The sequence below is a fragment of the Echiichthys vipera genome, assembly GCF_963691815.1.
Source record: "Echiichthys vipera genome assembly, chromosome: 10".
NCBI lineage: Eukaryota > Metazoa > Chordata > Actinopteri > Perciformes > Trachinidae > Echiichthys > Echiichthys vipera.
In genome coordinates, this window is record NC_139835.1 from 25,245,916 (window position 1) to 25,318,004 (window position 72,089).

Consider the following 72,089-nt stretch of genomic DNA (forward strand, 5'->3'; position numbering starts at 1 on the left):
TTTAGCATCCCAAGGGTCCGGTCACACCAGAAAAGAGGCAGCGCAAAATTATTTAGTTTGTTGCAACAATTATAGGCAGTAAAATAAGCTAACTATAGCAGTTGAGCTAGCAAGCTTACTAGCTTATCAGCTAATAACAGTGAAGGTAATATCGTTAAAAAATGTTGGTCTTCTAGTCTTAATTCTGCCGGGGAAGAACTTTTTAATGCAGAATACTCTGGACTCTACAGCGTACACCCCTTCAGACGTCAACAGTGTTAAGGCAGTTGCCTATTGGTCCACAGGTAGTGTCAATCAAAACAGAAATACTGCAAAGTTTCATTTTCAAATCTTATCATGAGCTGAGGGAGTGAATTGCTGCGTCCACTAAGGTTTTTTGAAAAACACTTCACGGTGTAGTGTCAAAGCCAGCGTGAAAAACAGGATCCAAATTATTAAAAAGTTTTCATTAAAACAACAACCTAAAGCTTTAATTCTCAGTCCAAACAAACAGAAATGCACAAAAGGAGCCCAGTCGCCTCATAACACTGCATGGAAAGCACTTTTCTAGAACTATATCAAAGTCCACATGGCCGCTGATATCATCCAGCTTACATTAGCCCAACAGGATTAGCTTTGCTTTGCTGTGTTTTGTGTTCACTACTGGTTCCTGCTCTTTGTTCTTGTAGGAGTGAAGTCTGCAGACTTGATAAGCACGAGTCACTGCCTGCCTCTAGCTCTTTTAGTTTAATTCATTTGAAAAGGTTGGATGCTGCAGCTTTACAATAAGTCATGCTCTTTCTTGTTTCAATATGGCTCCTCTATCAAAAATCTTTTGGGTAACACAAAACTGCTGAGGGGATGTTTATGTAAGCTTTGTCATTTAGCATTCACACTGCTCCTCGTGAAGGCAGAAAACCCTGCCCTTGAATTTGACTTTTCATATTCTCGTGTAGGCGCTTAAGAGTCGTCCATCTGCTTCAGGCTCTCAAGCCTGGAATCAAATCTACAGAGAGAGAGAGAGAGAGAGAGAGAGAGAGAGAGAGAGAAAGAGAGAGAGAGAGAGAGAGAGAGAGAGAGAGAGAGAGAGAGAGAGAGAGAGAGCGAGAGAGACTTGACATTGTCCAGAGAGGGTCCATCTCCGAGTGATCGCCATGGTGATAACTGAATTATGTCACATCTTACAGCGGCGAGCAGAGCCGAGAGCGGAGGAAGAAGAGATTCAGTTTCATCACAACACGCATGTTGAATATGTGAATATGGATAATGGATGTATGTCAATATTGAACATGTGAATGGTATTTCAATTACTCTGTATTATAACTCATAGATAATGAACCCTTCTCTCACTGGTTAAACATCTGATTACTGCTGCCTGCAAACGAATGATTCAGCTATATTTAACAATAACAGATACATACTCCACACACAGAGCACACAAAACGAGTAGCTGAACACATATTTATTTTTACTGTGGCCATCAGTTTGAATCGTCTGTTACCTGACATGCTGCACTCCCTGGTTTTAAGTACAACAATACGGGTGATTTATGTCTACCAGCTCAGACAAAAGTGTTGAACCATTTGGATCTCAGTCGAGGTGAGACATCTGATCAATTCCACCGTCTCTGGTTTAAGCGCGGCGGTTCTCTCTGAAATCATCCAGTTCTCTGTGGCATATGGCTTCACAGGTTTCACAAACAATCATGTTCAGTTTGATTGTTTGCTTTTAACCTGCCAGGAGTAGCAGATGGGCAGGGATAATGGATTTCAAGATAGGCTGTTTGAACTTTCGCGTCGCCTTGGGAAAATTCAGCGCAAAAGTATCCGCGGAAATGTTTTTCTACACGCTGTGCATGTGAATAAAGTGAGAGTCTCGGCGGTGTAGAGTCCCACCAGTGCAGCCGATGCAGTTAAATCCACAAGTTAAATCTGAGTGTGACTGTTGGATGTAATTCATGGGGAAGGGGTGTATTCTGTTATCTGTGCTGAAGGAAGGAAACACAAGGGAATTGGTGCGAATGATCCCTGTGTTTAATTTTACTTTCAAGAGAACACAACAACAACAGCACACATACAAGGATAGCGACTAGCTGGGGAACACAGAGGAACACAAGACAGGTTCGTTAGTGGTTTGGGGTTTTTTTTCACAGGAGGTGGTGGAGACCAAACCAGAGCTGAAAGAGAGTGAATGCCAGACTAACATTTACCTGGTGGATAGCAAAACTACTTAAGATGAATGCTCATGCTGTTTCGTCTCTGCTGGTTGTGTATTAACATATTATTGACCATGTATCAGTGTTGTGCGTACAGCTCTTTCCGCTGCCCCTCGTGGCAAAAATAAAACAAACAGCTGCTTTAAAGATCCTCCTGTCTGAAAATTCAGGGGGTGGAACTTTGACAGGATCAGTCTCTTTCCCCGGGTCTTCCAAGTAATCGTATTTTTAATGTACATAAGAGAAAAAAGCTTTTTAATGTTTTAACGTTCTGTGCTAGGAAGAACATCCTTCAATGGATCCCATAAGGCCCTGCAGTTTTGGGCAGGCATAAAATAATAATGCAACATATACCCTATCTTGACTCGCCCATCGCACTTGAAAATGAATGATTTCAATAGAATATGGAAAACTTTTTCTGGAATACATTATCTGCTGTAATGACCAGAGCTTGTGTATATGAGGTATCGGTATCCATGGGTTTCTAGATGAGAGTTGATGGTACTCATTAGAAATAGAGATGCCATTTTTGTAGAGAAAGATTTTGTGGATGACGAAAGCGCCGAAAGTCATAAACGGCAGACACAGAAAGTGTATGAATGGAATCCGTCGACACAGAAAGGAGCAAAGAGAGCGGAAACAAGAAAGTTTCAAAGCAAATGATCCTGAAAGCCTCATTAGAGCACATCATTAGCTCCCTGCCAGGCTGGTACATAAAGGTATTTCATGAATGTTAATGAGATTGTTTCAATAGTTTAAACGGTGATGTCTCTCAGTGTATACAAGTGTCGTGAAAAGGACATTTTGTGTCGTGTGATACTGTGTTTATGTATTTGAGAAAGTCTAAATATTGTGTACAGCATGGGTTCACATATTCATCAGGTCTGCTAAAATTGCCATATTGTGAAACACATGACATCCGTAAAAATGCAGAAAGAATGGTCCCAAGCTGCTTCAATAATAAAGTCGGTATACCCATAATAAAAACTCATTTTGGTTTAATTGTTCTGCAATTTCTGGCTCAAAATGGGAACAATAAGGGGTGTCCGTCTCTCCCTTATAAGACGATCCTGATATAAACCTAGGTACATGGGCTACGATACAATTCCATACAGGGAACGATGCATTTTAATGTAAAATAATTCTGTGCGGATCGATGCGATAAGATGCAATCTGATACAGTTCTTAACATTTGTTTCATGAATGCATTCAATTTCCAGAAATAATTCAAATAAGTCAGTTCTTTAAATGTGGTACTGCCGTTTACCTCCAAATAAATATATATTTCTCCTGGACCTCACATTGTCTGACATTCCTTATTCATTTCTTACTCTCAACTAAGAGTCCGGCTTAAGGTACGCATAGATCTGCATCCGCAAGGTGCTGAAAGAATCATTGTATTGATGCGAGCGTTTCTTCCACAGGGGATCGATCGAGTAAAGGAAAGAGAAAAGAGAAAGACAAGAAAGCAGGTTGGTAGTTCCTTGTTTTTCTGCCAAAGTGCTCGTGTTTGTACAACACATTAAGTGGATGAGAATTTTGTAATTGCTGCTGCACAGACAAAGGCAGGTCACTGGGCTCTGGTCCAAGTGTGAATATTGCGCTGTTTTCAGTGAAAGTAAGTGTATTTACGTGTATTCTAGTATTAAAAGAAGACTGGGAAGCCCTCTGCATTAATGTGGTGCAGGGTGTTTCTGTAAAGCTTTGTCAATATTCCCTGGAGAAATGAAAAGGCAAAAGAAAAAAAGAAAACACCCTTTCATTCCTTGGGGAGTGGACAGGTGATCATCGCCTGCTGCCATTTTTCACTGCCCTACAAAAACCAGACGCACCTCAGGCCTCGTGACAGATGCTTTTTTCTGTAGAGTCAATTTTCTTTTTCTGAGGAGAAATTAATCACTTCTTGGTGTGAACGCCCACTGCATGTGTTTGTCTGCGTGTGTGTGTGTGTGTGTGTGTATACACTTTCAAAACACAAGGGTGTATGTGTGTGCGTGCTTGTGTGTTGCGTGAGTTAATATTCAGGTTGTGGAACGAATGCTAATTTAATCAATAAGCTGTAAATCCGACTGGGTGCTTACTCATGCTGGTCTGAGAGTCCCAGCAGGGGGAAAAAACACTGAAGCAGTGTGTTCACCACACACACACACACACACACAGTTCAAACCCTACAGATCTATATATAGGTCTTCCCATCTTCTCTTTCTGTTGTCTCTCTGGTTCGTGTGTGTGTGTGTGTGTGTGTGTGTGTGTGTGTGTGTGTGTGTGTGTGTGTGTGTGTGTGTGTGTGTGTGTGGACTAAGGTTTCCTGGCAGCAGCTTCACTCCAATACCTTAGTCTCAGACGGACTAAAGCCTCATTCAGACAGGATTTGTTTCTCCAGGGGAGGTTGTGATTTTAATATTGCATGTGCTGATAACTGATTTTAATCCTGTCCACAGTGCATGTGTGTATGTGTTCTTTCTCGCCTTGTATTTAGAGTCCAAAATATGTAAACTATAGCCTAATTGCTTTGCTGGGTCCTCCCAAAATATTAAGTACCAACTAAATCAACTAAACTAGCAGGAATGAACAAAACCAAGTAGGAAGGATCAAACAGGCTGGTGAATGCTGGGCGATCAGGCAGATGGTAAGTGAATCTGGGCCGTATGAGTAGCTGACGAGGATAATGAGATCCAGGTGTGGACACGGGTGGAGAAGCTCAGGTGAGGCGAATTAGGTGAAAACATGACAGCCATTGCTTTCTATGGGTTTCCTTATGGGATTTTTTAAAAGTTTTGATTTGAAAAGTTCGTAACTTTGACAAAAAAAATCCATGTAGACTTGATGACACTGTGAAGGACTACGTAACCCAGACACATACATTTCAAGAGTCCTTTTGACTTGTAAAATCACAAGCAGTAATGGAAATATGTGGCTGCTGGGAATAAAAACTCATCCACAAATGAAGTTAGGTTATGTTCAAATAAATAAAAAATAAATCCGTTGACTTTTGGGCTCCGTTCGCACACGGTTATTTTTAAAAACAGTAACATTTCCTTGGGTTTGTGCACTCCGTTTACACGCAAACAGAGAATTTGCCTCTGAAAACGATTCTTTCTAAAAGCTCCAGCCAGAGTGGAGATTTTGAAAAACTCCGGTTGCACGTTGAGTTTTCTTCAGCCAACGTCACAGTATGCACCAGAACTTATCCCTGCCATAGGTGTGACCTATGTTTACACTTTCATTTGGCTGTGGTGATCATGGATCAGTGGGTAACGTGGGATTGAGCGTCTACATGTTTGGCATGCTCTTGACAGCACTTATACACAGGTTAGTGTAAACCATTTTTTTCTGAAAAAGAACAGGTGTGCATGATGTTATTTTTGAAAATGGAAACGGAGAAATGTCCGTTTATGAAAATAGCCGGGTACATTTAAACGTAGCCTTGGTTTCACATGGGACACGAACGGCGGTCTCCTGCGGTGGTCTCCACCCAAACCACCTCCAAGCACAGACTTTGTTGCTCTTAATACCACGTAACCTGACTTCCTCCTTTGCCCCGTCATATCTACATCAACTAGATGTCGCTGCCTAACAATGAGCATTAATATGGGTCGCACAGACAACCTTTATGGCCATTTCTTAGGGGAGGACAGTGCGGTTTATTTCACCAAACTCCCAATATTCGCACAACAGTGGTGGATGAAAGCGTGCCCTCCTTTGCATTTTCTTTTGCTGATTTTTGGGGAAAGTCGCTTAAAAAATGTACGTTACACATGGATGGAAACCTGACTAATGTTTTCCAAGCAGAAGAATTTCTTTATCAATCAATTCATTTTTTTTACTCTATTATTATTATTCAGGTTATACACACATGCACAAACAGGACCTATATAAATGCAGTCAATGGAGAGATGTGGGGGTTCGGTGCCTTGCTTAACAGCAGCTCGGCAGTGCCCAGGAGAGGAACTGGCACCTCTCCAGCCACACTCCATTCATGGTCTGCACATGGACTCGAACTGTCGACCCTACGGTTCTCAGCCGAGTCTCCGTCTTGGGCGTGCTCTCACTTACAGTTTGGTTTAGAGGAGGGGAGGTCTCTCTGTAGAGATTAAGCTGCTTCTTAATTTGATCGCAAACAACCAGGTCTCTCACCATTCTTTGCATTTGTCTGATGATATTGGTGTAAGTCTTTACTAACAAGTTCCAGAATCTCCTCGTCTTTCCAGGTAGATATTTTTTTTATTGCTGTCTTCGTGTGAATCTTCTTCACCGTAGGTTTGTTTTGCTCCGCTGTTGGACGACCCATGATAGTCGTCCAACACAACTTCAGCTTGCCTACTTTACTGATTTGCAAAATGACTCCATAGCAACAGGAGATCAACTGTGCAAATCCATCCTCCAGGAATTACAGAAATGGAGGTGAAGACGGACTTTAAACTTCCTGTCACAGAGTCGTCTCACTGAGCAGAATATGGCAAAAGGGCGAATTAACCTGAAGAGGGTCGGTGACCTGTGTCTGACTGTCTGACACTGTTATTAGATGCTCGTTAAAATCATATTTGTGTAAGAATTAATGTGAACGTGTTGAACTGTATCCGCGTGGAGCAGCAGCTCAGCCGTATGGTTTGTAATTAAATACTCCCAACTGCCGCTGCTCCTCCCACTGCAAACACGCACAGATGCAGGCTGTAGGGTCAGGGGTAATGGTGTCACCTCTGTCTGTGTGTCTATGTGAGGTGTGTGTTGGTGGAGCCTGCTGTCACCTCATTACAGGACACGGCCGGCCACAACTCATGCTGACATCCGGGGGCCATTCTCACAGTGTATTTTATTTCACCACCAGGAGTTCTCCTAAATGGCAACAAAGTTCTGAGCTAAGAGTTTTTTCCTCTTCAGACTCATTCACAAAGCTGCCGGGAGCAACTTTTACTAAGGAATGGAGGAAACGATAAAAAAAACAGTTTTTCTATGGTTTTTATGCTTCTACAGCCTCAAATGTGCCATAAAAGCATTTCTGAGTATTTACATATTAAAGCCTCTTTTCACTTAATATATAACTATAAAAAGTTTGAAATATGACTCCCCCCCCTGCACTCAAGCATATACAGTAAATTCTTTATCCAGTCGCATATGATTATGGCCAACCTAACCCATGGCAAGGTTAAACATGCTTGATATTGTTAGTTTTTGGGGGTTCAGTGTGCAGGGTGCAGAGTGATATAAGCTCATATGTATGCGTTTGGATTCAAGGTCTTCTCAGGTTCACACAGTTTTCCGACCCAGGTCTGATCCAATTTATTCTGTCATAAACCGACTCACGGCTCAGACAAAGAAAGAAGAAGAAGAAGTGGTTTAAATAGGAAGTGAAAATAATTTGCTGGTTTAAACTATTAAGAAATATATCTGGAATAAAGCAACATCATGTGAAATATCAGTGAAAAACTGAAAAAGCAAAACAAACAAAGAAAAGCATGTGGGAGCTGAGAGAGAAGCGGAGCAGGCCGGCTTTTAAAGACTTTCCAGAGCAGCAGCCCAGGTGAACCTCGTCTCGCTGACAACCTCCAGCAGCGTAGAGAGGCAGGAGGGGTAGTCACAATGTTCAGTCTAATTGAGTCAGATAGGATCCAGTGAATATACCTTTTGCACAGAAGACATTTTGGTGTAACTGATGATCAAAAACGATTGCATTTAATTTAGGTGAGCTCCAGAACCTGTATTTTTCCTACTACGACGAGTCAAAGGCTCTGGTTCAATAACCCTCCTTCACCTCCCCCTCGGCACGAATCCCCACCGCCATCATAAGTGTTGTTGTTTTTGTCTGAAAAACTGAAGTGAACTTGATAAGATCAACCGTTGGAGGGCTGAGGGAGCGAGTGAACAACATCAGGCACTCCAGAAATGGATATCACGCACAATGAATTGCAGTCATGCATTTGGTGCAAGAAGTGAAATTCTCTACGCGTCCTCACAAAGCTAGTCGGCAGTTAAGCCTAATTTCCACAGCATGTTTTGGGTCAACTCAACTCAACTCACTTCCAATATACAATCTGGCATTTGCAAATAAGACTTCTGTGTGCGCTAGACTGAGAGATACCCAAAGAAGTTCAGACATTGGTATTCGTACATACAGGTGTGCATCTCAAACGTCCCTCATTCTCACCCTTCACACGTGTCTTTTAAGAGCACAGTGTTTCATCTGTGCATTCACAAGCATATGTGTAGAAAGTCTCCTTCCGCATATGTCATCTGGAAGCCAAGAGTTGCATGACTGAAACAGCGGTCTCAACGCTTTCACACGGGAACAGAGAAATGCAGCTCTTTGGCTGTATAACAGGATCTTAGTTAAAAGGTTAAAACTTCATCATCTTCAAGGCGACACTCGCTGGACCCTTTCATCTGCAACGATATCTGCACTTCGTCAATCGTACGGCATAGCGTATGGCGTAGTTTTTTATGGGCTTGCGTTTTTTTAAACCTGGGGCCAGTGACTATAAATTGACAGTAGCTTGACTATTTAAAAATGGCAGGGTTTCGCAGGATGTCCCGTGTCATGCTAGTGATGACTTCTAGTATCAGCTCAGCTAACTTGGAACTTGGACGGAGGTGGAAAAGTATTCACAACTTTTGCCCGCAGTAATAGTAATTTTATTCATTGTCTATCTAAAAAAAATTGTGATTTTTGGAGATTTGGAACATTACAGAATGTTAATGATTCCCATTCACCCACTTTGGGATTTGTGCGCCACAGTGACGGCGTGATCTGCTAAGTGTAACACCTGGTTTAGTGTGCTTAATTGTACAAACATCTTCCGACATGCAAACATGTGTATGTGTATGACCGAAAGTCTAGGTTAGCATGTTAATGACTCAGAGGCTCGTGTTACTAGGCAGGATACACAGTGATTCCATTATTATTGATTAGGTGAACGTGTGTGCCAAATGCATGTCGGTGTGACATACACTGTAAAAGGATTAGAAATACGGGAGCCAAGAAGGGCTGTGTGTGTGTGTGTGTGTGTGTGTGTGTGTGTGTGTGTGTGTGTGTGTGTGTGTGTGTGTGTGTGTGTGTGTGTGTGTGTGTGTGTGTGTGTGTGTGTGTGTGTGTGTGTGTGTGTGTGTGTGTGTGTGTGTGTGTGTGTGTGGTGACAGAGCATTAGTCAGAGTGCTTGTCCTATCAAATGGGGTATTACTGTACTCACTATGGAGGTCATTGGAACGATGAGTCTGTGTGTGTGTGTGTGTGTGTGTGTGTGTGTGTGTGTGTGTGTGTGTGTGTGTGTGTGTGTTTGAGAGAGAATAAGTGCCTCACTGTCATCTTTGCCACTCATATGATAATCTTCTCACATTACAGACGCTGTAACATCTAATGGAAGCTGTAAGCTACAACAACACTGACACAGCAGTGGGATTTGGTGATTTGACAAATACTACCACTCATTAGGAAATCAGTTTGTTATTACAGCACTTGAGTGTGTTTTATAGCTTCTTCCAGCCCAAAAACAAACACATCCACACTCACTTATGCCAAACATGAGGTTGTTTGCCTGTCAAGTTTTAACACTCAGCATTGAAAAACTGATGCCGATAATCTGGGCAACATTCTCTCACAGCAGCCAAGTTGTCATTATTTGTGTCAAACAAGTTGTACATTTGTTGTAATGTGACATTAAAGCCTCTGAACACCCACACAGGTGTTATCAGTTAACCAGTTGATTAGACCTCTTCTCAGGACTGTGTGGGTGTGTCTACTGTGATTGATTGACATCTTCCCGAGTCCCCTGTTAGTTTTGTTTCACCTGTTACCGTGCATTCAAACCAAAAGCGATGGAGGCGATGAAAGCGTTAAGCTGCCATTCAAAATCAGTGTAAATGACGCGGTGACACACGATGCCGCTTTGGGCGATGCGTTCTGAGCGATAAGAGCGATGCGATGATGCGTCCATCGCGTCTACCTGCTCATCGCATGTGTCGCTTCAAGTTGAAAAATTGTGCCTCTACAGCCAATAAGCGTTGAGATTGCGGTAGGCATCAGAAGTTCTCCGTGAGACATCCAGGGGCTCACCGGGCTCACCAAAGCCGCTATTGTTGCAGTTCTTGGGGGAAACCAGACTGTTCTTGTGGATATAATATAATGGGTATAACTATGAACTGTGGATGGCAGCGACGTGCCTTTAGGCATCTAGTCTGCTGGAAATCCGGAGGAAGAAGAAAGCAGTCAGTGCAGAGTGAAGCTGAGGAGGAGACCGGGCAGCACCCTGTACAGCTACGAAGGTTAAATCACTGACCGCCTGATCTCACTACAACACAACGGCTCTTTTAAGAGCCACACACTTCCTCTGAGAGCTCATTTCTGTTCTTTTAAAAGCATTCAGACCCCTGTTAGCACTAGCATCACTTCCATTTAGCGCAACAGTAGAGTAGGCTGAGCCGGGGGTTAGCTTCAGTTAGCTAGCCGCCTCGGCTGCTACCTGTGATCGAAGCGATGAACCGATGATCAAAAATGTGACAAATGTGAGCAAGCGACGCGACCCTCGCGTTTCTGACGATTTGATCGCCTCCATCGCTTTTGGTGTGAATGCACGGTTAAGGCGGGACAAAGTACACCTTTATCATTCTTATTGGTAGACGGACATTTATGACCTCATAAATTCCCATCAAATTCTCATCAAAGCCCGCCCACCTTCAACCCAAGCAGAGGTCTAATCAGCCAGAATAACTGAAACACCCGTGTGGGCGTTCAGGGGCTTTAAGTTGATATGTTACAAAGCAAAATTGTTGTTCATTAGAAGTTGTGTTTAAGGCCATTCACTCTCCTTTTAGCTCTGTTTTTGGTCTCCACCAACTCCTGAGGGAAATATCTGACTCTTTAGCTGCTATGTTCACTAGTTAGTCCAACCTGATCTCATGGAAATATGTGAAATGATTACGACCTCTTAACACCGTATTAGGGGGAGTTGGCACGTTATGTGTTAAAAGCTACGTGCCAGCACCACAGAAACAATATAGGTTGACAAAACTACTTGGTTAGGTTTAGGAAAATATACGGCCTGGGTTAAAGATAGAAAAAGCATTCCTTTATTAGTTCCTTGAGGGGAAATTCAATGTTGAGTAAATTAAGTATGTTAAGAGTATTAACTTACGTGTGTAAGTTGGAAAAAGTTACAGGACACAGACGTACAGACTGGGCTGAACATTCATTCGTGTAAGTCTGTAATTAAAGATCAATCAATCAATAAGGTGTTAATGGCAGGTTGCTTCTTGGGATTTTTCATGATGAGGTGACTGTGTTGGTCATTAGAACAAAAACTGACTGTATGACACACACACACACACACACACACAACCATACAATCATAAAAAAACACACACACGCATCCGATCCCCACTAAGATTCACTACTGATGAGCTCTGCAGTATTCAGCTCAGCATCCACCTACCCACTGCTAACCAGCTACCTCATGCTGAGAGTATTCAGTCACACACACACACACACACACACACACACACACACACACACACACACACACACACACACACACACACACACACACACACACACACACACACACACACACACACACACACACACACACACACACACACACACACACACACACACACACACAGCTACAAAGAGAGCTACAGCAGCCCCTCAGCTCTGGACTTTGAGCTGAAGCCACATTGCCCCCTGCTGTTTGATGGAAGAACATTGCCTCTCTGTGTCAGAAGTATTCAGATCCTTTACTATAATAAAGGGAGCTCTTAGAATAATGTAGCTGAATAAAAATAAATAAATAAAATATTCTCCTCTGAAAGGTTGTGAAGTTGAACAGTAAAACCATCTCAGAATCCAGTGCTTGAGTAAATGTGATTACTTTCCACCATTGTTTCCTGGTTTCTTGTTTTCCTTTCCTTTCCTTTATTTGGGTATGCTTTCTTAATGAAATGTCATTCCTGCCAAGTTTTGTTACAATATCTTTGAAAATAAAGGAATTCATTTCATAATGCCCTTTTCCTGATTTCATGGGGAGTCAGAGCAGCAGCAGATCCCAGTCGAGCCAAACTCTGGTGTGTCTTTACATCCTGTTCAGCGGGATGTATCAGTAAAGCAAGTTTAAAAAGCAGCTGTGTAGTCACAAATAAGCAGCAGTTCAGCCAGAAGAGTAAGAAGTTAAACAACATGGCCAGAGAATTGCACAGATTCAGCCACATCAGGGGGATTAGTAAGGGCTGACACCGATGGGCATGGGTGGATTGCTAAATGAGCCAATCGGGCGCAGGCCAGGGGCCCAAAGAGTTAGGGGCCATGACTCACAAAATGCCACAGAAAAAAACACAAAACAGTCATAAAAAGATGTTAAATGACCACAAACATACACAAATATATGAAAAAATTACACCAAATGATGACAGAGAGACACAAAACCACAACGTCAAGGAGATGCAAAATGATCACAAGGACACCCCAAATTAAAACATAGACTATTGATACAAATCCCCCACAAAAAGCAAATCACAAGACTTATAAACGACTGCAAAAAGGACTACAAAGGGATGCAAAATGACTTGACACTGAGACTCTGGGTGTCTGGGTCTCTTGTTTCCATGTCAGGGGCGATGTTTACACCGAGGCAGGATGTTATGGGCAGATAGTAATTGTAATAAAAAGGCAAATGGTTTTTGTTTTCCCGGCACAGGGCCATCAACACAGGCTGGCTTAAAGATAGCACTAGCAGTGGAAGAACAGCAGTGTTTTATTCCATCACAAAGGGGTTGGATGAGGTCAAGATCAAACTGCCGCCACAAGGTTAGAAGAACACAGCCATTATCTAAAATACCACGGTATGCTGTAGCATTAAGACTTCCCAGAAACGGATAGGGTGACTGGAGACAGAAATACAGACGGACGGAAGAAGCTGCATCCAGTCAGGATGGCTGAGTCATACTGGCTCCACAGGCTCCATCTCGACTGGTATTGATTATTCATTTCTCATTGACTGTGCACATGTGGGAGAGTTAAACTGCCGAGGAAGGAAGAGAGGAAGAAGGCTTTTATCCATTGTGTCCAATAACATCTGAACTCTGGTCAATGAACGTCTCTGCAGTCAATGAACGCACAGATGTAACAAAAGTGTGTGTCGGAGCGTTTACCAAACGGAAATGCAAGATTCAGTTAGTCATCCTAGCCTAATCACCTTATTCCCAAGTCAACCAGCTGTTAGCTTTGTTAGCTGCAAGTAATAAGTCAGTAGCCTTCCTGTTTAGACTGCAATTTGATCATATTTGAATTAAAGGAAGAGACACTATTTTTTTGTGATAACACTATCTTTTTGACAGTTATTTCTTGTTTGTAGAAAAATGAGACCATCCAGGTGAAAGTTGGTGCTGCATGCTCCATACCTGTCTCTGTCTCTCACACGCACGCGCGATTACGCGCACACACGCGCGCGCACACACACACACACACACACACACACACACACACACACACACACACACACACACACACACACACACACACACACACACACACACACACACACACACACACACACACACACACACACACACACACACACCGTACAGCAGTGGGGTGACAGCCTGTCAAACACTTTTACAGCGCCTGTTACTTGTACATATGTTGACGTTGTGATAAGAAACTGCTCTATTGTGCAAACTACTCCTAGTGGACACTCAGAGAACTGCTGTAATTTGAGAAAGTTTCTTTGACTGTCACCATTGTTTTCACTGACCAAGCTCCATCTTGTCATGACTCTGACTGGTTGTAGGTCGATCCAAATGCGTCTCGAGGCATTTTGCTCTGCACCGTTGGTAACGCCCCTTGGAAGTCGTAAATGTACTGAGAGGGCCCCACCAATTAACATTTGAGATTAGTCTGGTGATGCCTATAGCCCTCGCTCTCCCTCATGCGGTCAACGTTCATCTGATAAATTCAATGAATCTTTTCTCAGTTTTTGGAGCGAGGTGAAATCTAGGAGCGATACTGAGCGGAGTGGCTCGGTGGAGCATACAGCCACTCTGCTAGCATGGCTAAACAGAGTTTGCTCCCTTTATCTCAGACCCAGAGACAAAAGGTTCAACTCTGTGTCTTATTTTCCGAGAGTGCTGAAGGAGCGCAATGTGTCCTCAAGCTTCAGCAGAGACGCAAAGCCTAAAGATAATTTGACTCTGCGGCTCGTCTGTAACTGAGCGAAGATTCATTCGGGAGGAGAGAGATCGAGTGTTTTAGTTTAAGAGACAGGAAGAAAACACTTCTGAGAGTCTGACTGCCAGAGATAGAGTGTGTATTGTGTGCCCCAGAGGGTAAAGTGGAAATGACTTTGTCTTTGACAGCAAAGTACTGTTGAACAGCCTGGGGCTTCTTCCTTTTCCCGTCTATCTCTCTGCTGCTCCACTCTCTCTTTCATTCATCTTCTGTTTCAGTTCAGATATGCTGCACATAATAACAACACAACATGATTAAGAAAACTGGCAGAGCAATAATCAGGAAAGGATGTAAAAGAACAAAAGCCCTAATGTTGGAAATACTTCACTGCTTTCAGATCAGTCTTTTAAGAATTACAGAGATAAAGCTTGACGCCAGATGTCTTTTCCCCTGCTCCCCTCAACATAATCTCATGAACAGGTTAGTACGATATCATACGAAAGGTTCTGCATAAAAATATCTTACGAAGCGGTGCATGGACGATGTGGCTTAGTACGTCCAGGACATGAATGCAAACCCCGCTCACCCAGGTGAAAGTCCTGTGTTTTACTAAGTCTCCTGCTTTTGATAGTGGAATACACACAAATTACAGTGCATTACTTTGAACTTCATTGTTTTACTTCGAGTCAAGATCCCAAAGACACAAAAATGATTATTTTAGGGGAATTTGCTTTAAATCAGGGGTGTCAAAGTGATCCAGTAAAGGGCCGTGTGGCTGCAGGTTTTCATTCCAACGCAGCAAGAACACACCTGACTCGACTGACTCAATACCCTGAACTGCCTTCACACAGTTGATTTGTTGGACCAGGTGTGTTTTTGATTGGTTGGAATGAAAACCTGCAGCCACACGGCCCTTTACTGGATCAGTCTGACACCCATGGTCTAAATCAGGGCTGCCCAACCCTGCTCCTGGAGGGCCACTGTCCTGCATGTTTTAGGTTTCTCCCTGCTCTAACACAGCCGAGTCTAACCATTTTCAAACCTGTGACGAGCTTCAGATGCTTGATAACGAGCACATCATTAGATTCAGATGTGTTGGAGCAGAGAGAAACCTAAAACATGCAGGACAGTGGCTCTCCAGGAGCAGGGTTGGGCAGCCCTGGTCTAAATGATGCTCAAGTCATTTGACATAGTGTAGCAATAAAAATGTATCTTCCTGTATTGGGTTTGAGTCAGTGAGTAGGTGCTGTAACGAGCAGAATACTATGAAAAAAGTGTCAAGACTGCGTTTTTTTTTTTTCTAAATGAAAAACTTAAGATGAAAATCAAAAGTTTAACGGATGAATAGTGTTGTTTTAAGAATGTTCAATAGCAGAAATGGTCAAAAATGTTCCCATAACCTGGGAACGAAAGTGAAACGTGTGAAAAATGTCCAAAACATGTTTTTAAAAGTAACATTAACAAAATGTCAGGGAAACCTTCTGTAAGAGTGTCTTCTTCACACCCCAAACTCTCTCTCTCTCTAATTACTACAACCTGTCTCTCCCGGTTGCTGTGGCGACCGGCTGTCGTCATGGCAACCCCAGTGGTCTGTCTGGCTCGGGAGGGAGGTGGTGGGGGTGTAATCAGGCGGGAAGGTGAGATAAGAGAGTTAATTTCTCCTTTGGTAGATAAGAGAGGAGCTGGTCTCTGTCAGTGCAACATTGAGACCAGAAAAACAGCTGTGACACGTCAAACCAGAGACTTACGGAATTTTTACTGATTTTTACTTTTAAGAAATCCGCAATAAGCATCAAATATTACGTATATTCCCAAAACAAATCGGCCATTTTTAGATATCATGTGTAAGACCATGTTTTCTGGACTCAGACCTGAAGACTGGAGGAAAAAGGAAAATACTCAGTGAATATATTGATGATAGCTGGTAAAAAAAAAAAAAGCTCTCATAAAGTAATGGTTATCACAGGAAAGCCCAACTCTGAATGCATGGATGGACATCACAATGGATATTAATATAATGGAGAAAATAAAAGCATATGTTTACTTTAAACTGGATTTGTGTCACGCTTCGAAAAATGTTATATGGAAAAGAAAGGATCACTCCCTAAGTGTTCATAGTTTGTACTGTGTCCATAGTTTCTACATTTGTTTTATACAAATTTCAAAGGCAATTCAAGACCAAACAAAAGTGGATGGTGTCTACAAAGTGTTACACCCAAAACCAGTTTGATGGATGTGCGTTTGCTGTGTTATGAAAAAGGAGTTCTGATATAATAGTTATTTGAAATGCATTTGTTTTCCAAGAAGATGGAAGTTTTATCTCTGATTTGAACCGTTGTTTTTATTGATTAGTCGATCAACAGAAATGGTTCACTGCTTCCAGCTTCTCTAAAGTGGAATTTAAACTACAGACCCTTATGTCTTTTATTAGCAACATTATCTTAGTCTTTAATTCTGCAGCATCATTGCACTAAACATGCAGAGCAGTATACTAGGGACAAGGGGGAGGAGAAGGAAAGATGAGTTCATCGGTTTAAGATTAGCCCTGATCTAGAAACTAGAAAAAGACAGAACATGAGCTGTCTTTTCCTATTCCTTTCATCCTGCAAACAACTGGATTTCTGCTCAAAAGCGGTGCGCTCAAGTACCCCTGATCTAAAGTGTAGAAAAAACTCCAACAACTTGTCTTTCAAATTCAGTTCTCCAGTGTGGCTTTATTGCAATTTTTATTAACTCCATCCTTCCTTCATATTAAAACATGTCTATAATTTCTGTGAGAACAAACAAATACAAATGTTAAACTCTTAAAATCATTGACTGCAAAGAACATTGGACGCTGAAGACCTCGTCTGACAAACAGCGTTGGGTCACGTGAAGAAAAGTGAGACTAACTTTAGACAGAGAAGCTTAAAAAAAAAAGAACTGGTGGATATTTGATAGTCAGAAACGTCCGGTGACGTCATCGACAGCCGCACTCATCCACCACCATGTCCTGGTAATGTCGAAGCACCACGTTGTCGTTGTTGTCATAGTAGAGCATGGAGATTGGGGAGAGGCGGATGGGGACGCAGCAGGGTTGTGGCGTGCCGTGTGGGTCCAGGGAGTGCACCAGGGTCTGCAGGATGGCGTGGTTGGTGCCGTTCAGACTCTCACTGAGCGGGAACGGGCACTCGCCGTGGCAGTAGTTGGCCATGTAGCCCTGCGGAGCGATGATCCAATCCTGCCAGCCCACGTCTTTGAAGTCGATGTAGAGGCGACGGGCCTTGCACACGTTGCTGGGTGTCACTGGGAGGTGGACGGCGCTTCTTCTCTGTCTTGAGCGACACTGGTGTGGGTTGAGGGACACCGCCACCAGAGAGGCCTGGATCAGCGGCAAGGTGAAGGCTGGTTCCAAAGGGAGCGAGTTCCCGGGGTGGAAAGGAAGAAGCTCTTTTGGATCCGCGCTGAGAGGCAACAGCTCTAAAACTAAACCGTAATTGCGTCCCGGTTTGCGCCAGCTCTCTGCCAGCGAGGTGAGGTCCATGGTGATGGAGGTGGACTCAGGCTGCAGCTGGACCGACTGGGACAGCAGGAGTCTGCGGTTGGCCTGGGGATTGGCTCCCCTCAGTGTGGCTCGAATCACTTTATACAGAGACACGCTGAGAGCCCGGGGGCCCTGCAGGAGCTCGGCAGATCTGAAGGGCTTCCAGTGGAACTTGATTTCAAGCTGAGCCAGAGACAGCAGCTCCACAGGCTGCAGGACGGACATGTTGAAAAAAAGCTGCTTCTCCAGACAAGCCTGACAGCTGCTGCTCCAGCCAGACACCAGCCTGCCTGCAAAACATCAGCAGGGAGAGGAGCATTTTAACAGCAGGGGATTATTTTGGTTTGGATTTAAGTGCAGATGGGGTGCATGATAACCAAAATCATGGAGAAGAATCATTTGTCATGACTTGACAATTACTCACAGTGGTTGAACTCTCGCTGCATTTTTAGCAGCAACTGAAACAGATTTGCATGATGATTTAATGCTATGACGAGCCTTTTGTTGTCCATTTTGACAAAATAACAATCAGGCCGATGTGTTTTGACTGATTGCTCTGCAGTGGTACTGAATAACACTTTGATCAATAAATAATAGTGTGTATTCTATATCTCTTTTCTTGGCTGACCTTGCTTTAGTCTGAACGAAGATGTGCCAAGCCTTGTACATAATGAGGCAAAAGCACAAAATATTGTTTGGCCTCTCTAGAACCAGTTACACTGACAGTTAACAATGTTATGATTGTTAAAACCAAACTGATTTTTAAAAAAGAAAACATTTGTGTCACAGGCTTAAAACCTTTACATGTGACTGGCCAAATGGAAAGGAATAACATGCCATGCACATACATGAAAATTATAGAGTGTATTCAAAACCCCCACAAGTAATTCACTTATTTGAACTTAGAAACTTATATTTAAACACATAAATCCACCGGGGTTGTCAACACAAGCCGTGAATGTTGGTGCCGGTGATATAGCCTACAGTAAATTGCAGTTTCACTGTACTACTTATTCAACTTGTTTTATATACAAAAACGTGTCATGTTGTAAAACACATTAATCATAATGAATAAATTAAATTCTGACAAAAGTTTAGATGCGGTTGCCATGCAAACTCTACAATGGAATAGGAAACCTGAGAATATCTAAATAAACTTATTCCATCCAGCCTATTATTAAAATATGACATGTATGTTTAAAGTAACGATATTATCGGCCCCTATTTGCATTTTAACGTGCATCGGCAAACGCGGGTTGCTGCGTTTTCAGGCTTTATTTACAGACAGGCGTCCACAGGCAGCGCCTCTTATTTAGGTTCAATGAATGTTCCTTTTTTTAAATTGAGACTCGTAACATTTGTTATCATCATAGTGTAATTTTTATAATGTAAACTGAGGAAGCAAAAGAAGATCAGGCTCCAAATATCGGCTCTAGAATATCGGCGGTCCGTATAAAAAATTGGTACCGGCCTCTACCCTAAAAATCAGTCGATCCCTAATTTAAAGAAATGTATCTTAAAATCATAATCGATAACAAAAAAGGTGTTCATAGTTTTACTGTGTCCATAGTTTGTAATTAATAATAATTTGTTTTGTACAAATCTCAAAGGCAATTCAAGACGAAACAAAAGTAGATGGTGTCTAAGAAATTGTTACACCTAAAACCAGTTTGATGGCCATGTGTTTGCTGTGGTATGGAAAAGGAGTTCTGATATAATAGCTATTTAAAAAGCATTTGTTTTCCAAGAAGATGGAAAAAAAAAAATCCTTATCGGTCGATCCCTAATTTAAAAGAAAAGCATCTTAAAATCATAATTGATAACAAAAAAAAAGGTAAATTCAAAAAGGTGAGGGCTAAGAAATATTCTGTAACTGAAATAAATCAGAAGTAAGAAGACACACTTGGTTTGCTCTGTCTCCATGTGTTGTGGTCCTGCAGGAGCCTCTACACTCCACATGACCGCTCATCTTACCGTGGTGCTTCTGATCATACTGGTCCATACTGGTCCATACTGGTCCTTTACAACCAGCCCTTACATAACCCCTCAACACGATGACCCTACCTTGGTCTTGCACGTATCGGATGATGTTGCCGCGGACCCCGTACTCAGACACCGTGCAGGGGTCGCTCTCCCGGGCCTGGGTGTTCTCTGACCTCCGGAACATCTTCCAGAGCGCGGAGGGGACGTGGCGCCGGGACTGGTGGCTCCCCGCGGGCCGAGGCCGCCCGGAGAGCCCCAGGGAGCTGAGGAAGAGCCGCTCCTGGCTCTTCATCTCCTCCACGTGTGAGAGAGCACACACGCCGAGGAAAGACACAGCGAGCAGCAGCGGAGGAGTCACGTCGGCCCTCATGTTTGGTCGCACTTTGGCTCCGTGGCGTGGGGTCTTCACCTGGAACAGTTGCTCCCCAGACAGGGAGGGACGGTTGTTTTAACCCGTGAAAAGCTCCCGGTGTGCAGCTGCATAATTAGGCACATGTTAATGAGAAGCAGGCAGACAGGCCGCAGATAAGACCCAGGACTGATCTCAGGTCAGGTCCTCAGAAATCAACAAACACTCAGGCTGTTTGAAGAGCAGAGGCGGCAAAAGAAAAAGGGCGATTCTGCACAACATGGGGCCCCACCAGTGTGTTAAATGCTATGATGCATGATGGAATAATCCTCATCCTTGATTAAGATTATACTCTTTGTCACTTTCCCACTAGGGTACAGGCATACTCTTAATCCACATTCTTCTTTGTTATTCATGGCAGATTTAAGTACCACTCGATGTAGCTGTAGCTGTTCATCGTAGTGACGCCACATGAACGCCTCTTTCACACCCCGTTCTTTCGGTTACCAAAGAGAGGAACGTCTGCACCTCATTAGCCAACCACAACAGGTTTATTTCTTCTGTTTGCCACATTCTTGCTCTAGAGGGCACGTCATTTATTGTATGAAGGGGCACCCAGAGGGCACCCAATCATTCTTTGCACAAGTAAAGGGCAGCCAGTAAGGCGCTTCCTCTCGTTTTCGCCACTATTGAGGGCACTTTAGTGCACTTTTTCAACCAGGGATGCAGCCCCCCTGAGTCCAACACTGCTTTGAACATGGTTGAATAATCTCATCTCATCTCATCTTCAGTCTCTTATCCGGGGTCGGGTCACGGGGGCAGCAGCTCCAGCAGGGGACCCAAAACTTCCCTTTCCCGGGCCACATTAACCAGCTCTAACTGGGGGATCCTGAGGCGTTCTCAGGCCAGTGTGGAGATATAATCTCTCCACCTAGTCCTGGGTCTTCCCCGAGGCCTCCTCCCAGCTGGACGTGCCTGGAACACCTCCCTAGGGCGGCACCCATGGGGTATCCTTACTAGATGCCTGAACCACCTCAAGTGGCTCCTTTTAACGCTAAGGAGCAGCGGCTCTACTCCGAGTTCCTCAGGGATGGCTGAACTTCTCACCCTATCTCTAAGGGAGACTCCAGCCACCCTCCTGAGAAAACCCATTTCGGCCGCTTGTACCCGCGACCTCGTTCTTTCTGTCATGACCCAGCTTTCATGACCACAGGTGAGGGTAGGAACACAGATTGACCCGTAGATCGAGAGCTTTGCCTACTGGCTCAGCTCAGCAACGGTTGAATAATGTTTTTGTAAATACTTCTGATGTAAAGTCTGTCTTTGATTCATTGGGAGTGTTCTTGCCCTGTCCTATAATGTCCCCAAAAGCTGAAGAAATATATCCAAATCATATATAACCTATGTTATTCAAAACCTCAACAGACAAAGCTGTATTTTATTATTTATTTTAGATATCTGCCCCAAAGTCTTCTGTCCCTACCTCAATACAGAGGACAAATCAATGTCTGCCTTTAATGTCACTGTAAACATATTTTTCCTCATGCATCTGATCTCTAAATGAATTTATGTTCAACCTTGTGTTGCCCTTCTAACCCCTCACAAGCAGAAGAGTAGAAAAGAAAACTACGGCCTGTTCAGGAGATGAAGAAAATGAATAAAAAAAGAGAGACTCTGGCTCCCCCCGTTGGTAAAATGACACTGTTGCACACTAATAATTAGTCTACCTGGTGTCCATCCATAACTAAAGGACACAGTACACTTACATGAGGAGATTTTGGCTTGAAATACACCCATCAAACTCAAAAAATGACCTAAAAAACAAACAGCTGAAGCAGCATTTTAACCCAAAGCTGTGAGGTCTGCAGTGTGTTCGAGGCACAGCACTTTGAGTTTCTTACTCCATCTAGTGTCCATTACAGGGAGCCTACTGCCTTACTGTAATTCTATAAACTGCCTAAAGCGTACACACACATACCTTTGTATAGTGCAAACAATACTGAGCAACTAAAATAAAAATTATTGACATATTCATATATGTATTCACCGCGTTTTAATGTGAAACATGCACGTGAAAGACACAGCGGATCCTTAAGTTTAACTGTTTCATTTGATGGCTACTTTAGTGGCTACCTTATCTATGGCCCAGCAAGTTTTGTGTAAAAGTGCATTTTTTATTTTGAATGAACTTGTATCATCATGAAAATTGATACACAGGTCAGGACACACATGAGGGCCCGTTAATCTCTGCTTGTGGCTTTAATTTTTTATCAATATTATGGACAATTTATATTTTCTAATTATAATAATAATGTTGGATTCATGTCAATGTATATTTTCAAGCTTTTTACTTTCTGAGGAAGTAAAAACAACTTTCAAACAATACTTCGAGGGGTCGCAGAGCCCGTTGAAGAACTCCTGATTTACAACATTTCCACATTAACAATCTCACACATGGTTGAGTATTGCTCATGTCCAACCTCCCCAGACGAATGGACGACCAGGGGGACCCTTACACAGACTCACTATTGTACCTGCTGTTCAATGACATTTCAGTGATTTTCTTTACTTCTTCACTATGGAATAAGCATCTCCAAACATCTGTGGTTTGATGTTTGGGAGGTCTTACCAGGGTCTGGCTGAATGGCCACTGCTGCAGTGTGAGTGGAAATGTTGTAAAACTTAAGCAAAAACGTATATTTAGGAGGTAATGAGCATATGACTGGATAAATGAGACTTTGATCATACTGGACGAGTTTGTAAATGTTTGTTTTGGTATAGTTACATCAATGCATCCGAACCATTTGTTTGATTCCCACTCCACCGTGGAAGCGTTCAACAGACACTTCTCTTTACAACTTCAGGGCAACACTCACTCGGTGCGTAACGGGTCGTTCTGCAGGTCAAACACTCCTTCGAAGTGCCATTATAAACACCATCCGTCGAGTCAGTTCCAATGATTTTTTTAATATAGTTGTCAATCAAAGATGATTTGATTTGAATCAGTATTTACAGATCAGTATGTACAGTGGTCGAGAAGAGCATGAGGTTGTAGTTACACTGTGTGTCATCCTTCTGAGGAGGGGAGGGGGGGGGGCAGAAGTAGCTGACATTCATCCTTTCAAATAAATGAGTAAATGAATCCCATGAGACTTATTTCATCCGTCTTTCCAACACCCAATGTTATGCGTACATAGCTTGCACACAGATTTGGCGGTGCGCACCCCCCCACACACACATACGTACACACACGCGCACAGAATAAATATACAAACACTGAATATGAACAATCCACTGATAAGGTAAGACAATAGATAGACAATAATGTGCACTGGCTGATCTCACACACACACTCGTACAGACACATACACGTAGAGCCTCACACATACACACAACTACAGCTGAGCAGATGCACACGACACACACACGGCTAGACTGTGTCTGAAACTCCCGTGTCATCAGTGGTTTCACATTTGAGATTTCCGTGCCGATGTCCGCGTCGCAGTCAGAATATACGTCACTGATTTGATTTTTTTTTCTCAAATAAATAAAGTTCTTCACTAAATCTTGTATTTTTGAAGATATTTCTATAATCCCCAAAGATTTTTCAGTCCTGCAGGTACAAAAACTTTTCTCTTTGCTGTAAACTTGTAGTAAAACTGATATTTAGAATACAAAATATAGTGTAATAATGTACATTTTCACCATGTTGTATACATTTTTGCCAAAACTACTGTGAAGGGAAATAGTTTATGAATGTCTCAAGGATTTTATAGAATATATAGTATCATTTTTGTAAGAAAAGAAAAAAATAAGGAGATTAAAATGTCCATTACATTTCTATGAGTTTAAAATGTGGCTGAATTTCCACTTTATCTTTTTTAAAGCTGTTAAAAAATACAAAGGGCGGCCAGAGACAACTCAATGTCATATGACACCTGTCTAAATGCTGGAGTTGTGATTATTATGGAGCCATTAACACTCTGATACTACGTAGTCTGACTTCAACATACATCAGAGGGAAGAGTTTCTGTCGCGGCAGGACAGAAGAGTGTGTGAGGATTATGGATTTGTCTCCAAAGATGCGTTAAAGTTTGTTAACATTCTGTACTGTTTAAGCAACTTGGATGTAATTATCAAGGCAAAAGTCTCAAATGTAAAAACGACGACTACTTGAGAGGCACAGGGACAGCACTTACAGCTGGACACACGCATCAGCTACCAAAGTACTGTCACTCTGACTGAGGCGTACACACATCTAGGGCTTTGGTGCATCATGGAACAATCAGGACTGTTATTCTTCAGTTCGAAGGAGCAGGACAGGCGCCGATCGGATTGATCGGTCCATATATATATTTATATATTTATAACTATAAATCCATCCAATGAGCTATGTACAAATATGGCAAAGAAAAATCTTTATTTGAATTTTATCAGCAGATGTCATTGGCTCTTCACTGCGTCTAGTCCGTAATGTCTCCAGTGATGTGAACGTTTCATGCTTAGGGGTGAGTCCATGACGGCAACAGTAGTGGTCTACGACATGGACTCATGGACCTGATCTGCCCCAGAGAAAAAGCTCAGCAGAGTCCATCCAGGGACAGGGTTCAGTTCTATGAGAAAGGGGCAGGTGGCGTTTGCCACCAGGGTCATGTAGCGTTGACCTCCATGATGTGGTCGTCAGTGGCGGGCAGCACCAGGACCTGACGTGTGTGGCTGTGGTTGAACACCTGTCCGGGGCTGAAGGGCTCCAGACGTGGCATGGCCACGCCCTTCTGCTGCTGGTCGCCGCTGCCCACAGAGTGCACGCTGCCCCGGCTGCGGATGCTCGCCGTGTCCCCCTGGTCGTCCAGCGCCTTGTCCAGCAGGGACAGACTGTCGTTCTCCACGCAGCTGTCTGAAGACGGCAAGAAACAAACTAATTACTGAGCGACGAGAAAGAAGATCAGCAAGATTCCCACTCCATTTAAACTCAGCTTACTAATTGTTTGTTTGTTTATAAGTTGACCATAAAATTAATGTTTGTCCCAAGTGAAGACTGAATTGTACCCAACATGCTGCTGTTGGACCGTCCCCTGACAGAGACTCACTATTGTACCTGCTGTTCAATGACATTTCAGTGGTTTTCTTTACTTCTTCACTATGGAATAAGCATCTCCAAACATCTGTGGTTCGATGTTTGGGAGGTCTTACCAGGGTCCGGCTGAATGGCCACTGCTGCAGTGTGAGGCAGGTACTTCAGCACTTTGATCTTGGGGAAGGGCAGGTGTCCTGCGAACAGAGGCATCACCTCGATCTGCACCTTGTGAGTGGCGTCAGCCGTCATGGGCATGGACACCATCCCTGAACTCTTCCCGCACACCGCCCAGTTACTGCTGCTGTCAGCCACTGTGGAAACGGACACACACACACACACACACACATATGAGCTGGGGTCACTGTTGTTTTGACTCTTCTACAGTTGGTGACTTTCTAAATATGAGCATATTTACATACATATGGATACCTATACGATCTAGGGCGATTATTTTAATTTCTGATTAATCTATTGATTATTTGCTCGATTCATCGATTTTGATCGAGTTTGGTTCATAAAGTGTCAGGAAATAGTGAGAAATGTGGACCAGTGTTTCCCAAAGCCCAAGATGACGTCCTCAAATGTCTCGTTTTGTCCACAACTCAAAGATATTCAAACCAGGAAATGCTCACAGTTAAGAAGCTGGAATCAATAAACTTTTACACACATTTTTTTTAAATTTTGAAATGAAGAACTTCTTTAATGGTTAACCTATAAATGATTTATTTAATCTCAATGATGAATTATTTAGTTTATCAAATATTAGGTATAATTAGAGATGAGAATAAGCACATGGGAGACGCTGGAACCTTCACATTTTTATGTGAAAATTTGTAAAAGTTGCTAATTAATTTGCGTTGATTGACTAATCAAAGTTAATAAAGTAATTTATAACCATTACAGCCCTAATTTAGTTTTATTTGTGACCCATATTGGTGAATTATGTGGTTCTTGGCACATTTTGGGTCATACATTTCTGGAATTGTTATCTCAGCTACAAATAAAGATTATCCTCTGCGTTTTTTATTTAATCATATAATCATAAGTCTGTATCAGAAATGACCAGAGCTTAAATCTGACGTTTTTATTCATGTTTGAAATGCTGTAAACATACAAGGTTAAAAGACTGAATCCACTCATTACTGATTCTCAGTGCTACTATAATCCCCATTCCCTCTGCTTCTATGAATCTCTTCTTCTGTTTATCCGTCCTTTTAGAAAACTCGGATAATAAGCCGCTCTCCTGACATACCTTCATACATGAGTTTGGTGGTTCTGAGGCCGTCGGTGTCAGTCTTGCTCTCCTCTGACATCTCTCCCTCTGCAGGTTCGGTCAGTCGTGTTATACACACCTCCAGCCCGCAGAGGAAACCGGAGCGACAGTGCTGCTCGCCAGCAGGAGGCAAAATCTCAGCTCTCACGCTGTACAACGTCTGACAATAACAAAGCACTGGTTATTTATAGTGGGGAAGTCTCTTATTGTGGTAGGAGTGCTTAGCTAATCTAGAACTCACAAAATAGTACAGTAAATGCACGTTTTTAATACAACATTAGCAGCATTATCATTTATTCAAACAAGGAAAATAACGTTTTCCCTCGCTAAAACATGTTTAATTTGCCTGTCCAGAAGTTCCAAATGCTCCACTTATCAAACTCTACGGGCAAAGGAAGAAAATAAATGATTTAAGCTCACTTACAGTGACTCTCTCCAGCTGGAACTGGTAGTGGAAGGGTTTGAAGGCAGAGACGTCTTGTTTGAGAGGGGAGAAGTTGGCAGAGAAAACACACTGCAGACAGGAAGGCAGGTCGTCCTTCCACCTCACCTCCCACAAGCAGAACACACTGTGCTTACTGCACAAAAGCTGCACAAAGACACATTCAAGACAGAGATATGAATAATTGTTCGGTGTAGTTTTGATGTTCTTTAAAATTAAGTCAACAGACGAGGAGTTAGAGTACACTGACATCAGCCACATCCACACACAAAGGCTGTTTGTATGAGAAAAAGGCCAAACTGAAGCAGTTTAACATTTTAAAATCTCTTCCTCCTGTTATTGTTGGTGGAACACAAAATTCTTGGCCTTAGAATAGTTAGAATTTCTAATATTTCCCCATAGATGATCCATTAATATTATAAAATGTATACTGGAATCTATCCATGTTTGTTGTTTTTTTTTCTGCTCACCTGTTGAGATTTAGTGTTGAGGGACTGCAGCTCCAGGGATGCGTGTTGCTTCTCCGTCAGCTTCACTTCTGCCAGCGTGAAGTTCACATCTGACATGTTCTGCACGCACACCTGGACGTACTTCCTGTGGGGTCAGGTCAAAGGTCGCAGGTCAAACATGTGTATGAGTGAGTTGGGGAAGAATAGGTTCATAATAGGTTGGTAAAAGTATAGGTTTTTGTGTTTTGAGAATTTGATGTGAAAAGCACATTTTCAAAGGATTCCCAGTGTGGATAAATGTCGTTTCGACAATACAAAATGGCACCTATATTTGTGAACATGCAGGTATCTCTATGTTTGGAGGCTCACCTGTTACCAGCAGAAAGCAGTGAGTGTTTGGTCTTGAAGGGGATGTAGAAGGTGAGGGCAAGCAGCGTGGAGTAGATGGACCACGGACAGTCGATAGACATCTGTGGACAGACACCAGCTAAAGTTTACTATCAAAGCTCCTGAAGCATCTTGTGACAAAACAGCTTATCAGCCCAATTAGAGTAAGCAACTAACAATTAATTTCATTACAGAATAATCAGCAGATTACATGCTCAGCTAAGTGATTCATTGTTTGATGTATAAAACATTAGAAAACAGTGAAAAATGTCCGTTACGATATCCTTAAAGTGAAATTCAGGTGTAAAATCCTCCCGGGCTCTTTTTAGGCAAATGCACTCATCAAATAAGCTTTCGAGATGTGTTTTGCTGGAATGAATCACCAATGGGTTCTTTCCTTTTGGATTGCATTTAGTAATCGACTTGAATGGACTTTACTACAAGAGGAGCTGGTACCGGGGCCAGTAGGTAAGTCTTTCAAAACACTCTTTTAATAAACTCTGTGCTCACGAATTACGTTGTTGGTGCTTCGGTAAATGTGTAAGGTCGCTTATCATGCTACTGCAGAGGTTTGGTGTTATTTGGAGCAGTAGTAGTGGTTGAAAAAGCCGTTTTAAAGCGTTCAACTTGGCGTTCCAAGCTAATCCATGTTAGCCGCATTTGGCTGTTAGCTGTTGTTAGCGACTGTCAGCATCTGTCCCGGATTTCTCTGTTAAAAAAATCTGTGTATTTGCCTAAAAAGAGCCTTTTACACCTGAATTTCACGTTAGGCTTAAAGTTCGTTCATCAGACGTCTTGTGTTGTCGGACCAAAAGTTGTTAGAAGGCCTCACCCTCTGGTCGATGGCGGTCATGGGCGTGTCAGGATGACTGTAGCTACGTGGTCGATGACGGACCTCCCCGTTGGTCAGCCTCTCATTGGCGGGCCGATCGGACCCAGACGGCATGATGCACAGAACCTCCAGCTGGAACTCCAGAGTGTGGTAAGGAGGGGTGGCGGGCAGGCTGATGCTGGTCACCTTCTCAGACGACTGGATGGACAGGGCGTTTTCACCCACCAACTCTGAACACAGGAAGGGGAGAGAGAGACGGTCAGGCGTCCTGTTTAAAGGCCCGCAAATACTTCAGGAATCTGTTTAATACACTTTCTGTACACGAGAAACATAGCTTCATTTGTGTTATTGAGGAAAAAAACAGTGAGCAAACGTAGATTTATATCATTTTGATGCGTAACCAGATCTCAAACATTGATTTTGCATGTGGTCATGTACTCAACAAAGATCTGAGATGAACGAACAGCAGAGAGCTAGATTGATCAGGAAAGATACCTACTACCAAAAATTATCAAAACTACCGTATTTTCCGCACTATAAGAATGAATGGCTTATTTTGAAACTTTTTTAATATATAAGGCGCATAGAATAGACGCTACAGTCGAGGCTGGGGATACGAGTTTGAGTTTGTCCTCTAACTGTAGCCATCTCGCTCTGTTCCCTCGGAAACTCTGTTTAGTCTTCTTTACTTGGCGCAGGTCATCTAGTTGCTTCCTCCACTTCCGCACCATTGATTGGTTCATGGTAAACTCTCTGGCTGCTGCTGTATTCCCGTGTTCTTCTGCGTGACTAATGGCCTTGAGTTGAAACTCTGCGTCGTAAGCGTGTCTCTTAATAGGAGCCATTTTGGGCACTTTACACAAACACACAAATGGAAATGAAACGGCACGCTTCAGGTCATATATCTCAACATGCACCGCGCGTTACGTCTTCTACGGGGGAAAATAGAGTCGGCGGCTGCTCACCGTAGTTGAGAGACCTGTTGTGGCTCAATATCGGCCCATATATAAGGTGCACCGGATTATAGGCCGCACTGTCGGCTTTTGGGAAATTTGAAGGTTTTTAGGTGCGCCTTATAGTGCGGAAAATACGGTAACTTAAACTAAATAACTAATCAAAAAATATTAGATACTCTCTTTAAATACTTGAATTCTCTGAACTTAAATGTAAGTGGTGGATAGAAATAAACTGCTGTGTACTGACCGGCTGTAGGGCTGCTGATGCGGGCGGTGCAGCTGGTGGAGGGCAGGATGGGCATGGTGTCTGTGTTGCTGAGCTGCAGGGCGTCTCCTTTCTTCACGGTGTAATGCCCCGTCAACAGGGTGAACTTCACCATCTGAGACAGACCGGCCAACAGTGGCTCTGAAAGCACACCACAACTACAGTGAGCAACGGCCACACACACACACAAACACACACGCTGAACTGTGGTTATATACAGGCATCAAAGTAAATATGATGGTAATCAGAGCAGTAGAAACACACGTCTGATGCCAGCTCAGGTCAAACTTCAACATGATTTGTAAGCTGAACACCACATTTTTTATGTATGATAAAAAAGAAGGGACTGCAGTCACACTATTTTTATGCAGGTAGAACATCACATTATTTTGCCCTCACATGACAGCTGATGGAGATTCAGCCATGCATAATTATGTAAAAACAGAATATAAGCTACCAAGCATTGTACAGCAACAGCTAAAAAGAGAAGGACAGATGAGGACAGCACTCCCTTTATATTTTAATAGTGCCATAAAAAGGATATTTTGGGCAAGAAGTCCTTCTTGAAGGAAGGGCATGTTGCCCCAAATTTCCATTTGGCAATAACAAATGGTCAAATTGGAGTGCTGTCGTCTTTCCTTTTTTATTATCTACATTAAGGATCCGACACCTAGTCGTCAAGGTATTCTAATCATGAGTTGAGAGTGTTGTGTCAGAAGCAGTTAAATAATATAACATACGCTACTGTCAAGAGCTGCTACATGAGTACAACCAACTTACAGGCAGTCACATAAACACTCATGACATGGTAAGATGAAGAAACCTCTTCAGTGTCAGGTTTTGGCCTGGCAGCTGCATTTTTGATTTATTCAATAAGAGAAATCATGTGAGTGCAAGCTCCTGATGTACCATGTGATCTATAAGTGCCAGGATTAATTAATGTGCTTGAGGAAAAGCATGTGTCATTTTAGTGTTTCATGAAATGAACTTCACGTTGCACAAAGCAAACAAACTTAAAATTCCATATTCTCAGATTTTAAGCATCCATCATTTTTAAATAAAAATAATTCAGACCTGAGAGAGGCTCCACGGTGAGCTGGGGCTCCTGAGAATAGACTTCATACTGGACAGACGGGTAGATATGAGGCAGCACAAACTGCACCTTACCCACCGCGGCATACAGCTGACGCAGTGTGTAAGTACCTGGTTGTTCACTCTACAGAGAAAAGACAAGAGTGACAGAGCAAAAGATGACAAGTAAGAACATAAGAGGGTTTTATAAAATAGACCAGCAGTCTGATAAAAGTAGGAGACTGAAAAACATGCATTAAAACAATAAATGACATGGATTTTGAGTCCCCTTCACAAGGTAATCATTTCAAAAGGTCACATTTTAGTTTTTTTCCTTAAAGGAAGCAGAAAGTGTCTCTTACTGGTGCTGTGAATATGATGCTGTTATTCCCCGGCTCTAACATTATATCCTGCACTTTCAGCATCTGTCCTCCTTCCTTCATGGTTACAGCAGGAGGGCTGACACAGTTGGGCGTGTCCGGCGGCGAGTTGCTGTCATGACGACGCATGACCAGGTGAGTGTTTTTACACACCACTCCCGTAGAGTTGAGAGAATTGTCCGAAGGACTCCTGTCCTGAATCTCCTCTAGCTCTAAAGGAGGACCAGCAGCCGAGGAAGAGGGGGGACCCGCTGACGAGTTACCCTGGTTAAACTCTACTGTCCCTGGGTTTGTTTGCCTCTGACCTCCCTTAGACCTTCCATTAGTCCCTCCACGCTCCAGGTCAAAGTGAATGCTAGCAGCGAGTTGCTGTATGTGCACTGACACGGGCATCAAACATCGCAGAGTGAGCTCCACCTGCAGGACGGCTCCAGAGTGCACCGAGGCTGTGGCTGGACGGAACTGTAGCCGTGTGAGTTGAGAAAACACACCCATGCTGAGAGTCACTTTGTGAGCTGTGGACAAAGACAATTAAATTAGGCGTTGATGAAGTACAGGTTTTTGCAGTTTATGACAACAAAAAAAAAATACTGTGGAGGTTTACAACTGAGGGATGAGGGTCTAAGTGATAACCTCTAATGAAGTGTGCCGATATAAGACAACTACAAGGACAGGCTGCAGCAAAGAACATGGTGATGCAGAGGGTTGTTCTCCTCCACCAACTTTTATATCCAGGCACCTTGAAGTGCATTGTAATTGTTATGTGATGTGGAAGAAAGACATTTCTAAAATAGGTTTGCAGAGTTTTGAGGTTAGATTCAACACCACTATGTAAATGTAGTATACAGAAGTACTGTTGCTCTAGTTACCTGCAGTTTACTTCCCCACACACTGGTTTAGACCAGTAATTAAACTGATAACTGGAAGTATGCTTTCCACTAAGGTTGTCTAAAAGCATTGTGGGAAATCTCGGTGGGAAATCATGGATATCGTCTTAATGCCCCCCTGGAAAGCCTTAAACATCACAGACTGATGATACAGAACAGAGTATATAGGTGTTTTTTGTTGGAAAGGTAAACTTGTAATGAACATGATCACTTACACTGATCGTCAGATTTGCCGGCAAAGGTCAGAATTTCCTGACAAAAGTGCTTCCTCTCCTCCGTGGTCAGATTCACATCACCAGCCAACAAGGCACTGGTTTGCAAGTAGCTGTGGTGGTTTGTAAAGGAAACACTACAGTACACTGGTGCAAGATCGCCACTTCTATCAGGCCAACAAAGGAACCCGTTATCTGAGTTGTTGCCATACCTGAGCATGTTGAATAAGATATAGTATCACTAATGGGCACGATGCAACCAACTCAAAGCTTCTTCTCTAATTTACAGCACCATAAAACTTTATATGCCAAAAAGCACTGGAGGTAGCTGTCTCTTACAATTTAATCTTGGCATATTCAGTCCTTAACTGGTCTATTTTTGGTGTCAATTTGAAGGATACTCTTCAGTTCTGCCCAGCAGTTTCTGACACTCAGCAATCTGTTTCCTGGTGTGAGTGACGGGGAGGCTCCATCCTTCGGATACGTATGACTTTAGAGCTTCCTGTAAGAAGGTCTCTGCCCGCTCAGGGTCCCCCTTTCTCCTAATAAACAAACACAAACACAAACACATTGTCTTGTTGATCATATCAATAGAAAAACAAATTGTGACAGAAAATGAGAAAGAAATCAACCCTAATGGAAAAACCAAAGTAAAGACAAACAAATATAGATGATCTATATCAGTACAGTATGAGGCTGCAGTGCCAATATGCATGAACAAATCTCAAACTTTACTCTACCCCTAATCTTTGTAAAAGTATTATTTTGAAAATCAAACACAGCGGGCCTACTGTGAACACAGAATAATGAGCTATTCATCTGCTATTGGCTAGTATAGGCATCAGCTGATCAAGTTAAAGATCGTCCAAGAGCAGTGGCTCGGTTCACTTTTGTTTTGAAAGCAGAAGCTCTAAGACCTCAGGCATGTTTGGTTAAAGGGTCTGATGACAAACACAGCAAAAAGAAACCGGTCACTGCATGATGGCTCTAATAAATGTGTTTCAAATGTTACTTTCGACTGCACTTTCAGGGCTTCACATTTCCTTTTTAAACCCCTACACACCCATCGTACATTTATTCCACCTGATTAGACCTCTTCTCAGGAGTGCGGGGGTGTTTACAAGCAGAAGCTAAATGACAGTTCAGGGGAAGAGGCCTAATCAGACAGAATAAATGAAAATAAGAGTAGAGGCGTCGGGGCTTCACGAGAATTTTGAGACCCATGTGTATCCCAAGGAGCTTGCAGCTTTACTTACATGTAGAACTCAGCCAGGCTTTTCCCCACCAGTCTGGCAGACCTCAGCCGGCTGATAGCCCTGTACATCTCCATAGCAGCATGAGAGAGTTCCTGATGCAAGAAGTGGCCAACAAGGTGGTGGAGGAGGAGGAGGAGGAGGGAGAAGAAAGATAAACTGTTTCCACTCAGGTTGCCAGAGATTACATCAGAAAAAAATGTATTCAAGTTTTGGGACAGGAATTCACAGAATGTGTGTTAACCTCCCTGCTTCGCCAACTGCTGAAATACAAAATCAAGCCGTGGCAAGAAGCTCACTTACAAGATAGTGCCTTTCAAAAGCTTCCACAGACGACAAGGCTTCTTTCAGCTTTTTGTAAGGGCTCTGCAAACTGCTGACTGTCGAGGAAGACAAAGGGAAATTAAAACAGGGGTTTTCATTACACCTTAATCAACGTGACTGGCCGAACAAGCTCCTGTCAGAGAAAAGTACATCTCAACGCTGAAGGCCCTGACACACCAAGCTTGAAAGAACTTGTGCCAACATAGACCAACAGAGGCATTGCTTTAGGTCTGCCCTTAAAAGCTGCTCTTGAACACACTAGCAGACTACAGCTAATGGCCGACATTCACATACACTCCTATACACTGTATTTCTAATCCAAAACAACGTTAAAAAGAAACAAACAAAACAGTCTGACCAAATCTTAATAAAAGTACAGATTTATGATATACTGTATATGTCTGATGAAAAAGTTGTATCTGGTGCTCTGAAGTTTTGCTTTGTTGGTGTTTCCAGCTAATGGTCGTCTGATTGTGGAAGAAATTAAAGATCAATCAGACTGAACAGTCACTGAGACATCCAGTCAGTCCTGAATCAGCTGAACTGATGCTGTTGAATGCTGATCGCAATGCAAAAGGTACAGGCAACATTAGAGCCAGACCCAAGATGGCCATATCGGTATGTTTTCTGATATGTGCCGATGTGAAAACCTTTTGTTACAGACCATACACTGCTGTCATACAGCTAATTATTTCATATTTATTTATTCTTAATTTAAATGATCAGTAATTGACTGATACTGAACATGATGTTTATTTAGTGATTTGTTTTATTTTTATGTATTCTTTATTTTTTCAGTGTTCATTTCTACAAATGGTAAAACATGTATTTAATGTAATACAAATGTAAACAGTATATAATGGCTAATAATGTATGATGTTAAATATACTTTAATAAAGTTATTTGTTTAAGAAAGCAGCCTTCTGTGACCTTTTCAGAGTCATATCTGATCTCACAATCCACAAAGAAAAGGTTTATTTTCCTTCCAGCTCGATAATTCAGTAAATCGGCCGACATATCGGTCAATTTCTCTGAAATCTCATATTGGTCATGCCCTAGGCAACAGACGACACCAACGACAACTGTTAGATTTGGTGTGTCAGGGCCCTAAATCACAATCCATGTGTTCATTTCATCAATGGGACAGGTTGGTATGCCTGTAAAATTAGATTTAGGCAATGAGATTCTCATAATCACCGAGCTGAACTTAAAATAAGCCTAGTTTCATTTCACAGAAGTAAGAAAAAAACCTCACCAGTCTCAGGCCTCTCATCCCCCAGTCCGGCCAGCAGATCGACGGTCCTGTTCAGGTCCTCGGATGTGGGTCCCTTCTCTGACACCAGGCCACAGAGTTCCCCCAGGGACTTCAGCTGAAGAAGGCAGACAGGAACAAGAATGAGAAAGCTATTCTAGCAGCTATTAACTTCTCGCCATTTAAATGAATGAGGAAATTATTTGCACCTCTTAAATGTCAGAGTAAGAAACGTACTGCAGCTATATGAAGAACTGGGCCCTGGTCTGCTAAATGTATTTCATGACACATCCTAGGAGGCTACACAAGTGATAATTTTTTGTCACCTTGTCAGTCGCATAAGCCCAAAGCCCGACGGTATGGGAGCAGTTTGCAGCTAACTGGGCCTGATCACAACAGCCCTCGATCCTGTGCAGAACTTCCAAGCAGCTGAGAAACACCCAGCAGTCAAGTGCCCCCTCCAGCACCGACACCTGAGTGACAAGAGCGACAACAAACAGTGTTATGAGTGATGCATTCAGTTCAGTCTGGTTTGTTTAGGAGGGTTTAGGCTGTAGAGCTGACCATGTTTCAATGCAAATTTAACCCATTTATCCATTTAGCGTATTCTGTATCTGGCTACAGAGTTTGAAGAGCTTACATGCTGGTATTCAAACCTGCATAAAGTCTGTTTAAAGAAAAGTAGAAAGTACACCTGTTTACCTCCAGCAGACGTAGCTCCTGGACACAGTTGTGCAGCAGCTCCAGGGCTCTCTGTGTGACCTCCCAGGGCCTCAGCAGGAAGATAAGTAAGGTGCACTGGCGGGAGAACAGGTAGCTCCTCAGGTCTAACAGGCTGGCCTCCCCACGCTGGATCCCGTCCCTTTTCTCCATGTCGATGGGCCTCCGAAGCAGCAAGCCGTTCCAGCTGCGCACTGGGGCGCAGAATGAGCCGAGCCAGTTAGCCGTATCTGTGGATGGAAGCAGACAAGTCAGAGCAAAACCAAAACTAGAGCAGTCCTTTGATCATGGAAACAGATAATGCATGCACACAATTCTCATGTTTATTTTACTTGAGAGGACTGCCATGGTTACTTACCCCCAGCTCCAAAGTTAAGGACATATTGGGTAAAAAGAGCATCGAGTTCATCATACTGGACCAAGGCGTCTTCAAACTGCTGCAGCATCTCAAAAACAAAGGCCAGCTCCTCCTGCACACACATCACACACGCTTACATGTGACACACAATTGAAGTGTAACATTTAATCCACAAAACGAGGCAGAGTTAGAGGACAGCGTCACAACCTCTACTTCTCTTTCTGAGCTGATGCGTGCCAGTTCTTTTTCTATGTACCTGGACCATGAAGTATTCACAGAAGCTCCAGCCAGGCTGAGTGCGTTTCTCTCGGAGCGTGCGCATGTCGTCTTCAAAGCGGCCCAGGTTTTTGGTGAAGGACATGAGGAGGAGGGTTCGTAGCTTGAGCAGCAAAGAATTCCAGGATTCCTGAGACCGAGACGAGTCCTTCAGAGGATCTGACAGCACCACACACCTGCGTCAGAGGGAAATAACCTTTACATACTCAGGGAAGGTTGAATCAACACGGTTTCCTATAATCAGCGGGTATTGATTGTGTTGCCTGCTGTGGGGACGTGTGAAAGGGCAGCAATAAGTCAGTGTGTTACCCACTCTCATTGTCTTCTGCGAGTTTCACCTAAATCAGATTGGTTATAGGGGGAGGAGGGTCCTCACCTGTCGTTCTGCTTGTTGCAAAAATCACTGCGGATCTTGTCCACGATGGATGACCGAGGCAGGATGTTGGTCTTGTTCTTTTTCTTAGTGTCGTTGGTCTCCACGACGATGATGACCCAGTCTGCTGAGGCATGAGTCCGCAAGCTGTTCTGCCAGCGCATCATGTCCTCCTTTACCGTGCTCTTATACACCTCTGTGTCCTGTGATAAAGTCAAATAAAAGAATTGTTCTTCACAGTTGGAAGTTGGCGAGCATTACCCTTTCACTCCGACCTGAGATCCGCAATTATGTCAAAACATGACAATTATATGAAGGAATACCACATGTGGAGCTTGTGTTGATACTAAATTAGGGGAAATTTGTTGAAGTAACAATGTATTTCATCTGAACATCTAAGTTTCCAGCGGATGGAAACCATAAAAAGAACGCTGGCCCGCAGGTTTATATTTTATAACTTCAATTGTACACTACTCAATGCTGTGCCCGGGGTTTACTCAGTGAATGACTGCTACACGAGGGTGTTTTCTTTCAAATTGGCTGGAAGGGATTAAAGCAGAGATATAATAAGACGAGTCAGTTATTATGTAACAGTGTCCAGTGGCAGGGAGAGGAACTGAAGCCCTGGAGTTTCACAATGTTTTGGAAGAGAACTTGCAGTTACAGTTTGTCAGGTAACTTTTGGATTGTGAATCTAGGTCATACTGTACACACTATCACATGTTCGTAGAGATTACACATGTGTTTTCTTTGTATTAACTGTGTCACTGAAGGATTTCGTATGTCTCATAGTTCGGTACACACCCATGGCAAACCCATACAGGCGTTGCAGTTATACTAACTGTCCTCTCAAAGGGCAGCCTGATCGAACTTGTCTGCCACCGTCTCCCAGTCGGCTGATTGTTTTAACTGTGTAACACAGTGCTGCAGTTTGCATTCACAAGTTAAACAGGTCAGTACAGAAGCTGCACGTGAACAAATTTGTATTTCAGTCGTCAAATAATTCCCTGCAATTAAGATTATTTACAAAGACAGATGCGACTCGTTAGTGCACCCTGGATTTATGACCTATCCAGGTCACAGCTGACTGTTTACAGCCCACCTGTCCTCTCCATCTGCAATATGGCTGCGTGCAGACCATTTTCTGCCCTTTGTAGCAAAGAAAAGAGGAATGCAAACCTAACTTGCTGCTACATTCAGACTGCTTGTACTGTGCAGACTGTGTCGGTGTGTACGGTGATTGACAGTAACCTAACACCTACAGACAGAGGGGGTAATGTTTTTTGTTTGTGCACAAATACAGCATTTCCGATTTGTCACTTAAACACACTGAAAATCTCCTCCTTTTTTCTTTGTGTTTTACATTTAAAAACCTTGAGAAACGAGTATATCTAATATATGCACCCAAAACTGAGATCCTTTAGGACGTTCCAGTCACTAGACAGCAGCTACGGTACAATAATACATGACAGTTGAACATGAAGGCATTTAAAAGTAATGAATCGGTTCCTTTCTTATTAGATAGGATGTGGTGAGCTGTCACATTCTCAACAAAATATAAACAGTAAAGTTACTGCAGGTCTATTGTACTGAATTGTAATACTGTACAGGGGATACTGTTACTGTGTCCATACTGCATATCCACATGCAGGCTCGCTACTCCCACACTGGAGGCATAGTCCTTAGGAAATGTCATGAGTCACGCGCTGATGACAGCACTTCCTTAAACTAACCAGCTGCTCAGTCAGCAGCAGCAGATTCCCGCTTCCCTTTTTGTTTTTCTCTCCTCTGCTTTCCCTAAGCAGCTTGCAGTCTTGCAAGGTAGAAGTCGAGTTCAGTTAAGTTAAGTCTGGTGCCTGCATGCTCCTAAAAAGACACACCCAGTAAGGTCATGTGCACCGTAAACATTTCACTGCATAAAACTGAAAATGCTCTACATCTACTAGATACATTTGAAAGTGCTATTATGAAATAAAGCTTTCCAAAAACAATGCTTCTTCAGTCTTAAAAGGTGCAGTGTGCAGGAGTCAGGGGTATCCAACAGGGGAGCCCACCATGCGGCACCGCCGTGTTTTCACACAGGGTCCCCACTCTTTCTAAGAAATCATTTTCCTTTTATTCGAAAATACAGGACCGCACTTGCTCACAAACTGTCATATAATTAACTGGTAGGCCTAGTATTGACATATTTAACCTGCTCGTGGCTCCAGAAAATATAGACTTAATGCAGAAAAGATCGCTGCGCATCCTTTCCGCTCCTCAGCCTGACTGACATGAGAGCTGAAATGAGAAGTGTGCGTTCCCCTAAATAGCCTCTAAATTTCCAGGTTTTCCAGGACACGTGGGAACTCTGTCTACAGTAGCCCAGAACAGACAAACCCAACACTGGCTCTAGAGAGGGCTATTGATGTTTTTACATTACCGGAAGGCCTTCGTAGGTTCTAGTACACACTTGGAAAGGGAGGGGTGAGGAAACAGGGTATTCAGTCGGTTCCAATCTGCAACCTCACGGCTAGATGCCACTAAATCCTACACATTGGTCCTTTAACTCAGTGAACCTGCATATCGTCGCTGTCTGGCTGTCACTGTTTACGTCTGTGTGTGGGTTTTTATAAAGTTTGAACAAATGAAAAGTATTAAAAAGAGCTTATGACTAAATATTGTGACTTTATCAAACCTCAAACTGTCAGCAAAACCTCACATTCTTGAAAAATTACGGTTTTGGATTTCCGTCCGACAGCAACGATATCTGAGCTGTCTGTCACCTATCTTTGCCAAGAGTAACCATCTATTCTTAGACAAGCAGGCATTTCTTATCCTCCAGAACACATGGAATGAAATAACTTTACCGAGAACCGTCAAAACAAAGTCAGGTAGCAGCAATTTTGAAAAGCAGACATTGTGTTGTTTGTCGCTCTCTTTGATTAATCAGTTTGTACGTTAATGTAATGGATCGAACGGTGAAAGTGTTCTCATTGATGTGTCTTTATATTTATGGTGTCATTCAGCTCAATAACAATGACCATAACATTGTCATTTAGTCCAAGCACTCATTAGTCTTAGCTGACAGGAAGCTTTTATGATAATAATATCAGCTCATCATTTATGCAGCTGTTGGACAACAAACACAGAAAACTATCCCAATAACACTATCTGCACATTTGACTACACTGAAATACTTAAGTGTTCACAGAGAGAAAGAGGGAGAGCGAGAGTGAGAAAGAGAGAGCGAGTGTGTTTGTCTACTCACACAGCAGTCGGTCCAATAGATGTGCAGGAAGGGGAAGGTGAGGAGAGCCTTGTTGCCCTCCTTGGGGAGGAGCTCCTCTTTAAACTGGACAAAATTAGCTTCAAGGTGGATCATTTTTGGTGCACGGCCGTAAGTCCTGCACAGGAAAGAAAGCATTGTTGTTCGGGATCAATTATATGCAGTTTACACTGTTAAACACAGAACACAAAGTCAAAACAAAAACATGGACACTGAGTCTGTCACTGGATCAGCAGCTTCCTCAGAAGCTTAGTGTGCTCTTAAGTGTTAAAAATAATCACTTAATTGTCATAGTTTTGACTAATAATGACCTGTATCAAATCCCTCACCTAAGAAGACCTAATATTTGAGACTTATGCGTTACTGCACAACGATGACAATAAGACCTCTGACGTAAAATATCCCTATTTTTCTTAATATTACATCCTTCCTTTTAACGTTCTGTGCAAGAACTCCTGAGGCCGTGTTTTGTTAATACCACTCCTGAAAAATCCCCACAGCGTACAGAAGAACGCAGGTGACAAACCGTGATGACCAACTGACAGCCCTTCATTGAATCATTCAAATGTATTACTGCACTCATGGATAATAACCTTGAATGGAATATCAATAGACCTCATCTTTTTTTTAAAAGCCCAACAAACACTTAACTCATGTCGTCTCGTGAAATTCAAGGTCAGACAATTTCTCCTGCTCCATTTCCACTAAAACTCCAGCACATTACCAATAAGTCATCCAAAATCACCAGCACCCCCCTCTCCTCGTTAAATGCCGCTATTAGAAAGTAAAGAGGATGGAAAGTACTGAATCTCTGACCCTGCACACCCAGTGAGTACATCACCATTTATCGCCCACCACCACTACTATTCAGACAGTTTTATTTATGTATTTACATCCATGCTTCTTGTGTGATGTGTTGTGTTGTGGTGTGGTTATTATTGTGTAAGAAATTAAAAATGCGTGGTTTAATGATGTCAAATGTTGGACCACCTGCACTGAAAGCATACCGCCTGACATTAATGGGAGTGGACAACAACTACGCCTTTTTTGACAGTTGGTTAAAAGGTTTTCCAATGATGTGTTTCACTACGTTTGTCCATCACGCATTCATCAGGGCAGCACTCACCTCCTCCACTCCATTGGCTCCCTGGGAAGTTGTTGGGCCAATGAGGTATAGAGAGACGTAAACAAGCCCTGGTCTCCCGCACCTGACGAAATGGAAGGACAAGAGCATTTTAAAAATATATATAGGTAAATCAAAAATTCAAATAGCAGAAACATTCAAATCCCAGGGACATGGAGGATATCTAAGTTTAAACATAACTGGAAAGTTCATTTGCAAAAGGCTAATACTCATGTAGCACAGCACAGCGAGAAGGCTGCAAATGCTACAGGGAATACATTAAATGATGACAGTTAAGCTCCAAAACAACAATGGGAAACTTATGAGATTGTGAGGCATTACTGAGGCATTACTGGGGAAAACTGTATCATTATCATCATCATCATCATCATCATCATCATCATCCTTGAAGGGGTCAACATCCTCCAACACACCTGAGTGAGACTCAGGTGTGTTGGAGCAGGGAGGAACCTAATACATGCAGGGCAGTAGCTCTCCAGGAGCAGGATTGGACACCCCTGCTCTAGTGCTCTTCTCTCTCCTGTTTAACAGCCCTATGGATCTACAATAGTCACTGGCAGCACCTGGCCATATTTAGGGGAACAATATAATTAGAATATTTTTGATCATAACTGTGTAACTGATCATTTATTCACTTTTTAAACTGTCATTTATGTTATTTTCTGCTGACTGACTGGTAAATGCCCGCTTCCAAAAACCTTTTCGAAATGAGTTCTTCATTGCATTTAATTCACATGCCCGTGTCAATTCATGCTTTCTACTGTTTTCTGCAGCTTCATGTTGAAAATGTGTGGCTGAACTGACTTACAGTATTCTGCGCAATTGTTAAAAACCATTGAGTTTGTCAGTTTGTCCCAGAGAGCATTACAATCTACAGAGCATGCAACACCCTCTATCCTTAGACCCTGTTTCTTCACCATGTCTGAGCCTATAATAAACCTCACAACAACATAAATCAGCCATTCCTATTGGACACATACATTTGGTCTTTTTCACCATAACAAACTAGCCATACCTCACCGGTGCCTTTAAGAAACAATCAGGCGCCTCAGATCATTGTATACTTCTCAATATGGACAATAGCCCTGAAGTACAAAAGTCAAGCACAATTGCATTTTAAAATGAAAATGTGACTATGAGAGTAAGGTGAGGATGTTCAACTTTAATTTGAGTGACTTAAATTGCAGTACTTGAGCTGGTGAATCTTTGTAAATGAGAGTCAGACGGTGATCTCTAACATCTGACTCTTAAGCTGTGCAGATAGCAGCTCAACAGTCAAGTGATTTCAATGTCACCACCACTTTGCCCCACTTCAGAAAAGCTCTGTCATTCATAGCTGTGATGGACAGTGACTTGTAGGGCCGAGATAAGTGCTCAAGCTACACTGGAACTGGGTCACATTCAACGAACCACGTAAAAATCCCTTTTGATAAAAGCACCCTAAGGGGAAACAGGACTACTGCTCCTACACTCTTTACCCAGTGTTAATGTAAACACCCTTAAATATCCTGCAAGACGAATTTCAGCACTTACACCTCAGTGGGTTCTATTTGAATCCAGTGGGCTGGATTTGGGCCAACACATTTCCCCGGGCTGACACTTTGACTGCATTGTAAAACAATTGCCCTTGCTGCCTGCTGTTTAACACCTGCACTAATACGAAACATCAATTTTTCTGTGTGACGTATGCCATTGCAACATATACCATAAGCCAAAAGATTTTAGCAATTTGCATGTACAATCAACACAGTAACAAATATGATCTGGTCAAACTTAGTGTTCATGGGTGCAAGCAAACACTGTAATTTGGTGATCTTTCTCTTTGTTGTTTCAGCACGAACCAGTGTGATTCGGTGGTCAGTTTATAGGCATATAGTTAATGTGTCTGTGTGTGTGTGTTAGTCGATGTTATAAATCTTTACAGGGCATTAAAAGTCTAGTATGGTCCATACAAAACTGAACTTGTGAGTGTTTACAAAGGCTATCAAAAACTGCTATCGAACACAACCCTGAAAAGCAAACACCAGTATACCAGTAAAATCCCTGTGACCGTGTGAGTCAACTTAACACACAGCCTCAAATGACAGTGGAAGCACAACACTGCCCATCGGGGACACCGGTAAAAGCAGAAGGAAGGAGCAGAAAGTCGCACACTAACAACTCCGATGTACGCTTTTCATTCATTAATCTATAAATCAACATTTCAGCACATGCCAACTATTTTAGGAAGAAACAACACGTAATCTGAGTGACACTGTGTGTAGTCTGCAGTATATTAAGTCCATGATCTCACAGCGCATAAACAGAATAACAGTGTGAAGCCTGAGGTCATTTATAGCCAAGAAGGGCGCCTAACATCCGCAACGTCTGCAATAAGTTAAATCCCTAAACCCACATTTTATTTCTTTAAATTACACTTTTTAGCTTGTTGTAACTCGTGCTATAAGAGAACTCTGGTGTTTTCTACATTCATCCAACTTTAGGAAACGCATGACTTACACGGTAAATATTTAAGCTCTTAACACGTATTGGTATATTGGGATTATAGCTCAGCTAAGGAGTGTCCACTGACATGTCAGTTTCATTCTACTGACAAGCACCCTCTTCTATTTCAGCCATAGTTTGTCTCTTGTGGAGCTGTCAGTTTTATATTAATTTGTTTAATAATAACAAATTCCTCCACAATACGGGAATTTTAACAACTCCTTGATGGAACCAGGTTGGCAACTGTAAAAGATGACAGTATACTTGTCTGTTTAACATCTTTGCTTCAGTCAGAAAATCATTGTAAATATGGTTGTGTGCCCTATAAGTGGCTAATGTTTGTTATACAACCTGCAGGGTTTACATGGACTTTATTTTGACTAAGTTGCTTTAATCCGAATCAAATCATCAATGCAAAAGTCCCAATGTAAGAACACATTTCGGAGGTATACACCTGAGTTAGGACACATGAAAACACGTAAAGAAACCCAGGTTGTGGCCCGGATCCCACTTTGAGCAACCTGTCACTTGGATTATGAATCCACCAACAAATCCCACCTATGCTTTCCTTTCATATTGCGACCTCCTGGTACCTCTACTGTCAACTCCTGTACTTTGGCAGCTTTGGACACCCGCTGTCCTAAAAATGGAGCAGCCTGTGGCGTGAGATGAAGCTGGCAGCCACCGCCAGAGTCAGCTCCTAAAATAACCCCTCCGAGAAGAACCTTCCCTAAGATGCCAAGGGATTTTATGAATGGCAAACAAACCCCAGTATGCAACATAGCTCTATTAGATCTGTTAGGTCATTTGCACTTTATTTCTCGTACACTTTATCTTTATATTTCACTTATGTCAGTGGTTCTCAAACTTACATGACGTACCAACTCAGAAAATATCAGACGCTCTCGAGTACCACCACTAAATGGATGGACTTGTACTTATATAGCACCTTTCTAGTCTTCTGACTACTCAAGGCGCTTTCACACTACTTGCCACATTCACCCATTCACACAGACATTCACACTGATGGCAGTGGACATCAACAAACCATCTAATCTAACCATTCACACCACATTTACACACCCATGTGCAGCACGGGGAGCAATTCGGGGTTCAGTGTCTTGCCCAAGGACACTTCGACATTTGGACCGGAGGAGCTAGGGATCGAAGTGCCAATCTCTCGAATGGAGGACGACCCACTCTACCACTAAGCCACAGCCGCCCTGTGTAACACTAAGACCGATGTTAAAATACAGCAGAGTAGGAAGGTTTATTCCTAATCAGAAGACTATTTATTGTTGACTATCTTCAGCCATGATTTCAGATTCAGAAGGACTGCTCTAAATATTCTCCTCCTGATCCGCACTTCTCTTCCTCATGGTTCCCATTTGGAGCCATGGTTGCACGATTGTTTTTAAACTAAACACTCTCTTGCCATCCCATTTTAGCTCCTGACTCATGAACGGGACTATGCAGCAGGCTGATATTGAAACAAAAACATTACAGGAAATGTAAAGTAAAGTATTTTCTCTCGAAATGTTGTAGTATTTTGATAGTTTTGTTTATTTCGAAGCTCCTTTCGAGTACACCAGAGAGCTTGGCAGTAGCACAGTTTGAGAACCAGTGTGCTATTTGTTATCTTATTGTGTTGTTTTCTAATATCTTATATTGATATTGTTTTTGTAATTGTTACTGCAATGTTGGGGCTATCTGGAACCAGAATTTCCTTCGGGATTAATAAAGTTCAAACTTATCTTATCTTATGTCTCTATATCCTTCCCCAAAGCTGCAGCAGCAACCAGCCGTGACGTTACATCGTTAGCTATAGGCCTGTTAATCAGTGTAGCAGCTACAAGCTAAGAGACAGCAGCCGTTTCCCATGACAACATGTATCACCGACAGTGTTCAAGTATACGAGTAAGGAACTATTACAGCACCAGCAAGTACACATTAAGCTACACATGCACCGTCTCCAAGCGGGTTAATATAAGGGTACTTGCTAGCTTAGCTAAAACGAGCTGCTGAATATAGCTAGCTAGCTGGCTAACTGTCAAGACTAGAGAAAAAATAAGTCTCCTTTGACTAAACACTCACATGTCACAATCGGCTTGTTTTCCATAGTATAGATGATGGGCTTTTCCTCTTGACACTCCATATGTGTGTTAGCGGGAGTACTCCATGAAAAGTATGTACAAACCCGAGCTTTTATTATTAGTAAATGCTTATGTGTGCAGTTGTGTTGAATCGATGGGGCCTGTGTGTCCCCTCTCTGCACTTCCGGGAAGTACGTAGGCGTGCGTCATTAAAGGGCCAACCTGTGCTTTTTCTTTTTATGACAGCCATTACAAAAACAAAACAAAACATTGGATTGTCAACTTGTTGAGTCTATAAGGAACATTTTAAGCTTCATTTTCAAAATTTCGGCCGAGTTTGTAATTATTTTAAGTCCATCCAAATGATTAAAGGTTGAATATGTAGAATCTTTATTAAAAGCTATGGAGCGTTTTTAGGGGTACAGAATGAAAGAAAAAATAGATTTAGTCTGAATACATTTTTTTTTAAATTGAAGGGTTTGACCATGACTTTCTGTCACGTTCTGTATACATTGTACCAGCCAATAGAGGCTGGCACTGCGGGTTGCCAGGGTTCTCTGTTGTTGGGTGCAGCTACTGTAGGCTCGCACGTTATTTGTCCCAGCAGCTGAGTGACTGGAGACGGGCAAAAACAAGAGTCAGTATAGCATTCACTCGATAGACTGAGATAAAGAAGTTCAACAGATCAGATCAAAACGCACGCTGAAATGGCTACGTTTCTCCTTGATTGGTAAGCTAACTTTCATGTTTACTTAGCTGTAATGGTTAAAAAAACTATTAATGCTAACGGCTAACGCTAACTGTCATTCAAACTCCTCTGAAAGTTTGAGTCCTCTGCAATACTTGTTCTTATGGTGAGATTTGCCGGAGGGGATGGGTCCAAACAGGCTCAAACAGACTACGGTCTCCTGCAGGCTACTGGGGCTGGTCCGACCAACCTGGAAACCTCAGTGGTGGAATTATTTTCTGTTGTTGCGACTACAATCTTGAGACACTAGATGGCTGGGTTCCGCTTTTTCTTCATATTCAAGCTTTAATTGATTAGTCGAAATTAGTTGTCGCCCTGTATGGGACCATGACTTGACATGGCGCAGACTGATCCCTTGACACACTTGGCAATATCCTTTGCAATTTTTTCCAAGGAAATGTGATTAGATTGCCTACCTTTCACTTTTCACTATTTATCTACTTACTTTGTATTTATTGTTTTATTTCTTCACTTCCTTTTTATTGTGTATTTCCGTACTCTGTCTTATTAAATTTACTTATGTTACGTCATCATAATGTAAGATTGAAATGTCATTGAAAGGAAAACAGACTGCCTTACATATTTAAGTATGATGCAGAACTGCTCCACAACTGTTTGTGCCACATGATGTTTGTGAGGATTTGCAAATAAAGTTGTGAAGACAAAAAAAAAGAAAAGAAAATGACACCCATAACAGGTGTTTTATTCAAGAACCTGACTTGGAGGTGAAAAGTACGTGTTTGTGTTAGTAATGGGAGAAGTTTTCAGATTTAGCCGCAAGACGTTACAAAAGTACTCAAGTTAATGTCAAGTGTTCAAAAATAGGCTTCAAGGATTAGGCTTATCATCAATAAAATGTATTAAAAGTTAATAACAGCTTCATAATAGCTTCTTAATAGCTTCTCAAACCCAGTACTACCCAAAAGAGACAAATTGTGTCAAAGTAAATATGTATTTAATAAAACCCCTCATAACATATAACATTGTTAAATTAATTAAAAAAGCAAATATTCTATTCATCAACAGTTAGCCTAGAAAATGTCTATAAAGTATTTTATTAAATCAAGAAATAAAAGTGTGAATAAAAGAAAAGTTCAAGTACCCTTTGTCATGTTGGATGATACACATTTATCTTTAGATGGGAATACAATGCTACCATCTAGGGGTAGAACGTTGTATTGCAGTAAGTGTGTCCATGAGATGTTGACGTTTTTCAATATTTGTATTAACATAAAACAGACAGAAAATACATAATCAAATCTCCTTTACAGCTATTTTGCTTTTTTATTCCTGCCCTTCATCTTTCTTCTCCATCTCTTTATTTTCTGTGTCTTCTCCACCCTTTTCATTCCCCTCTTCAGATTCTCTCTGTCCACTTTTCTCCTCTTTCTCATCTTCAGGTTCAATCTCAGCTCCGTCTCCTTTCCCGGGTCTATCATCTCCCTTCTCTCTGTTTTTCTCATCTTTTTGCATTTCCTGATCATCCGAGTCTTTCAGCACAGATTTATCTCCCTCCACCATCCTTTCCGTATCTTCTTTTGTGCTTTTAGTGCTCTCTCCATCTCCCTCTTTGGTCACATCATGACCATCTTCTTCCTGTCCCTGTTTGTTTACCTTTGCATCTGAACCCTCCTCTTCCTCTCCCTCTGCCTCTTCTCGCTCCCCTCCCACCTCCTCTCCTACCCCTTGACCTCTTCCCTGTTCTCTTTCTCCTTCTTCCCCATCTTCTGGCAGCTGAGTCTCCATTGTTGCCACCTCCCACTCCAGCTGCTCCATCCTGGCCTGCATCTTGCGGTTGCTCGACTCTAACTCCATCATGAGTCGAGCTAGTTTTGTTTGCAGGATCTCCAAGTTGCTCTCCAGCCTTTTTATCTTGGTTTCCACTTTCTCTGCCTCACCCTCTCCTCCCTCCCAACTCTCCTCCAACATGCCCATCTTGGTGAGGATCTGTCGGCCTTTCTCCTCCAGGTGACGCTTGGCTGCAGGGAACTCAGAGAGCACGTCGGTCAGGTCTTCCTTGGACAAGCTGAAGAGGTCAGAGTAGCCAATGCTTCGGATGTTGGCAGTGCGGCGATTGCCTGACTTGTTACCTAAAAGCAAACATGTTGTGATTTCTTTAAAACTTTAGTGAGATTAAATGCCTTCAATGAGGGGGTCAATAGTATTAATATTTTACAGATGTATCTACAGGATTTTCCCATGCACATTCTCACTGACTGACCACAGTTATAGGACTGACCTTTACTTTTAGCTCAAGTACATCCTACTAGTCTTGACCAATCTTAACACTACAGGTGCTTCATTCCTGAGCGTTGGATTCTGCACTTTATAAGTGGACAGCAAAATGCATTAGCAAGGTCCAAAAGCACCACAGTGAGTCGTCTCTTCTCTTGGTATCAAATCATGCTTGTCTGCTTGAAGAACTTATAGTCTAGCACCCTACCTTTTTGCACTGTTGACTCAATTAAACCCTCTATTCCAAATATATCTTCTTCAAGTACAATAAAATGATTTTGAATGACCGTGTGCAAGTACTTGACATTTTATTTACCTTTGATATTGAGGATGCTAATTTCCCCAAAGAAATTCGATTCACTCAGCACAGCATACTCTGTGACCCCGTCATCTGCTACGACAGCAAGTTTTCCCTCTCTGATGATGTACATTTCATGGCCCACATCTCCTTTCCTGCAGACGTACTCTCCTGGACTAAACACCTGCAAGAGAAAAGGCCCGAGAAACCTCTTTATCCTTCAATGATTCTTTTACATAATAGGCAAAGAGACAGGGTTGAATTCAAATTTATATGACAAAAATATGCCATTAAGCCATTAAGTACCGAACCTGAGGTGTTAGTTTGAGCACCAGCTCCTCGAGCAGACTTGTCTCACAGCTCTGGAAGATGGTGACTTTGGAGAGTGTGGGAAGGTGAACGCTGACAGCGATCTCTGTCCTAAGGTGTATGGGCAGCTGCTGCAGGATCTCATTCTCTCGCATGATCTTCTTGTTGATGTGCAGATGCTGATACCAGTTGTCAATGCGCTGACGAAGCTCCTTGCTAATGTGATGGCTGCGCAGGTAAGCCTTCACCTGAAAGGGGGAAAAAAGGACTTAATTTTCTATAAAACAAATCCAAGTAGAAGGGCACTCAGTGGCACATAACTCCTCCAAGACCGTGCCCTATCGCACATCGTTAAGAAAAGCGTGACATAATTTGTGTATCTGCCCTCTGTTTCAAAATGCATTCTTCCTTGGCCAATGCTACACCCTTCCACCAAGTTTCATGAAAATCAGGCCAGTAGTTTGTCCTACTGACAAACACACAAACCAACAAACAAACAGAAAACACAAGACTCATTTCACAAACCGAGGTCGTCCAACTTACCAGCTCATGGTCAGGGAAGAAGACATTATCACGGTCCCTAAGGTTTGTGATGACACTGCCAACATTGCCAACAATCGATGCAAACACCAGCACTGCAATAAGCAGGTCTGCAATCATAAACAAGTACTCCTCTTCCCTTTTTGGCAGGGGGGTGTCTCCCACTGTGGTGAAAATCTGGGCAGAGAACCAGAAGCAGTAAAAGTACTGACGACGCATTGAGGCAAACTCTGGGTTGGTGATGTTAGGGTAAACCCAGCGATCACTTCCAAAGCCGATGTAGTTGGACAGTGCAAAGTACAGACAGGCGTTCCAGTGGATCAACACGAAGATGTAGATCATGAGCTTGGAGATGCGGAAGGTGTTGGGGTAGGAGGTTCTCGTCTCCATGCGATCCAGGGCCTCGTCGAGTCTCGGAATGCGCAGAAGGCGGTTGATCCTCACCATCGGAGTTTGGAGGCCAAAGACAAAGTAGAGGAAATCGGTGGGCAACAAGGAAACAAGGTCCCTTAGGAAACATTTAGAGCGCAGGTAGCGCTTCTTCAGCTGAGTTAGGTCCTTGATGAGGATGCCCTGATCCAAGTAACCTGCAGAGGGAAGAACAAGGGTTAACAAAGCCCAAAATATATTATATGTACTGGTGCAATTACCCAGTCAAACTCACTATTTTAGAGTATCCACTCCATTTGACCTGAGAGATGATACAAATTCCTATTTTTATGACTTTTAAGCACGGTCAATATGACACTATATCCATCGATTGTTCCTAAATTACGCTGAACAATGGACTACGGTTGATGTGAGGCAGCCATGCTGGTTTCCTTTTTCCAGGTACTTTTGTATTATTTAGCACCAGATCAGATAAAGTATATCAGAAACAAGAGATACAATCAGAGTTTCCCAGTCTCAACTAAAACATGAATGAAGAAATTACTTGTTATTTACCAGTGGTATTTTCCCATGTGGCATGTGCCATTTAACCCATTATAGTGGAATTCCGGCGCAAAACCATCCCATGGTCTTTTTCAGCACTTTCATACTTCAAATAAGCCATCGGGACAGTGTAACAACTATTAAGGGAGAAATCCGGTAGAGTTGCTAACAGCCAGACATGGCTCACACTGATTAGCTCAGGGCAGCACGGTGAAGGCATTAAAACGTCTTTTTTAACCACTAATACTGCTCAAAATAACACCAAACCTCTGCAGTAGCATGATAAGAGTCCCTACACATAAAACAAAGCACCAACAATGTAGTTAGTGAACCCAGAGTTTATTAAAAGAGTGTTTGGAAAGACTTACCAACTGGCGCTATCTTGTTGTAAAGTCCATTCAAGTTGATTACTAAATGCAATCCAAAAAGAAGGGGCCCATTGGTGCTTCCTTTTTGTACTACCCCGAGCTAATAAGTGTTAACTATGTCCAGGTGATAGCAACTCTCCCGGATCTCTCTGTCAATAGTTGGTTGTCCGTCTCGATGGCTTATTTGATGTATGAAAGTGCCGAAAAAGACCATGGGGTGATTTTGCGCCTGAATAACACTTTAATTCCGTCACTGCAGACCCATTAAAATGCTCTTTAAGCTCATTCCCACATCTGTATATGACTGCATATGTGACATATAACAATTAAATTTGCATAGTCATATTCTATGTCAAAGTCTCAATCAAAACCAACAAAAATAAATAGATATTTACCAGTATGAACAGTGATTATCATGTCAACCATATACATCAGGTCTGCCAGATAGTCCAGTGTAAGCCACACTGGCAGGTAGCTCAGTGCAATTGTAGTGAAGCACGTTCTGCGAAACATGACCAATAAGACAATGGCAAGTCATTACATGTGAAATGCTTAGATACGTCATTGTTATTTGATGCTCATCATGTTGCTTATGTCTGTACCTCAGAATGATGATCACCCAGTTGTAGACGATGGGAAAGAGCATGACCTGTAACCAGACATAATAAAACTGGTCTGCCGGATCGACCACCCACTCTTTCCAGCTGAGAGAGAAATAACGATGAAGAGAGGGAAATGAGGACGATCAGTCGCCAGGATGTGGGTGTAACATGAGGAGAGCCGTGGTTTATGGTTTTTCATATCTCAGTGAGTAACGAGCTAAATGTTGCGTGGCATCTTAACACTTGAAAACATATTTTTGAAAATGAGAGCAAGTGTTGTAAAACTGTCAAAAGGGGGATGAACATGATTTCAACTTTTTATCAAGTGATTCAAAATGCTTTCATGAATACATAACACATAACACATTTCTGTGGCAATTATCATAATATTATATGGTGTCCATATTGCAGACCCCTGCTCATTTTTGAAGGTATCACACATTTACCTGTAATTTTAAACCAGGATTTAGAAGATTCATTTATTTATTACCTAACAAATTAAGAAGCAAAACAGGAATATAAAACTGGGGGAAAGGCTATCAAGAAGTGATTTAGTACATGGTACTACTAAGGTAATTGTCCTCACACCAATTACCTTAAATCGCTTTTACCACATATCTTTTGATCCAATGATTACTCACTTAATTTTCGACTTCTGGTCCAGTTTGGTGTTCGGTTTCCCTTCATCCTTGACTCCATCTTGTCCTCCTTCAGTCCCTTTCTGCCCCCGTTTCCACCTGAGTATTCTCTGCCATTGGTTAACCTTAATACTAACATCGCCTGTTTTGTCCATTCTCCAAAGCGTAACCTTAGACTGACATTTTGGCCTTTGCTCTTGATCTTGTTCCCTCCTGCGTGAGCGTTGCACTTTCCCTGGACAAAGGGTTCAAACAACCGTGTTGATCTGCACCAGGCAGTCCGTGGTTCACCTAACGCCAAACCGACAGGTGTACCTGAGCACTGCCTGGTGATGCAGGTCTCCATGGAAGAAAAGCACAACAGATGTCGTGTGTCCTCCGGGAATTCTTCCTTCGCCTAGAAAACCAGACAGGTCTTCCTCTGCACATCCCCGAGGCTGTTAGGGACAACAAACACTTGAGTGTAGAGCCCCAGACTATAGAGAATGTGTCACTGCCAATAAACATATAGAGTGAATAATCAGGCCTAAAGGAAATCTTTACAATATTATACAATATATATATGCATTTTTAAAATATGTATATTTATGTATGTTAAATATATTTTGTTGGGTCTCTGTAAATCATAAATAAGTCATAGAGTGTGGTCTATACCTACACTGTTAAGTGTCCTGAGATAACTTTTGTTATGATTTGGCACTATAAATAAAATTGAATTGAATTGAATTGAATTAAATCACAATGTTTTTTCTTTAAACAACACATTTGAAAATACTTCAAACGGGAATATTGGGGGAAAAAAGCTCAATTGTACATGTGAGAGGGGAAATGTGCAACTTGAGTTTAAATGAAAAGCTTTAACTGCATCTCCAATCTGACCAGAGAAAGATTGAAGTTCAGGAAACCATCAGTACTTTGTCAAAACAGTCTCTGAAAGGGCGATTTGCTTTTCCCCACAGCTTTCAGACCTTTCACAGCCTTCAGTAGCAGACATTTGACATAGTATTTTTTTACAAGGTCAAGTATTACTTTTGATATTTAACTTCTAAGGTGCATTCTGTCCGTTTTGAATCCTCCTTACAGTAAGTGGCACTGGTGGAAGCTTTCTAAAGTTCAAAACAATAACCCAGATTATGTCACAGTGATGGCATCAGGTTTATCTCAGCTGGGTTTAAAACAGAATAAACAGGAAACGAGTTTTGTGCAATAGCCCATCTCATAAATACATGTATTGTACACTGTCTCTGTTTTCAATAAACCAATAAATGAAGATTTGAGACTCCAACAATCATTGTAGGCAGCCTGGGGTCTGTTTTTTATTTTGATTTAATCATCATATGTGTGTGTTTAAAGGCTGGTTTGCTATTTGATCTAAAGGCTCATCGCTCATGTATATCACTGCAGAGTATTCTGTGCACTGATATATTGTACCTTTATGAGGGTTTGATGCGGTCGTTAACTGATTATTATATATCAGATGTGTTGACACAAAGAAGGCGCTTCTGTGCTGGTTTGGTCCGGTATTTGATGCTGTTTTAGCCCTGGTTTGGTCCAGTATTTGATGTTGTTTTAGCCATGGTTTGGTCCAGTATTTGATACTGTTTTAGCCATGGTTTGGTCCAGTATTTGATGTTGTTTTAGCCCTGGTTTGGTCCAGTATTTGATGCTGTTTTAGCCCTGGTTTGGTCAAATATTTGATGCTGTTTTAGCCCTGGTTTGGTCCAGTATCTGATGCTGTTTTAGCCCTGGTTTGGGCAAATATTTGATGCTGTTTTAGCCCTGGTTTGGTCCAGTATTTGATGCTGTTTTAGCCCTGGTTTGGTCCAGTGTTTGATGCTGTTTTAGCCCTGGTTTGGTACAGTGTCTGATGCTGTTTTAGCCCTGGTTTGGTCCAGTATTTGATGCAGTTTTAGCCCTGGTTTGGTCCAGTGTCTGATGCTGTTTTAGCCCTGTTTGGGCAAATATTTGATGCTGTTTTAGCCCTGGTTTGGTCCAGTATTTGATGCTGTTTTAGCCCTGGTTTGGTCGAGTGTTTGATGCTGTATTAGGCCTGGTTTGGTCCAGTGATTGATGCTGTTTTAGCCCTGGTTTGGTCCAGTATCTGATGCCTTTTAGCCCTGGTTTGGTCCAGTGTTTGATGCTGTTTTAGCCCTGGTTTGGTACAGTGTCTGATGCTGTTTTAACCCTGGTTTGGTCCAGTATTTGATGCAGTTTTAGCCCTGGTTTGGTCCAGTGTCTGATGCTGTTTTAGCCCTGGTTTGGTCCAGTATTTGCTGCAGTTTTAGCCCTGGTTTGGTCCAGTTTTCACTGCTGTTTTAGCCCTGGTTTGGTACAGTGTCTGATGCTGTTTTAACCCTGGTTTGGTCCAGTATTTGATGCAGTTTTAGCCCTGGTTTGGTCCAGTGTCTGATGCTGTTTTAGCCCTGGTTTGGTCCAGTATTTGATGCAGTTTTAGCCCTGGTTTGGTCCAGTTTTCACTGGTGTTTTAGCCCTGGTTTGGTCCAGTTTTCACTGCTGTTTTAGCCCTGGTTTGGTACAGTGTCTGATGCTGTTTTAACCCTGGTTTGGTCCAGTATTTGATGCAGTTTTAGCCCTGGTTTGGTCCAGTGTCTGATGCTGTTTTAGCCCTGGTTTGGTCCAGTATTTGATGCAGTTTTAGCCCTGGTTTGGTCCAGTTTTCACTGGTGTTTTAGCCCTGGCTTGGTCCAGTATTTGATGCAGTTTTAGCCCTGGTTTGGTCCAGTTTTCACTGGTGTTTTAGCCCTGGCTTGGTCCAGTATTTGATGCAGTTTTAGCCCTGGTTTGGTCCAGTTTTCACTGGTGTTTTAGCCCTGGCTTGGTCCAGTATTTGATGCAGTTTTAGCCCTGGTTTGGTCCAGTTTTCACTGGTGTTTTAGCCCTGGCTTGGTCCAGTATTTGATGCAGTTTTAGCCCTGGTTTGGTCCAGTTTTCACTGGTGTTTTAGCCCTGGCTTGGTCCAGTATTTGATGCAGTTTTAGCCCTGGTTTGGTCCAGTTTTCACTGGTGTTTTAGCTGTTAAGAGTTACTGAAGGGTTTGTCATGTTTTACCTATTTAAGAATACTCAGAGGAATGCATGCATTAAATCTGAACAAATCACAAACAAAAACAGGTCTCCTGCTATTAGTCAATCTCAATATGAAATGGTTAACACACAGATCTGGTGCTGTTGATAACATTAGGAGGAATTGTGTTGTTTGGTGTTTGAATTTAACAAGTGGGCATTTAGGAGGCAGGTTTGTTGATTTGAGAAAAACTTGTAAAAACTCTTGTGAGACTCGCTTTCCAACCACTTAGCTTAACAATTGAAGGTTAATGCCTAACCTTAACCGTTGAAGGTTAATGCCTAACCTTAACCGTTGAAGGTTAATGCCTAACCTTAACCGTCTTGCGAGACTTTCAGATCCATTTTTTTTCAAAAGCTTGGCTATTCATGTCTTGGGCTATCTCCGTGACAACTAGATGCAATTATGAAGCTATGCAATATGGTTAAAACATGTGTTGAACTTGTCAGGAAAAGCTAGTTAGTAGAGTTTGAGTTGTTTTGTCCAATTATAAGATCAAGATGACGCTCAGTCATGAGCTGCACTTAAAGGTTGAATATGTAGAATCTTTATTAAAAGCTATATTTAAAAAATAAATAAATAATTCACCCCCTGGGTATTTTCAGGGGTACAGAATGAAAGTATTGCTTTGCATAAAAAATATATATTGTCTGAATTAATATTTTAAAAGTTTTTTGATGGGTTTGACAATGACTTTCTGTCCAGCCAATAGCAGCCGGTATTGCGGGTTGCTAGGGTTGTCTGTTGTTCAGCGCAGCTACTTTAGGCTGGCACTGGGTGAAGCAAAGGGGGCGTTATTTGTCCCGGCAGCTGAGTGACGGGAGACGGGAAAAAAAGAGAGTGAGTATAGGACAAGAATTGAATCCATGGACTGGGATAAAGGAGTTCAACAGAATTAAAACGCACGCCCAAAGGCTACGTTTCGCCTTGATCGGTAAGCTAACTTTCATATTTACTTAGCTGTAACGCTAACTGTCAGTCAAACTCCTCTGCAATACTTGTTTTTATGGTGTGATTTGCCAGAGGGGATGGGTTCAAACAGGCTCAAACAGACTCTGTTCTCCTGTAGGCTACTGACAAACCTGGCAACCCGACTGTTGGAATTTTTTGTTGTTGTTGCGGCTACGATCTTGAGACACTAGATGGCGGTGTTCTGCTTATTCTCCATATTCAACCTTTTGGGACCTATTTCTAATTTTGCAACAGCTTGTGTGCACTAACGGCCGAAACAGAACCGGCTGCAACCGGTAACAATGTATTTGTCAGTAAAATTGAGTTTTTTTTCCTTAATTTTGGCACTTTGAACCATTCATTTTATAAATTGAACAATCCTAAAGGCATACTTCATATTCAAGATAGGACAAGACATCAATAACCGATAAATAAAATCAAAATAAATACAAATAAATACATTACTAGACAAAGCTAAATAACAAAAATTAGAAAAAAAAGGCCTACTCGAATATAGTCAAATAAAAATCAAAGTAGTCCAAATACAAGCAGTCAGTCGGGAAATGAGGTGCACAGATATTCATACAGATGTAGGTCTTTTGCAGTTTTACAACATTTGCATAGTTTTGTATAGTTGCATCTCATTTAACTGGAAAGCCCTGATACAGCAGAGAGGAGCGGAGAGGAGCAGAGAGGAGCGGCGTCGCTGTGGGTGTGAGTCAGAGAAGTCGTGTGGGAGGAGTCAAAGTAAGATGGCTGCGGGAAAGGGAAGAGTGTTAGAGAAACCATCAAATGGGATGTTTATCTGTCGTTAACAGGATGCACAGCCGCCCGAGTGAAGGAGTGGTTCGTGTGTTAGGTTCCCCCGGTCAACATGGTCTAGCTCGCCCCGCTGTCTCCGGGTTACCCGCGGTGCTGCTCCTCCGTTTGCTGCTCTGACATTGTGGAATTCATTAGCAGCCAGTCGTTAGCAACCGAACCAGCGCTAACTCACTAGCAACCAGCAACTGTAGCAGGTATCCGTGAAACCGGGACTGCTGAGGCTCCACAAATATCAAAAAGGTAAGTACTTTTTTATTACCTTGTATTAAAGTACACACATGACGAGTTCACCACACACATGGTTGACATTTATAAGACTAAGCTAATTATCTTAGCTGTAAGCTCGCTACATCATCTTGCTATTGAAATGCATTGATTGTTGTTTACCGTTCGAGCCTGAAGTGTATGGAGGACTAAGCGTGACTTAAGTCTCAATAAAAGCATAAATACATGTTTATAAACAATAATAAATACATGCTGAAATAAATGAATGCATAAATAAATACATGACTAAGTGGGACCTCCTACCTTATTAAAATATGGGCACAGAAATAAATGAGGTGAACAAAAATGTAGAAATAAATGTAAAGCATTAATTTTTTTTATATATGCATTTATCTTATTTATGCATGTATTTATTTATTTCAGCATTCATTTATCATTTCAGTGTTTATTAATACCTGTATTAATTTATACATTTATGTATGCATTTATTTATTCATTGAGACCCTTAGCCCTCCATAGAGATAAGCCGCTTGAGCTGTTTATTTTTTATTGAAAATATTCAACGTAAACATTTTCTTACATGTTCCAGAGTTATATAAAATGCCAAACAATGCATATTTAAATGTAGAAACAATACCAACATAAATTAAAATGTACAAAGATAGTAAAACATAAAAAATGGAATTGAATAACAAAAACAAAATGTATGGGGATCTGCTAAACTAAGGGAGTATATTTGAAATGCCTAAGGGCCCATCCACACGAGAATGCGTTTTCCTATAAACGCCCATTTTTAATACCGGTTAGGCCGACCATCCATAATAAATAATCTAATAGTTTTTGCCACTTTATAATTTGTTAAATTATAGAGTTAGTGTTTTAATTTTTCCATAGTGTGTCTAATATGATTTAAAATCTGAATCTTTAAAAATAAAGGAGGGCAGTTTAAGCCAAATCCTTTTATGGATATAGTATTTTGCCTAAATAATGAAATGAATGAATTATGTCATCCGACGAATATTTGGGATAGTTACAAATTTGTAATAAATCCATGTTCGAGTAACATTTTTTACAAAACATTTCAAAAAAGGCACTTCTGTAAATCAACCTATAAAGAAGTAACCTCAAAACAATCTACATAAACCTGTTCAGTCGTTTTCCCCTCACAATAATAAACGAACATCTGTTATTGTATGTAGTAAGTACACTTTGGTTGGCTAACATGAGATCTGGCGCAGGATGATGACTAACGGGATCAGATGTTAAGTGCAATGCTATACACGTTGATTAACCAATCAGTTTAAAAGGCAAGGTCGTCCTATTTTTTGATGTCTGAGAGCGAGGTGCGCCAAGTGTGTCACACTGAAGGGGACGCATGATGGTCCAAAACACTGCAGTGATTGATGGCTGACTTTGATCTAATCAGGACGGATCACAGGTTGTTTCACACAGAGGATATTATTTTCCCTTAAAAACTTGTCTTTGGTCGTCGTCTTTACCCACGTCAGCTGTTGCTAAAGCGCCTAATCCTTCAATAGTTTGCCTTCTAAATGAACCGAAATTTCAGTAGATCAGTTGATTAAAGGCAAAAAGCTGAAGTTAACGTGATAGTTTGAATTCACTCAAGTGAACTCTGAGTATTGACTGAAATGTGTCTTTAGCATTGAAAACTTTTAAGTATGCGAAGGAACAAACGCTTGATCGGACTTCTTGTCTTTTGTAATTTTTTGAAACGTGTCTCCTGTTGATGTTTTCTCCTGCTTTAAAACATCATTTAGCTATTTTCACAAAATGAACCCAATGTCCTCTTACTAGCTTTTACCAGAGCTTTAGAAAGCATCTCAAAGCTTTCATTAGCAAGGTCAAGAGCGGATTTTTATGCTCAGTTGACAATTGGTCAGTTTTGTAGATAAGCAAGAAAAAAACAAAACAGTTTTTACTTCTCCAATATGAACATTTACTGGTTTCCTCAATAGTCTCGAGCAGTACAATAAATATCTTTGATAGAACCAGCAATTCAGATATGTCACCTTGAGCTCTGGGAAACTGCGATGGGCTATTTTCACCATTTTCTGACATTTAATAGACCAACCAATTCCTCAAGAAAATAAGTTGCATATAAATTGATCATGTAAGTAATTGCTGGTTGCAGACAGTTTTTTAATATAGCAAAAGATCTTGTGAAACTGTTCTTGTATTAAGCCAAAAAAAGACCAACTGATGCACTTGAAACCTGTCCTGTCTCTTGGATACAGGCAGACCTCTTTCAGTGAAAGTGATCCCCCGCCCAAGTGTAGTTGGCAGTTGTGTTAAGATCACTTTTAAGATTGGAAACAAGTCCCTAATTGTGTACCATAGGTCAGAAGTTACACATACTTGTTTTACAGAGACAGCTTTTGATGATGGGCTGAGAAGCTGGTTGTCATAGTGAAGGGTGGGGGTTGCAGATCGATAGTATTTGTTGGCAAACAAGATCAGTTAACAGGCTGCAGGAAATACATTAGTCACAATACATAGATTCACAAGAAGCATTTTCTGGTGTGCGTTTTCAGATCAGCTCTGCGGCTGACCTAAAAATGCACATTAGGTGAAGGATGTATCAGCACATATCTGGCGCAGCTGCTGCTGTGAAAGCTCGCTGCCTCTACCACTGCAAACACAGATGGGATCAGTGGAGTTCAACAGTCAAAACAGATGGGGACAGTCGCAGACGTAGAAATGTGAGGCGTGTGAAGGGCAGAATGCGCAGAGACGGTGGAGTTAAGCCAGTTTTCACACCTGTGCACACCTGGATAATTCCTGCAGAAAGCAGGCGCGGCTGTCTGAAGTCACAGAACCTTTGGCAGCAAGCTATTCTCCATTTTCGGTCTGTCTGTCTGTGAGACGGTATATCTTGGCCTTTAGACATTGCGGTGTGAGATTGTAACAGTTAAGACGAGCTGTGTCATGGTGTGTTTGATCAGTAATGTTTGACGAACTCTTGTCTTTATGGAGGCAACCTCCCTTTACTGGAATCTGTGGTTGAACTTTGAACTCATTTTATGGGTGTTTCTTTTTAATGGTGCTGTGTGTGTGTGACACATTTTGAGTTTCCGTATTTGAATCAGAAAGCATTGTCTTGAAAGCTGAGACAGACTGGCTGACGTGCGTTTAAGGTACTTGCATTTATGGTAAATCATGGGCAGATTGTATTTTTCATTGCTTATTTTCCTTTTCTGTCACTTCGCTGGTAGAGGTCTCTGTTTTGACCCTGTGGGTTGGGTTCCTTTCCACTTTTTAATGTCTGGGTATGGATTCATTCAGTGCCTTTAAAGAAAAGCTAGTGTTTCTTTTCTCTGAGCAACATGACTATCATTAAATTTGACTCACCTGCTGACAGCTTGTGAATCATTAAAAGAAGTGGGCGTTACACTTTACCAGACTTTTTCAGTGCCGTTTGTCTATAGATACTCACAGCTGCTGTATTCAATAAAGAAAAGCGTGGAGCGTTATTGATTTAGGGTTGTCATATGTTACCTGTGCCTGACCTTAGTCCGAGTCATGTGACTTTAGTCCACATTATGTGGCCACAAATAAAATCTACTTTAAAGTTTATCTACACTTCCCTATTAGGCGTGAAACTATTATTAGTGAAACTACTTTTTTCTAACTTTGATAACTGGATTATTCGAAAGCAAATCTATCTTTGAAGTATCAGATAAACTTGTAGGCCTGGAAGGGGCTCTCAGATGTTGGGTCACAGCAGGAAAAAGGCATCAAAACATCAAAACCACTCCCGCACTATAATCCACTTCTCCACTGTGGATCCATCTGTTCAGTCTTTTCCAAATAATCCTCACAATAAATGACTAAATACACTACGTCCGGCAGATATTTCTGGAGCTTTTAGGAGGTGAGCGTTAGTATTGTTCAGCTATATAATGGAAAAACTATGAATGTTAATCAACGATAACAGGTTGAGAGTATCTGATACTCTGATTTTTGACAATTTCATGTTTACAGTTAATCCGGCACTGCAGAAATGAACAGAAACCGTAAACCTGTTACAGTAATGGTTGTCAGGTTGCTTTTTTGAGAAATCGTTAACTATTTCTTGGACTTTGGTTGCCATCACTTTTTAACATAAAAATTAGGGATCTCAAAATGTGCAGCCCCAAAATAAATAAATCAAGATGATGGACAAGGTGACCAGTGCTGATGAGCCAATGGATCTGTGGTTGGACTCCTCAAGCATTGCTGGATCCATTTTTGAGGGATAAAAACACAAACTACAAAAAAGTGTGTTCAATTACCATAATAAAGGTTTTTGTGGTCATATATTCTCATTATTTAGTTGATGTTTAACTCCATAGCATTTTAATTACTCATAAAAAAAGGTGACTAAAAATTATTTAGGTGACTAGTTTTTAAAGTATGTGTTGAGTCCTGCTTCAATGCATATAAATTCATAGAGAGTGGCTAATTTCTATTAGATAAGTTCTTATGGATGTTACCAATGATTAGTGGATCAAGACTACAACCACTGGCAATGCACAAAGGTGGAGCAAGAAGAACTGTGCATCCCCTGGACATTGGTTCTGTCGTTGCAGGTGTTAATCAGCTTCATTTCCATCTCTTCAAAATATGACTGCAAATGTGTCCTGGATAAACAACGTGTTGAAGGTTATAGCCCAAACTGAAACTCTATCAGTTCACTATGGCTGGTTGCTCCCTCTTGTCTCTTAGCTCCCTTGCGATAGCATGCAAAACGGATCAACCAGATATTTTATCAGCAATCACAGAGATCGTACTTAGCATGCGATGTAGCCCTGACCATGTAATTACTCTTATATTCTGAAATAAAAACTAAGATTTGTTGTCATATGATCTCAAAAGCTCATTTTATGCTTTCACTAATCCGTATGTTGAAAAAAAAGGCGGAAAGCACCTGAGGAGGTGGCAATATTTTGTACTCTAATACTTAATTTTACTACAGTTGTGGATCATAATTCATTGAAGAAAAGCTATCCAACCTTTAATGATTAGCCTAATCTGTTGATAGATTTGACTTGAGGGAATTGCTGGGAATTTGCATGCATAATACAGGACAGCCAGTTGAGCAGAAGGTGGACTGGATGTAGCTTTTCCACAGAAGGACTGAATGGTTTCCCTGGTAACACCATACTGTCGAGGCTGACTTATGTTGTTTAGGAGAAACACAGAAAAAAACACAGACGCTCTTTAGAACAAATGAGAGATTTCTGAATCACGTTTGTTTTGTCTATATTTGGAGATTGAATTTGAATATGTTCAGACCAGACAATTTCATGTTATGTTGCAAATGAACGATTAGGATTGGATTCCATTTTCTGCACATCTGATGCATGTGATGAAGTATGTAGGATCATTTAACTTTAATTCACTGGATTTGCCAAAATAGTCATTCCCACTTGGTTATTTTATCTATAGAAATTTCCCCCTTTGAGTTTTGAGGGAATGCTTTCACAATGTGTATTTTACATTTTATACATGTTTCCCACCTTAACTTCTGGCATAATGAATACCCTTTTAACTGTATTGACTTGGTGTGCTTCAGACATGTATAATTATAGAGTTAAATGCTGCACTATCTTAGACTAATCCAGATTACGACTAGTTTTAGATTTGGTGTTCAAATGCCACTGTAGGCCTAACAAACACAGTGACTACCATAATATAAAACTATTTCATTACATTTTCAGAGCCAAACTAAAGGAAAGACCAACATATATTTAAGCAATCTACACTATTATATATACTGTGTATAAAAAAAACACAAGTCCATGTATTCTTGGGGCTTCAAAATGTTTGAAAGTGATAATTCGCACTGGTTTGCGTCTGATGGGGCCAGGTCCATAAAGCATGCTAAAATCATTGGGGCTCAAAATCCAAAACCTGACTTGAATGAGCCTAACAAACCAGTCGGGGCGAAATGGGTTGGTTAATTCAATTCAAGTTCATCTGCTATCGCACCGATTCATGCGAAGTTTCAGGTAGTCAAGAAAAGTGAAATCACATACCAAATAATTTAACACGCATGTAGGTCCAGCCTATATTTAATGATTCATCATTGTATCATTTGTTATTTTTTTTACATATTTAAGTTGATTTTACGTAAACAGTGGTTAATAAAGTTAAATATCTCGGCAGCATGGCAGATCTCATCTCATAAAATCATCTCTTCCCCGTCAGGCCAGTGTCACAGAAACTCTGGTTAGCCTGACAGTTAGCCTGCCTCGAACAAGGTTGGTTTGCCAGCACAAGTTGCCATAGTAACTGAGGTTATGGAAATGGAGATGGACTTAATAAATCCTGGTTTGTTTGGTAAGCTGTCTTTACGGAACAGGCCTCTGATGTGTTTTGTGTTTGTTTACAGAGTGGCCGTCCTGACAGGCTATGGAGTGGTGTTGGCTTCAGACTGGATGACAGGGTCTAAAGGGTGGACAGGTCCGCACAGATTCTAAAGCAGCAGCGGGCTTTTCCTAGATGAACACTGACTGGCGGTGACAGCGCCTTTGCAGTAGACCTCCCTCCCCTCCTTCTCTGTTTGGATACACTTCCCCTCCCCCTTCTCCCCCTCCTCTCCCTGTCTCCCGCTCCTCTTCCTTCCCTCATCTTCTCCTTTTCCTCCCTCTTGATTTTTTTTTTGCCTTTTGTCGCTCGCTGCTATACTTTACTGGAACTCCCCCTCGTCGTTGAGTTCTTGTGACCATTGACCTGCCTCTCCCCGGGTCCAGTATGAGCTGGCTGAGCAGGCTGAACCCGCGGGGTCCTGGGAGCCGGTCTGGCCGGAGCGCCGCCCCCTCCAGCCCCTGCACCGCTGACCCAGAGACCTGCCTCATGGTGTTTGAGAACCACTGGAGACAGGTGAGCTGGAGTCGACTTCTTTTCTTGAATTTACATACTTTATTGTGACAATAACATATTGGGCTCTTTCTGGCCTCAACTTTTCCTCTCTTCCATAACTTGGATATTAGCTTTGCTTAAAAACATTTAACAAGTCGCCAGTAACAGTCATTATCCAAACCACTTAGTGGCGCACTCACACTGTCCATTCGTACCGTACCCCGTGCTTTAGAGTAATTGCCCCGCCCTCTCCCCCTGCAGCCCAGGCCCGTTTGTACTCACATTACTTGAATTGATCCAGGCCACGGCGTGAATGCGTATTGCTTATACCTCATCACTCATCAGGGATTTAGTTTTGTCTGACTGTTTTTGAACAATTCATCTGACCAAATCTGCAGTCAACACTCCACCTCTACATCCGACCACCGCATCTTTTTAAATGTCCATCGCGGGGAACAGACGCATATAAGAGGACACCAGGACCTCGGTCGATGCTCGTGCCCGTACACGTGCATTCGTGCTTTACTGAAGTCCACCCTTCTCAACTGGGCCGCGGCCGGCAAGCATGCCGTGCCTGGGCGCGGTACGGTTGTACTCACACTGGTCAAACGAGCTAGACTTTAGCCATGAAGCGTGCTTGGGCACATTACGAATGGACAGTGTGAGTGCGCCCTTGGTGAAGAATGATGCAAAGTGAATGATTTTTTTCTTAGAAATAATGACCAAAAGGTAAGCAAAATGTCAATTTAACCCAGAGGTTTTGAAACTGTGAGGCTTACCTTCCCTGGAGGAGTTGTCCTCTTCTCACTCCTTTTCTGAGTCATAACTCAGTCACATCTGAGCACACAGACATGAAACACACATTTTAGATTCAGTGTATCTTACACTCTCCAAGGATATCATTATATCTGATGTTTTGGTAGAGAAACATCCATAAATCCAGTCAGAAATTGTAGAAAAAAACACTCCTTTTAACTCCAGAACATGCCTGAGAATCATTACATCTTTTAAATTTCCTTCAGTCTTTAAGGGCGCACTCACACTGTCCATCCGTACCGTGCCCCGTGCTTTAGGGTACTTGCCCCCCTCATGGTGAATTCTCGAAACTGCCTGTTTTCTCCAACCAACAGTCCAAAGATGCTCTTTACTCCATTTTATATAACCTATAAACAGCAAATATATTTTGCTTAATAACGAACTTAATTTCAGCTTCAATCTGTTCCACCCTGCACTATGAGTCATTTACAATGGTTATAAAAATATTTCCATGTTTTCTTTTTGTGTGTTGAGCCACACAGATAAATAAGGAAACATTCACTTGTGTTGAACAGTAAATAACAGCGAGACCAGTTAGAATTTGATGGCTCTGTCTTCGTTTTGGTGAATGATTCTCTGTCCGGACACAGCAAGTGTGGATGTTCACACACTCAGTTGGCTGCTATGCTGATGAGAGTGGTCAGTCTACTTAAACAGCATGGCTGGCTGTTGTCCAATCACTGCCTGAAGGTTTTATAGGTTACAGAGCCTCGCCACTGCCTGACTGTTTCATTTTCTTAGAGGCAATATTACACATCTGAGTGATATTTATTGGTTTGTTGTGGGAGGCTCATGGTGCGTGTGGAAGCTTTGCAACTTTACTCTTTCCAGTCAATTTTGCATGGAGGCTTATTAATCCGTTCAAGTATAAATCCATTACAGCAGAAGCAGACAGGAAAAGGGGGATATGTTGCAGCTGAATTGGAACATATCCACAAGATATCCAAGTTCTCCAATATGCCGCTACATGATTCCTATTACTGTATCTAACATGCATGTGTTGGGTTGGAGGGAAACTGTCATTTTAAAATATAACATCCATCCTGGTTGTTTTCATAGTTTGTAAGGGTAAAGATAAAATATCTCCATAGCCCAGTAACATGTAAATGGACATAAGAAAATAAAACACTAAAACAAGGTGTTTTGTGGAAAAGTGTGTTTCTCATACACATTTTGTGTTGTGCAACATTCACCACATTGGTTTTGGCCTCCAGCTCATACATTTACCAACCACAAACTTCAAGCTGCTTAAACACAAAGAAGCACGTCTCTTATCTGCACAAGCTGCTTGCATTTCTTCCAATTCATCATTTCTGTTGTCATGCTGACTGGCAGACCTCTTGATAAATGTTGTGAAACATGTCATTTGTCAGTTTGTTTAGTTTTCACGCAACAATTATGCAATCATTTTAAACATATTGTGTCGTGCCAGTATTTACTTTGTGTGTGTGTGTTTAAATATATATATTTTTTAATTTATTTTTTATTTATATATCATATAAATCCTGTGTTGCGCTGCTCAGGATAACGCCTAAATGACTAGCAAGCCAGTAGCCTAGAGCCTCTCCCTACATGTTGTATTAGACTTGAAAGGCGTGACCCAGAGTTCCCTGTGTGAACGCAACCTTTCCTATCTGGGCGGCTGTATGTATGTGGTTGACTCACCTCAGGCCACAGCTCTCGCTCAAGGACCCCACTCTTCAGTGTGGATTATCAGTTTAAAAGGTGTATATCCAGTCACCGTCCATGGTGGTGTGGGAGAAGACCACTAATCCGTTTTTCTTTGTCTTGTCTTGTCTCATGTCTCGGCTCCACACAGGTGCCACTGATAACAACCAAAACATGACAACAGGCCTTTTTTGCAGCAGCCATTGTAGAAACAGCACAGGTGTTACTAATAACGTTAATGATGGCTCTGTTCCAATTAAGAGGCCCAGTATGCTATAACATTCGATGTGTCCAGAATGACTCCCTTGTTCACTACAGATTTAACTATAAAGTGTTTCTTCTATATAAAGTAGTAAGTGAGTGAACAGTAAAATGATTAGCATAATTTTGCACCATCACTGACATCTGAAGTGTAACACAACTGTAATTTTGTAATGTATTTTGCCACGGACATAACTTTTCCCCCTCCCACTGTTTCAGACACTTCAGACTTGATTAAAATGGCAGATAGTAAATAAAGGGGTTTGGGACAGATGATACCATGAAACTGAGGCTGCTAAATGGAATTCAGGCATCATTGATTATTCAAACCAGCGCTTTTCCCACTGTGATACGTCAAAATGTCCAGATTAATGAATTGTACCAGGTCATTAGACTGCTGCTGTATGCATACTGACTTCCAAACAGAACAGAACAGAACTGAAATGGAATGAAATGCCTGTCAGGTTACACTTTTGTTACTTTTTAACTCCTCATACAAGGACAGCAATGTTAAGAGTTAAACATTACACCAAAACTCTGTTCCTTCATTCAGGTTTCTTGGGTGTTGGAGCAGCAGGAACCTTCATCCTCCAGCGATGACCTGGCGGCAGTGAGGAATCACACCGACCAGATGTTATGTCTGCTGGCAGAGGAGCGGCCGTCCGAGAGCCCAGAGGGTGGCACGGGCGTGGCACCCATGGGCCCAATACTGGAGCTGGTGGTCACCGAGAATATTCTGGAGGGCCTGGTTCAGTGGCACCTCCGCCGCGGCCTGGACCCAGACAGCCAGGGTGCGCTGCTCAAGCTGTTTGAGATGCTCATCGGGCAGTCCCAGCAGCCTCTGCTGCAGCACACAGCCGTCCTCCACCCCCTGCTGAGGCTGCTGGGAGCGTGCGCTGACCCAGAACTCGGTTGTCCTTCAGCCCTGGAAAACAGCCTCGTACTGCTGCTCAACCAGGTACAGTCGCCTACAGGCTATATACTCTGTGAATATCCACCTACAGTCTAGCTAAATTAGCTAAATGAAATTGGAAACCCCACACTTGACTATTCCAGTCAACGTTACACAAATTATTTTGGTCTTGATAATCAGAAAAGAGCTCTTGTTGAACGACTGTTTTGTTGTGTTGCTCCAGAAACTGCAGTCGAACACATGACGGCAGTTGTCTCAAACTGATCCAGTAATGGGCCGCCGTGGCTGCAGGTTTTCATTCCAACCAAGCAAGAACACACCTGATCCAACAAACCCGACTGTGTGAAGGCGATTCAGTTGGTTGAATAAGTCTAGTCAGGTGTGTTCTTGCTTGGTTGGAATGAAAACCTGCAGCCACAGCTTTACTGGATCAGTTTGAGATGCCTGCATTACGGTGAAGTGTGCAGTAAGATTACCTTGTGAGCTGCAATATGCATGTCAAAGGCAAAAGAAAACATTGGCTTGTTACATTTTTTTTTTTTTAAATATTCACTAAGTTTCAGACCTAAAAAGTGAACTTGTGTAAAATAATTTGTGTGAGGGTGAAAAGCAGCCACTGGATCAGAAAGCAAACTATTAGAATGACCACATTATGATCCTCCATCGTGATTAATAGACATCGCACATGTTCACCTTACTTTATGGTTTTCCTGACTGATAAGTTTGAAACTGGGAGGTTTCCTAAAATCAGCAGAAAGTGTCAAAAATGTTTTAATCATACCCTGTCAGTTGTTTTAATTGTGACTGTAACTCCCCTCCAGATCTGCGTGACCATGGCCCGGCAGCCTGTGGTTCTCGAGATGTTGTTCCGAGCGGCTCCGGCTCAGCAGGGCTCCACCAACCTGCTGATCTTCTCCCTCCTTGTGCCGTTCATCCACCGGGACGGAGCCATCGGCCAGCAGGCCAGAGACGCACTGCTGCTGGTCATGGCGGCCTCAGCCAGCCGCGAGGCTGTGGCACGTTACATTGCCGAGAACTCCTACTTCTGTCCTGTGAGTGAGGGTGTTCATGTTCACTAGGTTGTTATGGAAAGTGTTATATTGTCGACATTACCTGGGGTTTTCGTAGATAAGGTGGTTACACAAGATGCAGAAATTCAACTTTATTTTCAACCTGGTTTAGGTTATTGGCATATTTTTGATAGCTGGACCTAGAGGGGTAAAATCGAGCTTTGATCAAAGCCCCTCAGAAAGCCAGTGCGCCAGAACACCATGACTCACATTCATTAATTATCTCATTCAATTGTTAATAACTCACAAAAGTAGGACGGAGGTCTGATCATTTGGGTTTAATGGTTTATTAACATCCTTATACCATAGCTGACTTAACAGTAATTCACATTACTATGCAATACTATGCACGGCATCAAGCTCTATTATTTATAGTGGATGTTGGCGCTGTATTATCTGTGTTATATACACATGTCTATGACCTACTCCTGAATGATGTGATAGTTGAGGACAGCTTATAATGTTGGATCCTGGCTCCCCCGGCACTGCTTTTAAGATGGAGAGGTTTGTGTGTGCGCTGTGTAATTCTGCATCAGTCATGGTGAACGATAATGGAAGGGGAAGGACGTGACTTTGCATTCTGACTGGCAGCTCATCTTAATCTACATCCTATCAGCTCTGCGTCAACTTAGAAGGCTTCCTGTAGGCTTCTTCAAAGAAAAAAAGTACCCAGTAAAAGTAGTTCATCTGTACCCGGTGTGTGAGTGTAAACTAGAATAAAACATGTCAGGTGTGTGTCGAGGCTTGAGCTCTTTATCAGGAAAGATCCTGACAGAAGCTACACTTTTGCTTCCTTGCCCATGGTTTTTGTCTGCACGCACCAAATTTTCCAAATCAACCTTACCCAACAGCATGCGTTTATGTTTAAGATAAAGGGATAATTTGAAAGTCCTCTGTATCAAACAGACACTAAGCTTTGATACAGTACTGGCAAACAAAAACGATACTGGATACCCCTTACCTCGGCAAAGAGGAAAAAAACTCCTTTGACCACAAAACAGGATCATTTTCTACCTTTTTTAAAAAAACTAACCACCTGTTCTTTCATCTGTGCAGCCTTGGGTTTTAGATCTGATTTATTTTATAGCTTCGGTACATTTGATACTGTGGATATTGTATTGTTTTGAAACATGTGGTATAGAAACCATGAGTACTGATACCTTTGACAACCTTACTGCTGTTGCTTTACACACGTTGATGATGTTGAAACTACAAGGATAGCTAACCAAAGGAATTAAATTGAAATTTAACTGCATGATAGAACATCACTCGTGGTAAATAATTTTTTTACTTTTAGATTAAAAAAAGCAAAACAAAAACGACTCAGTGTGACGATGTTAGGACATATTTTCTGTGAGTGTGAGTGTGTAAATTATCCAACAGATATAAGTTTGCCTGTGTTGTTGTAGTTTTGTCCAGCAGCCACTAGGTGCTATTAAAGAGTCATATTTTGCTGATTGCACCTTAAACTGTATTTCTACTCAATGACACTGTACCATCTCCCAGGATTTCCTTTTCATAGGTACTCGGTATGTGTGCACATTTTAACTTTAGGATCATAGTTCTAATTCCAGTTCAGCTTCAAAACAGTATTGGGAGAAAGAGCAGCGTGGCGTGATGAATTTGTCTGTATACAATTTTTTTAATGCTGAGGTCAGTACTGTTATCTTTTCCTCTGCCTGTTCAGACTGGTGTTAAAGAGCTGGCTCAGCTCTTTTCTGCCCGCTCTCCTTCCAGCATCTTCAGTCTGACCTACTTGCAGGCTAGAAGGACCATGCTCCCCTCACTGATTCTCACTGTGTTCTGCCTTTGCATGCTCACACACACACTCGAATCTGCTTTGTTTGACATTTGTGAATGCAGCACCAGCAGTTGATTCTGTAAAATCTGTAATTTATAGTGTAGTACTGCATGCAGTGCTCCTCACGAACACACTGCTCTTTTCTCCCATCCTGTGATCTCTGCATAGTTTTTGATGAATGATGAACAAGCAAAAACAGTCTCTGTACAACAGATGTATTTACTTTTGCAAATTTCCCATCATGTCTATACATACTGGGAGGTATTTTGCATATCAGACTCCCTTCTGAAGACTGCTGTTGTGTATATATACCCGTGGGGTCATGACTGGTATTATGATAACAGAATGAGTTTCAGCCAAGATACAAGAGAACATCACAAAATCCAAAGGTTGACATCCTGAAACGACTTTGTTTGTCAGACCAACAACCCAAAATAAGTCAGTCAGTCACCTACTCACCCACAGCTGTCTCATCTGAAGCCTCTCCGTCTCTTCTCAGGTGTTGGCGACGGGCCTCAGCGCTCTCTACTCCTCTCTGCCCAGGAAGATTGAGGTCCGAGGAGACGACTGGCATGCCCTGCGGCGGGAGGACTGGATGGGAGTGTCGTCGCTCGTGCTCTTCATGAATTCACTGGAGTTTTGCAACGCTGTGGTGCAGGTCGCTCATCCCCTGGTTCGCTCCCAGCTCCTGGACTACCTCCACAATGGCTTCCTTGTACCCGTTATGGGCCCCGCGCTGCATAAGGTAGGATAAGGATGGGTTGCACAAACAAGATCATGGTTACTCTGGATAATCAGTTAGAAAAAGTTACTGTTATTATTTTTTGCTCTGTGCACCGCAAACTATCTGCATACCATTCAGGGTACTGAATTACTGTTACTGTAAGTAAAACAGGATATGGTGGACTACACAGATGAAATAAAACCACCTTTTTTGGCTGCTCTTTAGTTACATTATTTTTTGTGA

At 42.0% G+C, this 72,089-nt stretch overlaps 4 protein-coding genes across 4 annotated transcripts in view; 1 reads left to right on the top strand and 3 right to left on the bottom strand.

Annotated features, from left to right (window-relative positions):
* Nucleotides 1-17,304: 17,304 nt before the first annotated feature.
* Nucleotides 17,305-20,221, bottom strand: gdf3 (growth differentiation factor 3; the record flags this gene model as incomplete). Its single annotated transcript, XM_083921074.1, has 2 exons — nt 17,305-18,158; nt 19,933-20,221. 2 exons carry the CDS (start codon nt 20,219-20,221, stop codon nt 17,305-17,307), a joined length of 1,143 nt encoding a protein of 380 aa, XP_083777200.1.
* A 2,995-nt stretch (nt 20,222-23,216) lies between these two features.
* Nucleotides 23,217-46,124, bottom strand: trappc10 (trafficking protein particle complex subunit 10). Its single transcript, XM_083921936.1, has 23 exons — nt 45,978-46,124; nt 41,382-41,463; nt 40,238-40,373; nt 36,991-37,190; nt 36,595-36,790; nt 36,339-36,450; nt 35,963-36,210; nt 35,587-35,733; nt 35,264-35,378; nt 33,988-34,064; nt 33,688-33,779; nt 32,833-32,973; nt 32,435-32,544; nt 31,315-31,847; nt 30,956-31,097; nt 29,864-30,022; nt 28,661-28,890; nt 27,811-27,911; nt 27,463-27,586; nt 26,975-27,139; nt 26,530-26,710; nt 25,394-25,588; nt 23,217-25,097 (listed from the first exon to the last, which is right to left on the bottom strand). Exons 1-23 carry the CDS (start codon nt 46,036-46,038, stop codon nt 24,850-24,852), a joined length of 3,795 nt encoding a protein of 1,264 aa, XP_083778062.1. The 5' UTR covers nt 46,039-46,124; the 3' UTR covers nt 23,217-24,849.
* Nucleotides 46,125-48,008: 1,884 nt separating this feature from the next.
* Nucleotides 48,009-52,802, bottom strand: cnga4 (cyclic nucleotide gated channel subunit alpha 4; the record flags this gene model as incomplete). Its single annotated transcript, XM_083921075.1, has 7 exons — nt 48,009-48,814; nt 49,276-49,441; nt 49,569-49,814; nt 50,110-50,693; nt 51,803-51,909; nt 52,010-52,111; nt 52,651-52,802. The coding sequence occupies 7 exons, from the start codon at nt 52,800-52,802 to the stop codon at nt 48,009-48,011; spliced, it is 2,163 nt and encodes a 720-aa protein (XP_083777201.1).
* A 4,652-nt stretch (nt 52,803-57,454) lies between these two features.
* Nucleotides 57,455-72,089, top strand: part of fhip1b (FHF complex subunit HOOK interacting protein 1B) — a 25,035-nt gene continuing 10,400 nt past the window's right edge. The window contains exons 1-5 of the mRNA XM_083922209.1: nt 57,455-57,744; nt 64,124-64,614; nt 67,892-68,296; nt 69,073-69,303; nt 71,622-71,867. Coding sequence (XP_083778335.1) covers nt 64,486-64,614; nt 67,892-68,296; nt 69,073-69,303; nt 71,622-71,867 — 1,011 coding nt within the window. The 5' untranslated portion in view covers nt 57,455-57,744; nt 64,124-64,485. The remainder of the gene's footprint in view (nt 57,745-64,123; nt 64,615-67,891; nt 68,297-69,072; nt 69,304-71,621; nt 71,868-72,089) is intronic.

Bases quoted from the DNA above. Each gene is read 5' to 3' on its own strand.
- trappc10 (XM_083921936.1), bottom strand. From the start codon at position 46,038: ATGGAGTGTCAAGAGGAAAAGCCCATCATCTATACTATGGAAAACAAG. The intron at 41,464-45,977 runs GTGAGTGTTTAG...CCATTTCGTCAG, and splicing joins AAACAAGCCGATTGTGACAT to GTGCGGGAGACCAGGGCTTG. The intron at 25,589-26,529 runs GTATGTCAGGAG...CCGTTTCCACAG, and splicing joins CACCAAACTCATGTATGAAG to TGGCTGACAGCAGCAGTAAC.